Genomic DNA, 60,948 nt, shown 5'->3' on the forward strand with positions numbered 1-60,948 from the left:
ATAAACACTCATGCAATCATGTAGGATCTCAAGTAGTTGAAGCTAGTACAAGTGATAATCTTTTTGATGTTTAAAAATATATGTTAAATATCAAGTATGCAATTTATATATATAGAATAATATTTGTATGTTACCACAGCTTTATAATATTTTTTTAACTTTTTTTTAATGATTAATAGTTTTTATTTAATTTATAATTAATTTATTAGTCTATTAATCATAATTATTAGTTAATAATTTATTAGAAGATCAAAATCGTCTATTTATAAAACTCGAGAGACCAAATATTAAAATTAAAAATAAGGGGACAAAAAAAGATGGATTTGGGAGACTAGGGGATGCAAAAGTGGGCTGCAGTGATGGGCTGGGAAGGCCTTAAAAGGCCCATGTGAGAGAGCGAAATGACACGAAGAAGCAGCAGAGTCAACATCACATGTTTGCGCTTCACTCGACAATCAACATAGCAGCTTCATCTTCATCTCATGCACAAAACTACCCACCCATGTGGGGGCACATCATATCCACAACCGCAGATACTACTAAACCCCAAAAATGACGTCGTTTTGCCCCCGACCCTCGAACCCTACCACCACCACCGCCGCGGCCATGAGCCCCCGTCGTGCATGCTGACCCGCGCCGCTGCCGCCGCCTCCTCGTGGCTGCGCCACCGCCGGATCCGGTACTTCTTCCTCCTCCTCTGCTCGCCGCTCCTCCTCATCGTCCTCTGCGCCGTGCTTCCTTTCCTCTGCGCTGCCGAGCTCTGCCTCCGCCGCCGCGGCCTCTGGCGGAAGATCCTCCGTCGCGGTGACGCCTCCGATCGCCTCCGCCGCTGCGAGGAAGGGTGCTGCCATGAAGAGGAGCAGGAGGAGGAGAAGGGACTGTTGCATCGCTACCTCGAAGATCAGCTTCTTCTCGTTGGATCCATGTACGAGTGTGGCGACGATGACGAATAAGAAGATTCTAGAAGGGTTGAAGAAGTTGAAAGGTTGGGTAGCAGCAGTAGTAGAATCCCTCTATTGAGATGATTAGAAAAAACATTTTTTTTCTTTTTTTTTTTTTAAGATTTTGTGTACATGGATGTCTAATTTTTTTTTTTTATGCTTGATTATTTTTTTTTCATTTTATAGAAGAAAAAAAAACTAGATTGAGGTTTCTGGGTACTACTAGTTGGCAGCATGTTGCAACACTGTTCTTAGGTTTTTTTTTTATTTAAATTTTTAACTGTTTACCTAATTTCCTTCAATTGAACGACGAAAAGTGTTAGTTATCAAGGAATGAATAACAATTTCTTTTTAATGCTTTAACAGATTTACTTTTATGATTTCCTTAAATTGAATGACGGAAAGTGTTAGCTATCAATTGAATAACTTAATTGTTTATACCATTAATGCGAATGACTACTAAAGGTCTAAAGCTAGAGTAAGTGCAAAGAGTTCTTCAAGGGTTGCATTAAATTAAACTTATCAGGATCTATACGCCTCACGCGTTGGCTTACGTGTTTGCTTGTAACTTTTTGCTTCTGTTTTTTTTAAAAAAAATTTATGCTTATTTAATTTATAAATTTTATAAAATCTTGCATATAAGAAATTATGGCCAAGCTTTCACATGGTCTATTATGGACCACTTGTATTCACCATTAGTTATATATCTCATGTTCAAAGGAAATTGGTGCACCCTCTGCACCAGATTATGTCCTTCCCAGCAGCCTCCTGCGTTTTCGGCAGCGGCATTTCTTTCCTTGTTTTGTCACCACTTCCACCCTCTTCTCCCTCCTTTTTGACACTGCCCTTGTGCTCTCCAACCCACCATCAAGATCTGCCAACACTATCACAATATCCGCCACCACAAGATTTTCCATAATCCATTGCACCCCACCAGCCGTCGCGAGCTGCCATCGGAGGTTTGTTTCCAAGAGGAGCATTGTTGTTCAAACCCACGATGACTAATAGTGATGTCGATGAAGTGGGAGACCAGTCTTGTATACATATCACAAACAATCAATTCACACAAATCTCTACTTGAAATACCAAGTCACACAAACAATCATAAGTCTTGTATCCTTATGTTCACAAGAATACAAGAGCACACAACGCAAACAATGGGCAAGTTCATACCCCTCTCTTGATAGGACGAACTACACTAGTACCAATAGTGTAACACCTTGAATTTTAGAGCAAAAACATTACTTGAAAAATACTTATTTAATTTATTTTCAAAATATGTGTCATTAATTTTAACTATTACTTTGAATTAGTAAAACATCTTCCTATTATTTTTTTAAACAAATGTGTCAGTCGAAAAAAGATAAATTTTTACATTCATACGTAAATAAAATAACATCAGTAGTATCACAGGAGAAATAATATAGATATAACTCATAATAATGTGAAAGTAATTAAAATAAATTTTACATTCCTACTACCACAAAATATATACTTTTGGAGAAATATCTCTCAAAATACATTAAAATCAATAAAAGAAACCTAAGACTAGAGCATATCATTATCATACTAGAAATACTAAAGTAATGTTGAGTCTTCTAACCCTAAGGACCAAGTAAAAATTTTCTACCAACTTTTATTTAACTACAATTTAGTTTTTTCTTCTTCTAATTTTTGGATCTAAAGTGCAATTATTAATTTTTTAAATGTCACACCATTCTAATTTAATTAATTTAACCTTTATCGAATTACTTCATTAATATCTCACTCTAGAATTAATTTTTAGGCAATTATCTCACTAAGACAATTAAATAAAACAATATAGGTATTAAGCACTTCATTTCACTTTTAACCATCATAATCACATATAATTATGCCATATAAGTAATTCAAAAGAAAAATAAATTAAATACAATCATTTCATAAATAAATCACACATAAATTAGATTAATTAAACCACATTAGTGTTGTAACATTGTGTTTTTTTAATTGATTGTTCAAGTGATTTAATTAAATTATAAGATAAATTAAATTTAGTTTAAGTACTTAAATGAATTAATTAATAAATTTGGTGATTTGATTGTATGTGCGTATGTGGTTAGTGAGTTTTTAGTGTTTTGGGCTTAAGAGGATGGATTTTAGTTTATGTTTGGAAGGGTGGATGTGTATAGTAAGGTTTAAGTGTGAAAATGAAGAATTACAAGAGTCAAAAACTCTCATTTGTGTTGAAACTCTCTCTCTCTCAACACACTTCTCTTCACAATTCTTTTATCTCCAAGAACTACCATTAGAGAACCTTGAACCTTGGTGTTGTGCAAAAAGAGAGCTCCTTTCTCCTCCCTATAGTGGTTGTTGACTAGCCCTAGGTGAAATAATCTTTCATTCTTCCTCTCTTTGAGTTCATTTTTGTTTTCCCCGGAGGAACCATGAGCTTTCATGGAAAAACTTGGTTTTAAGGGGTTTTGATTTTGTTTTTGGTTGGCTTTGGGGTTGAGTTAATGATGGTATAGTGTATTTGTTGTGGGATTTAAGGAAAGTTCCTCACTTGGACCCAAAGCTCACTCCTTTTTTCTTTCTTCTTCTAATAGTCATCACCTTGGGTTTGATAAGTAAATGAGGCTTTATCCTTTTCTATGCTTAGGTTGTTTGAATTGATTTCAAGGTCACTAGAAAATAAACCATGTTAAAAAATGGAAGTTTGTATATTTGAGGTTTTGAGGTTGTTATTTATTTGATGAATATTGATTAAAAGTTCCTATTTGTGAAGTGTTTTGATGTTGTTTATGTATTTGGAACTGATGGGAAATTCTGCAAAATTCGGGTCCAGGGCACGTCCAGTGTCGCATCTAGCTTCCACTAACTATTTTCACGTCCAGTGTCCAGTGACCATTTTCGTGTTTAGTGTCGCATCCAGTGGTCAATTTTGAGTTAGATGACCAATTTTGGGTCTATTGATCGATTGAGTCCAATGACCAGTTTTGATGTGGATGCGATTAATGTTTGTTTTCCTTGCATAAATTAACTATTTTGAGATCTTAATGAATTTATGATGATATGGGATGTGGTTGAGATGATGCTATTTTATTATTAGGGTTGACTTTATGTTGAAATCATGAGATTCACATTCATGAGTTTTTGGTGACTTGTTTGCAAGAATTCAAGGAGTTGGAATTTCTTGCTATGCTTATTGAACTATATGTGGGTTCATGAGTGTGATGAACGTATGAATGGTGAATCTATGATGTTACAACCTCTTATGATGTTGAGATTGGCGAATGAATTTATAATGATGTATGATATTAATTTGAATGATCATAACATACATGCATTGATTAATGACATTGCATGTGAATAGGCACGAAAGATGGGGATGCTTGGAAGGCTCTCAACTTAGTGCTAGAGGTTGTTGTGGTGGCTAACGTCGAATGGTCATATAGAATGGATGGGTGGGCAAATCCCTAGATAGGTTAAGGTTTTTGCAAGTCTTATCCAGGTAAGCCACTACCCATGCTCATCCATTTTCGATAAAACTACACTTCTTTTGCAGGGTTAATTCAAGTATCCTTAAATGGTAAGGGATGTTCTTGGGCTAATCGCTCAAAAAGTGAAATCTTCCGGGAGTAAGGAGTCAACATGATAGTTAGAAATGTGCATTGAGAATGATGTGTTACTTGAGGAGTTGTATTAGTGCATGATTGTTGGAAAAATGAGAGATTTTTATATCTTTTTTAACATATTAATCTTATATTTCTTTTATATGTTGTTTTCTTTTAAAAGAAGTTTACCCTTGCGTTTTTTGTTGAACTTTGATGATCGTGTCATTTGATACAGGAGCATATTACGATGTAGTTTTTGAGTAACATGTCACTCATGATTGATGTGGACTTGGTGGTGAACTTAGGGACGACATCCGACCTTTTGTCATTTGTTTATGTTTTGTCTTGGTGGGGACAAACTTAGGATTTATATATCTTTATGGATTTATGTTGTATTTATTCCTTAAATTGGACCCTTGAGTTTTGTTTGGAGATTTGTTTATGATGTTTGATGATGTAGTACCTTGGGACACACATACTTTTATGTTTTATGACTCGAGGACCTTTAATGGATGAAGTTTATATGACACGCTTATATTCATGAAAAAAAAAGTTACACGTATTTTCATTAATTAAACTAGTTCAAGAGTGTTAAAGGGACAAAAAAGGGATCTTTATGCGTTAAAGCCTTAGTGTTTCATGTAATGACATTTGTGGTCGTTACAGGGGTCTTAAGCACGTGCTGGGAACTCCAAATATTGTGTCATGCATGATTTCAATAACATATCAATCGTCTTGTCTATGCTGAACAACGCCCTCAGACCTCTTAAATTGATGGTGAACTAAAACGCACCATTCCACTAATATAATAAAATAATATTAAAATAACAAAAAACCCACCCCCCTCAGCTTAAAAACTCCCGAGAGCTTCCCCCCTCCCCCCATTTCCCAAACTTCCGTTTTCTTTTTTGCTGTAGCAGCCCACCCCCTCTTAAACCCTTTCTTCTTCCCTAACAAATTTAATCTCTCAATCTTTCACTCACCTACTTCCATGGTTCTGAAATTTTAAAGCTTTTTGCATCCTTGGGCTTTTCCTAGCATGTGAAGGTGACGGGAGAAAAAGGGAAACACAACTCTTTTCCTTAGGTTTTTCTATTTGATCTTTTTAAGGTAAATATTTATAACCAATTGTGTTAGATGAGTATGTTATTACATTGATTAGTTATGGGCTGTGAGAAAAGGGTTAGAAACTAAATATTAGGGATTATTGTGGTTTTCTCAAAACCCTAGGTTTGCTAAAATTGGGGATTTTGTCTAATCCATTGTTCCATTATTTTAAATGCTTAGATTCGGTGGAAAATACAGTAGTTGATCTTCTCGACAGTAGTGGAAGACAATGATTGCGTTATTTAGGTGAGTAGCTAATCTACCTAGCGGCATTTTTAAAGTTCCTTTAGGAGAAGCAATTAAACTTCGAAATATATATGTATATTCTGTATGATTTTGGAAATTTATTTTGAGGTTTTGATGATACCTATAAGGATGAATGTTGAACTAATTGTTATATTATTTATTGTGAGTTCATGATTATAATTTTCGTTTGCTATAATGAAGAAATAATGTAGCCTATGAGTTGATTTCTCATAGTATAATTATAATTGCCGTTTGCTACAACGAAGAGATATTGTAGCCTATGAGTTGACTTCTCATAGTATAATGACATGTGTCGTTTGCTACAACGAAGAGATAATATAGCCTATGAGTCAATTACTCATAGTATATTTCTATGTTCCGTTCGATGCAACGAAGAGATAATGCAGCCTATGGCTAAATGTCGTAGTTATATAATTACCGTTCACCACAATGAAGAGATAATGCGGTCTATGTGCACATAGTGGAAATGAAAAGTTTGATTATAAAATTATTATTCTTGAATACCAGTTTATGAGTAGTTCTGAAATTATATTCCTTTGAGTACATTGATTTCGAAAAGCAAGTGTATTTTATTTATTTAATTATTTAATGTCATCTTAAACTTTCTTTGTATGTAAAGACTCGTGCTGTGTTGTGCTCTCTTTCCTGTCCGTTCTGTATTTTATGCTCTCACTAAGTCCTTGTGACTTACCCTTTATTTTATTTCTTTTTCCCATATACACAATAGTGGAGTAACTGATTTCCTGGGATTTGCTGACGTACCTAGGAATTTGATTATATTTTGGTAGGTCTCCATTGCGTCTGGTGGATATTTTGTTTGTAACTCCAGTATAATACAGTTATAGGGACTAGGGTAGTAATAGAGTTGGAGAGAATTCCTTTATTTTGAAATTTGAATGATTCTCTCTTATAGATATGATGATGATGTACTTATGATTTTTTGAGATGCTTGATGATTAGCATTTATAATCAATATTGTTATTGGTGGATATTTTGGACAATATGATTAAGGGTCAGTGTTGTGATATGAGACCTTGATTAATAGATGGAATGAGATATATATGTAGATTTGTCTAGATATATTGTGTGTTCTTTTACAGATTATTTTATATAGGATAGGCTGGCCAGACTAAGGAAATTATAGTCTGTGTGCCGGTCATGGCCCAAGGGTGGGTCGTGACATAAATTTTTGTGAATTTTTGCTAAGAAATGAAGATTTATTGTAGGATGTATTTTTTGTATCGAAGCAAAGGGGTTGGTGGACAAGGTTAACAAAGACGTCGTCAGAGTTGATGGTTGTGGTAGCAAAAGGGAAGGAGTGGGGGGAAGTGAGTTAGGAAGTCAGGTTGTGGAGGGAGAAAGAAGCAAAGTGGTTGCTGTAGAAGAAGTTGGGGATGAGGTGAAGGATGGTTTTACTGGTGGCAAATAAAGTTGTGTTGATCTTTGATTTTTGTTTAGGTGTTTGAGTTTATTTTTTATTTTTGTATGTAGATTTGAGTTTATTTTTTACTTTTGTTTGATATTTGATTTTATGTATTTGTGTTGGATTTTGACTGTGCATTGGCTAAGGAAGAAACACACAAAAAAAAGTTTTATACCTTTTATTAACCGTTAGTAAAAAAAAAACATATAACGTGAAAAATTATAGAAGTTAATGTCATATTAATAATATGTCATTATGTTACGTTATCATTTAACTCATCTTGACTAATGATGATAGTAAAATCAAACATAACAATATATTAAATACTAAAATAAATAAATAACTTAGTGTACATAGTAATATAAAATGAACCACTTACATATGATAAATATATTTAAGAGATGATAATTCACTTTTACTGTAAGATACTCTGATTAGGATTCCCTTGGGGTATTGCCAATTCGTTTTTTCCCGCTAGCAAAAAGGACACACATGAGGGCTCGCACATGCTCTGTTTTGAAGCATACTTTTCCATTTTTCTATTTAAGATACTAATCTCTCTTTCTCATAGTTCGTTCCCAATTCATCGTTGTCTCCGCCTTCTTTTATCTCTCTCTCCACTACCATGTGAGTCACTTCTTCTCCTTTTCGCCTTTCCCCCTCACTCACTCCTCTTTTTACTTTAACGTAAATAAATTCTCTGTGTTCAGATCGAAACAAAGTCGTTTTGAGTTCCGCCGAAGGCACCGTAGGTTGCAGCAGCTATGGATTTGGCATCCAATCTCGGTGGCAAGATTGACAAAGCCGAAGTTCTCTCTGCCGTTCAGAAGTATATATGTTTCTCTCTTTTCTGTCTTTTTTATTTTTATGTTTCTAAACAGAAATTTATGGCTGCATGCGGTTTTAGACTTTGAGTCTCGGTTGGACTCACTTTTTCTGAGGGATTCGGCTCTCCTTAGGTGAGAGATCACTATGGAGAATTAAGTACAATATTAATTAAAAAAATTAACTGTTGAGATTATAATTAAATTTAGATTTTATTATATATAATATATTTATATTTAATTATATACGTTCGATTTGACTATCAAAACGTGAATCAACCGACGCCGAATTCTTTCAGTTTAATCAGGGAGTTGATTTCCTAAGTTTGTCGTGAATAGCTGTGTTTACATTCGATTTGGAAAATGAATTTTGGTATGAACATTGATTTGCTTCTTTTAGTTTTTTTATTTGTTTATTAATATTTGTATCTAATAAAACATAAACACATGTCTTGTCATATTTTGTTCGTGTCAAATTTCCACCACTCATTTGATTTTGTCACAATTCTCAACTGATTTGTGAAAGCGGAGTCGAATCCAGTTTTGTCAGTACTTGAGAATGTTTCTGGTGCTACGAGCTGGTTTAAAGGATTTTGGTACGGCATTATAGGATGCAAAAATTGGGTTATTCTATTCTATTCTATTTTTAAAGACAGAAAAATAATGGGTTTTAGTAAATTTTTTTATTTATTAAAATGCTAATATTTGTAATTATTTGCTAAATTTGGATGGAAAAATATTGAATCTAATAATACAGGGTTCAGGGGTTGAGTACTCTATAACTATGAATGAATATTGGGGATCAATTTATTTAAAAAAAATTAAAATGCTGGGAGATGGGGATTAATGAATTTTTTAGTGAATGGAAATGAAAGAAAAAGATAAGTCAAGAATCCTCTCTGGTTTGATCCGATGTAAAGTGATCACGGTATGCATTTCTATTAAAGAATATTAAAATGTTGGGGGCGAGAATTAAAAGCTTCAATCTGTATGATCTTGCGTGGAATGTTTTGGACTTTTTGGAAAAATTAAACATATCTGGGTCCACCTTGTCTCATACAGCTTGTGACTTTATGAAAAAGGTGACTTTATGAAAAAGTAGCAGCATATTGATGTCAGATGTGACTGAATAGGTGAAACGAAACTGAAAAATGATTCCAGATTTCCTGCTGCTAAGCAAATATTACTCTGACGATAATTACGAATGTGCTAGTTGAAATGAAAATGAACAATGGCTTCAGAATTTTACTAGCTGTGCTATTTTTGTTCTGGAGTTCAATTCTCTTAGTTTGGATCAGAATATCAGATGAACTAAGCGTTTTACCTGAACAGTGTCTCTGAAATTTCTAATTTGTAAATTTGGGTCTGTTTCATTATTTTGTTCAACTTAGTAATCATGAATATCTAAAAATTTGATTGGTAAAACTAAGGAAAATTTAGTACTATGGATTGATGTTGATTCGCTACACTTAAATTGGCGAGCTGCTATGAAAATTTAAAATTATATTTAGTCTATTTATTATACGTGGACGAGTAATCATGTATTTCTGTGTTATTTAATATAATAACACTGCTATATTTGGGGGTATATGCATAACTATGCCATTTAAGAATATACGAGTTTGTTGTAAATCATTATAACCGGTGAATATGGCTAAGAAAAAAAAAATTATGGCTATTGTTATGCATGATAATTTTTCATTTTCTTTTTCTTTTCGAATATGGGGCTTATAAATGCAATTGATTTTATGGTTCAGGTATGAGAAGTATCATGTTTGCTATGGAGGTCAAGAGGAAGAGAGAAAAGCTAATTATACCGATATGGTGAGAGATATATTAATATTGGGAACTTCTTTTTTTTAACCTGTAACTTATATAGCACTAACCTTCTTTTCAGATGCTTACTGTAAGCCTTGCCTCATTCTTTATGATTTTATTTTTAGTCTTTCTCCAAAGGGGAAACATTTTTTTTCTGGAAACTTGAAATCTTTACAGTTTTTGTGTAGGTATCCAATTGATATTGAAGAAATATCCAAACCATATTTTGAATATTTAGGTCATTGGATTGGTTAAGCCAAGTTCATGTTGAGATGATCAAATTATAGCAATATTTTCTTTTAATTATTAATGAATGTTTACTACTCCTTTACAGTTATGTTCTTTGATCATAAGTGATGTTCTATAACTTGTGACATGTGAAGTTATGGCGTAATGTGTTTTTGTCTTAATTATAATTAACTTGATTATCTGCAAAACAAATATGATAACTTGATAAGATCTGCATGTGTTTTCAGGTTAATAAATACTATGATCTTGTTACCAGCTTTTATGAGTTTGGCTGGGGGGAATCTTTCCATTTTGCACCCAGGTGTCTGTTTACTTCATTTTGCGATAACAAATTGAAGAACTTTCTGTTACTTTGATCATGTTGATAATTTTCTTGTCTTGCAGATGGAAAGGAGAATCTCTTCGAGAGAGCATCAAAAGACATGAACACTTCCTTGCTTCACAACTTGGACTGAAGCCAGGGCAGAAGGTTTTCATCTTCAATAAAACAAATAAGCAAGCTGATGTCTGATTTACAATATTTTATTTTTTAAATTTTCATGAGCCTTTATAATTTGCTTTAGGTTTTGGATGTTGGATGTGGAATTGGGGGACCATTAAGAGAAATTTCTCGATTCAGGTAAACAAGATTGATTTCATATAGGTTTCCTCTTCCTTTGTCTTTCACTGTTTAACTTTACTAGCTAACAAAAATCAAGGGGTATCTGTGCAGCTTAACTTCAATTACCGGGTTGAATAACAATGAGTACCAGATAACAAGAGGAAAGGTATGTGTTATGAGATTAAGTGCATTGAAACAATTTTGAGGTGTAAATTGTTATGCATTGACACAGTCTTTTTGACCTTTATTTCAATCGTCATATACTAGTATACTGTCACTGTTGGTAATGTTGTTTGTTCTCACCTAAAATTGATGCATTGTTTAAGTTTTAATTATGTACTTAAATGTACTTTTAGGTTATGACAGTCATCTTGTATTAATTTAATATATCTGTCGTGTTAAATAGTTCTTAAAAGCCTTTTTGATGAAGGAGTTATTATTATTACTATTTTTTTTATCAGCAAATGTTAATTGTTAGAATGTTAATTTTTGTTAGTAAAGGAGATCGAACCCGTGACCTTCCCCTCCTTCCCTTCTCCCTTAACATCCAATCCATCTTATATCTCTGATGAAGGAATTATTTGGTTCTCAATATTTTTTGAAAGATGATAGTACATTTTCTACATACTTTGATCACTAACAGATTTTTGCTAATTAACAGGAACTCAATCGCATTGCTGGAGTGGACAAGACTTGCAATTTTGTCAAGGTTGAATTTTGTAGATCAATTATTTCCCTTTAACGGGTGTAGGAGGCCTTTTATTTCAGCACCTATTGGTCCAGTGTTTTATAAAATTGTTCTACTTCAGTTATAAATGTTACATTGAATATGCTATTTAGAGAATTGGGATTAGCTTGTTTTGTGTTCAGAAAAAACTTAATCAAAATGCTGAAGATACAGCTTTTTGGCTAAAATGCAATTGTGAATTAAGCATAACCAAACATGTGATCTTAGCCTCAAGAAAAAAAAATTGATATTGCTTTGAAGTGATAGATAACATGATCATATTTGATAATGCAGGCTGACTTCATGAAAATGCCATTACCAGACAACAGTTTTGATGCAGTGTATGCGATTGAAGCCACTTGCCATGCACCAGATGCTGTATGTGCCAGTATTTTATACTCTAATTGGTTTCACATTCTTCTTTCCCCCTGCAATAACTTTCTATCTACCCATTCACCCATAAATTGTAAAGTATTATGAAGCAACTTCAATGTGGCCTGCATAATAGCATGAAGTACATGTGTTAATTGTGATTCTATAAAATGGTGTCTATAATTTGTATTGTCTGACACTTATTTTTCCTGCCATGGAATTATGGATAGTATGGATGCTATAAAGAGATTTTTAGAGTGTTAAAGCCTGGTCAATGTTTTGCTGCTTATGAATGGTGCATGACCGATTCTTTTGATCCCCAAAACCCAGAGCACCAAAAAATCAAGGTATGATACAGTGGCGTAGATTGAATTTAGTTGGAGGTTTATCTATTAATTCTGTTGAAACCTCTTACTTTGTAATTCAATAGATAAAATTCCTTGTTACAGGCAGAAATTGAGATTGGTGATGGGCTACCTGACATTCGATTGACTGCTAAGTGTCTTGAAGCTCTGAAGCAAGCAGGTTTTGAGGTGAACATCAATTTCTTATTAGTCTTACCTTTCACTAGTATTGGTTTTTGTAAATTCAAAAGTTGAACCTACCTAATTGGCTAAGGGGGGATTCTTTCCTTTTTCTATGTAAAGGTAATATGGGAGAAAGATCTAGCAGTGGACTCTCCTCTTCCTTGGTATTTGCCTTTAGACAAAAGTCATTTCTCACTGAGTAGCTTCCGTCTAACTGCTGTCGGGCGACTTTTCACCAAAAACATGGTAATTGATATTGAATAGCATATCTGCAAATTTATTTTACTTGTGTGTCTCTTGGTCTTGGGTATGATTCCTTGTAGAGTTCTGTAATTTGATTGCATGTTGAGAATTTTAGGATTCATTTCTTTTATTACTCATTCAATATTGGTTTCGGGCTACAAATTTATGTTTGTAGGTCAAGGTTCTGGAGTATGTTGGACTGGCTCCAAAGGGTAGTCTAAGGGTTCAAGATTTCCTAGAGAAGGCTGCAGAGGGACTAGTTGAAGGAGGAAAGTAAGTTTCGCATCTATCTCATAATATCACTTTCTAGCCATGCATATGAAATTTATGGATATAGTTTTTCACCTGAGTAAAAATGAGGATGCTCTTTGCAACATGTACAGTTCTCCTCATCAATGTGGCAATTTTTAATCCTCAAGGTCTCTAATCTGAGTCCTTCTTATCCTTGAGAGAAACATCTATTAATAATATATGAAGATTAACTAACACTGACTAATCTGAAACATGTCTTGTGTTTGTTACTCTTCCAGGAGAGAGATTTTCACACCAATGTACTTCTTCTTGGCCCGGAAGCCTGATTCAGACAGGAACTAAGCTGGTTGTACAAATAGGTTGCTGTTTTCATCAGTTACTGTGATTCTGGTAGGGTGAATCGCAAGCTAGGATTGTTTTTGGCCTTGTTGCCCTAGTGATTCTTGCTGTTTCTTTGTATTGTTTTGTTTACCAACACTTCAATTTATTATTATTTTGTATTCAATTATTTTGGAGTTTATGATATATTTTGGGATGTGAAATAATTTAAAATTTGAAATCAAGAAATTTAGTGAAAACTTAATAAAATTTGGAATTTTTTATAAGATATGAGATCTAGGATTTGAAGAAGGAAAATTTTGATTTTTTTTTTGGTATGAAAACTAAGCTTTTAGTTAGTAATGTTTTAATAGAAAGCAATCAATTCAAGTTATAAGTATTTTGATAACAAAATAAGAGTTTGAAAAGTTTACATAGAAGAAAGATATCTGTGACTTTAGTTTACTTAAGTTTAAAATGGAGACCTAATTAACTTAAACCAATAAAAGATTAAATTTGTACACTTTTTAGGCTAAAAAACAAATAATGAACTGGTAACAAAGATGGATTTAGGCCACTCGAGTCACACTTGGAGAAGGATCTACAGCCAATCTGCTAGTGTTGATCCTGAAGAGGTCGGATAATGCAGATGGGAATGTATGTCTTTCGTATCTTAATCCCGTCAACTAACACAGGAAGAAGTGAAATACCAACTAGAGTTCCATTAATCACAACTAATTAAAAATGGATTTTTACAGTCACTTTTGACTATAATAAGTATTTTTTATGTTACTTTTGATTTACTCTTAATTTGTATCTGAGATTAAGAACACTCAAATATATTTTTTATGACTAAGTCAATTTTGACTTTCCAAACGACAATTTAGTTGAATATAATATTCAAATTGAATATAGTATTCAAATCTCTCAAAGAGAATATACAAATAAGTTTGAATACAACAAGTAATTTTGCTAAGTAAAAGATGAAGCTTTCTATGCTTTGTAGATTTGAACAACAAACACTTTTTGATAGTCTCCGCACTATTATGATATGAATGAATTCTTATGTTTTGTATTGCTTCTTGATGTTGCTTTTATAGACCTCAAAACTTTTACTATTTATAGCCTTATTGAAGAAGTAGTTGTTGTCTCAAAACAAACTTCTTTTGTCTGTTGTGCGTCTCTTGTAACATCCTAGTTTCCGATTTACATATAATCAATATTTAAACTTATTTTAATTTGATAAATGTGTAGTTCCATTTAATTGCTCAAATATTGTAACTTAAGAAAACATAGTTGGAATTTTATAGAACTTTTGAAACTTTTCATTGATTAATTTTTAAAGTTGGTACCATGTAGCAATTAAAACGTGTCATTTAAATTTTTGAGAAAAAAAACCTATTATCTTTTCACTTTGAATCATACATTTAAAAGTGAGTAAGCAAAATGAATAAAATGGGATATCTCTAACTACAATATATGTGCTAAAAGTTTTGGAGCCTAGGTCTACTCATATCAAAATACATGAAAAGGAAAATATCCTAGACTTAGAGTTGTCATCATTAAACCCAACACTACATGTCAAACTAAACCCCAAAAGAAATATAACGATGACAAGGACAATGAAGGTGAAGAAGATGATATCTTTATGATCCCTATAAGTGTTGCCATCTGACCCTAAAAAATAAAACATAAGGGTGAATCTTCTAGCATAAATGGACTTAAGAAGTCACACACAATTTATTGACCACGATGATATGATTGTCTACTGGTCTCACTCACACCCTATTTGTTTCCAATACTAATTTTGTGACTTATTTCTCACTAGCCAAGTGTCATTAGAACTTTCAAAACTCAGTGGTCTTACAATATTTTAGTTAGGATGAATGCTGGGAGTACAAATTTTCACCACGATACAATGATAGACTCTCACCAACTGATAATGGCTCGCTTCAGTCAAGGCTATCAAGTTGGCTCTATGATAGTAGCCACCACTTGGCGCCATACCCCTAAGGATAGTTACATCCTACAATCATTTCCTAATTACAATTCTGTGGTCATCCAACAACTTTGAGGATTGACTCCTTAATGTCTCTCCCCACTAGGATTGTCCCATGAATCAATGTGGATTTCATTGCCACGATATGAGATGGTGTTTCACAAGTTTTATGAATCCTTTAATCGTGATCTCTCCTTCTATAAGGGCATAATTGCCTCAACATGGTCATACCTCTCACAAAGTATAATCAAACAATCAAACATCCCACAAGATTCACTTCACTTTCATTATCACATGTCACATACGTGTCAATCCTCGATCGACATGCATCTTGCTTTGACTTCACTTTGTTGTACTCGGTCCTGCTTGACCCCAAACGGAAGATTTCCCTTCTTTTGATCCTCACTATCGAATAATACAAGGAATCACAACAATTTACATCACCAAAAGGTGATCACTCAATCATGCAATCATCCACGACATATAATAATTTCATTTAAGTCTTATGGATACCTCACCCACTCAAGTCCTAGGTATACCTTACCCTCTCAAATATTTTCTTAGTAAATATTGTTAAGTTGTCTAATTCTATTAAATAGAAGTAAATAATACATTTAAGATAAAATTGTGACATCAGTTATAACAAAAAGTAAAAGTTATCATATTCTTTGTAGATGTATGCGTTGATTCTTACCGTTAAATAAAAAAATAATATCCAAAAAAAATACTCAAATCCTTTGTTCATCCTGTGCATCGTATGGGTAAAAAAATTAGTTATATTATATATTAATGACAAAATTGTGTAAAAAATAATTGTGGTTTGTACTTAGCTAGCATTATGTTATCTGAATCATTATGTAATAACTTAAATATATTTTTGGTTCCTTAAGTTAGCGTCTTTTCATTTTTGATTCCTATAAGTTTGTGTTTTTTCAACTTTGATTCCTTTAAGATATTTTGCTCATTTTTAATCTCTGCAAATTTGTGTTTTTTCAATTTTGATTCATGTTATTGCGAACTTATAAGGACTATAAATAAAAATTAAAATTTTGCATGGACCAAAATTAAATAAGCAAAACTTATAAAAAACTAAAATTAGAAAAATAAACTTACATGAACCAAAAATTAAAAAAAAAATCTCTAACTAAACCTACAACATATTTAGGTCATATGTAATTGACCCGGGAACTCCAAACTTTGAAAGCTACCGTGAATTTTGTGTTATCCAAACCTGTGATTGAATTCACAAATTTATTTATATTATATTGATTCAAGTCACATTCTAGATTTTTAACATCATAATCTAGGTTTAGCTACCCTTATACTAATTATTTAAAGTTAAGTTTGGGCATCAATTGTTACATGTATAAATAAAGCATGCATCTAGTTAGACTAAACACCAACTGATGGGATCTCAAGCTGAATCACGAGCCTTGCAAACAGGTAAATCATCTTCGAAATTGGGAGGGACTCCAAGGATTGGATTTCTCTCAAAGAAATTAGCAGGTTTCAAATCAAAACTTGATGATACAGTAGGCATGATAGGGTAGTCCTCTTGACAGGGTATATGATGGAACCCTATTGTGTACCACAACACAATGTCTTTATTCTCAATTGGACGATCCCTGCATATTAAAATATCAGCAGACAACAATCTAATAAATTGATAATATAATACAATGTCTTCGCTAGGCACCAAATTCAAAGTCATATTATACCTAATTTTCTATCAGTATGTAAGTGATTGATTTGATCTAAGTAATTTAATTTTCCATCAGTTGGAACCTAAGTTTATTCAGTACACGGATTTTTTTTCTCCCTTTAATTGATCATGACAAAGACAAGATATGAACTCAAGAAATTTATTGATTGAGAATCAACAACTAATTTCTTGAGATTGTGATCCGTGAGATTCATTTAACAAAATAACTTCTTTCATCACATACTCACATTCTTTCTAATAAACTCTATAATTAGTTAAAATTTTATGTAGATTCTACCAAATATATGAGTCTTATTTCCTTTTAAGTGGACCTATTTCCTACATGAATTTAAATCAATGATAGAAAAAGGTATTGGTTAAGAAACTAAAAAAATAAATATTTAATGTAAAAATTATAAGAAAACGTTAAAAAAATTATGAACATAAAATATTTCAAAGTATATATGTGTATTGTTAGTACTCTTTGTAGACGTCCCTTCGAAGTTATTTTGTCAGTAAGTGATTTTTTTTAGCAAATGTGACAGCCGTGATTATACAATTGGAATTGAACCATGGCAAAGGAAAGGTAGAATCATGAAAAGAATCGTTGACCTGTTGGACCAGACTTGAAGAGTATCATCGCCTTTGCTCTGGTAAACAAATAAGCCACCAGCCCATTGCTCACTTTTGTTGTAAGGAGTGACCCATAATTGGTTGTTGGTAAAAGCTGCTCTTTTCTGTGGTGGATCTTCTGGATCCAGCAGGCTAGCTGCTGTGGCACCGGGAACCAATTTGTACCCAACGGGGTTCCCTACCCTTGTCTTCTTCAATGGGTTCACCACATGGAATTCAGATGGCTCATAAAGTTGAAGTCTTATTTGAGCATCTTTCTCTGTCTTTGCCACTTTTTTAACAGCTTTTAGATAACTCTTTCTGGGTGATTCTCCCCGAGAGGTCTCTTGCTTCTTTATGTTTACCTTAACAAATGAATTGTCAGAGCCATCAACGTCCATATCTAGGTAATATGTGATAAAATGGTCATGGATTACACCAATAATGTTTTCACTCAAAAGGGTTCCATAAAGATATTCTTGGTTAGGGACTTGGTCCATATTCTCATTGGTAGTTCCTTTCACCATCAAGATACCACTCAGTCCAACCTGCGTCAGACAAATGCCTTGATATTAACATAAACTATTGAATACAAATACAATAAGAGACAAAACATTACCATCAATCTACAAAGGTTCATCCATCTTACCCTATACCATCAATCTATAGTGCAAGTTGTCCAATTTTTTATTACGTGAACATGACAATTTAACTCATAACACACTGCGCAAGGGAGACATTATTGAAAAAGTTGCATAAAGTTGTGGTCACACTTGACTGATTAATGTTAAATGTTATCAGGAATTTTGTATCGCAGCCACACTATGTATGTTATTTTATCACATCACATCTTGATTACTTTACCATACACTATGTTTTCAAGAAGTTTGGATTGGAGCCGTACTTTATATATATGTTAATGCATCACATCACATTGATTAGTTTATTATACACATGCCAGCAGAGGTTATTAGGTCTTTGTATCCTAAAAAAGTATATGTAGAAACTAAATTGAATTTCCTTCACTAACCTTTGCTCTGATTAGCCCATCAGTTTGAAATTCCCAATCCACGATATAGTCATAGTTTGCTACTGCTGCTGCCATCCTAACCACTAGTGTCACCTTTGGCCTCACTTCTGTAACCTGCCACAGTAGCACAAACCCAAAAATAAGTTAAGAGATAAAATCCTTTGGACTATATGAAGAGCAAGGCATCATGATTCGTGATTAATGAGCTGGCAACAAGAAAATACTCAAATTTCATAATTTTATGAATGTGCATAATTAGAAACTAGCACTATGTCCATGATTTTAACAGTATGCACATATTCCCAAATGCCACCATAACTACATTGTTTTCAGAGTTCAAAGCCAGTGGAAGAGTCACGCGTATCTCAATGTGCCCAACTTCATATAATTCCTATATGTTATGTAGCACGTATACTTCTCCTGTTAATAATAATAATAATAGTAGTAGTAGTAGGTAGGAAAAACATTTTGATTAGAGAAGAGGAAGAAAGAAGTCCAGGAGCGGAGCACCACTTTATCCCAGATATGTGATGTTTGGTTAGCATTGTCATTGAAACTTAGCATTTTATCAAATATTATTTACTGAACTGATTTTAAACAGACCTCTAAAAAAGTCTGGGATATCAGTATATTCTTTTATGTTCGGTTTTGAGGAAGCAAGGAAAATAGTCTGTACAAACTTATCTCTGTTACTTATATCAGGTGCATAATTTGAATGATTACACCGCTCTACGGTATTCAGTAATTTCTGGTCCAGTTTATCATAATCAACAACATATGCATAAGGACATACCAAAGAAATACTCGTGCTCTATAATCCATCTAAGCATAAGCACATATAGCATAGTCAATCACATAACAAATTAAATTCCAAATGAAAACAAGCTACAAACTATATTTGATGCAGCAAAAGTTAGAATAAGTGGTTGGGAAAGAAAGAAACAAAAAGTAAAAGAATTGTAAAAAAACCTGGCATTTCGAAAAGTATCACTAATAAATAATAACAGCATAAATAAACACTGAATTTCTAATATCACAATTAACATGACACTTTAGTATGATGAGGCTGGCATGAGTAAAATGCTTACCTTGAGGTCAGTGATGGGGCACTCGGCATGTCGCCACGCAATGTCACCAGCATAACTCTCAAAAATGCAAATCATGTTGGGTTGGAGATATGGTGTTCCATCAGAAGAGGCAAACACACCATCCATGTAGTAAGCATTCCGTGGGCAATCATTCAAGGGGTCTAGTGGCATTGCCTGCAACCCAAATCCATACTCACCAGCATCCATGTATGTCTTAAAGTACCACCCTTCTGTGGGATCCATGTAAGGCACAAATAGCTCAGAGGTGAACCCTTTGTACATGACACTTCTCAGCTTTGATGTGTCAGGGTCCCTCACCTTGGCTTGAGAAATTATGGTCCCAGCTCTTGGGTCTGGTCTCAGATGGAATTCCCAGTTTGCCCATTTCACCAAGTGCCCTTCAATTGTGAAGCTTGGACCTTTTGGTTGCTCCAAGGATATTGGATTCAGTAGCCTCAACTCTCCATTCAGCTTCTGAATGGAGTAACGGTAGTCAGTGTTAATTCCATTCGCCACAGGGATGTTTTGGCCATTATCTGAAATTGCAAGCACCTCTTTTCTATCCATGTCAACCAAGGCAGTGACACCCTCAATTGGTTTCATGTAGAAGTTCACAGTGCCTTCTTTGGAATAGCACTGCACCTTAATCAACCTTCTGTTCTCCTCCACTGGGGTCCCATACCACCCTGAAGAGATTGGCAAGCAAGCCAGGTCTGCTAAATTGACACCGCGTTTAGTGATCGAGCGGTTGAACTCAGTGCTCTTGAGGGGAACCTCTAGTACCCCCACCATGTCTTCCATGGTCATGGTGGGGTACCCCGAGACTGAGCCGGTGGTTTTGTGGCTCGCCACCTGGCCGGTTTCGAGGTCCACAGTGAGCACATGAGAGTCTCCTTTCACATATGCAACCACGGAAGCCTTCCTAGGCAAGGGTGGATCACCCTTTTTCCATTTGAGGACTAGCTTTTTGTCTGGCTCTTCAAGGACAACTGAGTTGAGAGTGTAGGTGGATGAGGACTTGAAGAGGGGGTGGTTGGATAGGATGGTGCGGACCTTGTTGAACTCTTGGATGGTTAGAGGGTCAAGAGGGTGTTCAGGAATCTCAGATTCATCATGGTGTTGGTTGTGATGATATGTGGAAAATGATGATGGTTTCTTAATCGGGTTATTAGGATGTGCTGAAGAGTAGAAGCGGTTCTTTGAGGTGCACCATCCAGAGTAAAGGTTGCAGTCTAGAGCCTCCTTGTTGGGAAGCCGAGTGACAAGTAAAACTAGTACCACACCGATTGAAAGAACAAGGAAGCGCCACAAGTTTTTGGCCTCCATGGATAGATATCACGAGTGAGAGAGAGGTGTGAATAGTATTGAGACCAGAGATGAAAGCTTCACGTGAATATATATAGTAAAAGACCTAAGAAATGGAACATAGACTACTAAGGTCACTGTTGAAATTGAAAATTGGAGGAGTCCCACCACCACTTGCAAGATGAGAGGGAAAATTTGGCTGCTAGTCTCTACTACAACAATGGTATTCACAAATTAAAAACAAATTAGGATTCTGCGTTCCAAAACTTACTAGCTAGTAATCTCCTACACACAACACAACCAACCCACTTGCAATTAAATGGATTATCAGTTAATGGTACAATTTAAAAAGGAAAAAAAATTGATAAAAAGAATCTAAACAGAGCATCTATTTAAACAGATCACATGGCTTCATTGAACAAATAAATTAATTCTGTATCACAATGAGGAAACAATTACTAGTCATTTAAATCATATACATACACAACTTCAACATAGTTCTCAACACGACAGCATCCCCTGATTATAAACCCAAAATCCCATAACTAGTGGCTACTTACTATTTTTCTTCTCGTTCTTTAGCTGCACCATGGAACATAAGGCACTGCCTGAGGTTATAAACTTATTGCACAGAAGGGTCCAAGCTGAGGAGTGAGGTGTCAACAGTCTCTGTGTTGATATGCTTTTAAGGACTACACATGCAAGGCGCGCAGTGAGGATTGGAAATATATGGTAAACAAAGCAGCGTTCAAGTCATTGCCACGGCGTTCTCGCAACACGACATTGGATAACTTGACTTTAACGCACCAAAATATCAAAATGCGGAACTCCAAGCCACACTAGATGTTATTCTCTTAGCTTACATAATCTGTGTGCAATTTTTTCCCCCCACATGTCTTTTTGGAGACAATTCAATTAGAGATACGACTGGTTAAACGTGAACACCTTTTTTAACGGGAATTTAAACTCAACATGTTATGAAAAACAGATCCTGCTAGATTCAATCCCGTTGATATCTCTCTGCAATTTTAGAGCAAGCGGTGACTTAGTATTACTCGCCAAAGTCCAATGATTCATTATTTCTTCGTTTGTTTTTTCTTCAAACGTCAATTTCAAATGACTACACTATTATTTGATAAGTTTCGTTTCTAATCACTCACCTAATTCACTTGTCTTGTGATCAGATCTAACAAAATTTAATAGGATAGAATTAAGGGTAAATTAAGTTTTAGTCCTTAAACTTTTTTAAAATTCAGTTTTCAGTTTTGAATAAAAATTTAATTGGTTATGGTTCTTTAACCTTTTTTGCTGAACTTTTTATCCTTAAACAAAAGTTTGACGGCTTAAGATTCATAAACTTTAAAAAAATTAACTTTTAGTCTTTCAATAAAAGTTTGAGTTCCATTATTTTTAACAATTTAATGGATTTTAAGGATTAAAAATTAAATTTTAAAAAAAAATTAAGAATCTTGACAAGTCAAACTTTTATTTATAAACTAAAAAATTTAACGGAAAAAAAGTTGAGGGACTATGTCCAGCAAACTTTTGTCCAGAGACTAAAATCTAAATTTTGAAAAAATTTAGGGACTAAAAGCTTAGCTAAACCTAGAATTAAATAATCCAAAAAATATTGTTAAAGTGAAATAGGTATTGTATTTTATTAAACTATCTGTAGCATTGCATCCATTAATTTTTAATTTTACAAAAAATAAGATGAAAAGATTAAAAAATAGAAAAAGAAATTGTCTTGTATTTGTTTTAAATTTTTAAAAAAATAGAACTATTTTTTCGTAAAAGTTTGAAAGCAAAGAAGAGTTATTCCCCACAGTACTCACAATTGAAGTGGCTGCATTTTAATAATTTCATACAAATTTTCCTTAAATTTTGTGTATCATTTATAGGAATCTTCACCACTCAAATTTTTTTTATGGACTTAAAAATTAACAAAAAAAAGTTAAGGGACTATGTCGAACAAACTTTTGTTCAGAGACTAAAATCAAAATTTTAAAAAATTTTAGGGACTAAAATTTAGTTAAATCTATTATTAAACAGTCCAAAAAATATTGTTAAAGTGGTATAGGTATTGTATTTTATTAAACTATATATAACATTACATCCATTAGTTTTTAATTTTTTTTAAAAAAAGAAGAAGATGGAAAGATTAAAAAAGAGAAAAATAAATTGTCTGTATTTATTTTAATTTAAAAAAATAGAACTATTTTTTCATAAAAGTTTGAAAGCAATGAAGAGTTATTCCACACAGTACTCCCAATTGAAGTGGCTGCATTTTTATAATTCCATACAAAATTTTCCTTAAATTTTGTGTACCATTTATAGGTACCTCCATCTTACTGGTTGTTTACGTATTCCTGTTGACCTTGAAAATGAAGCCTTCATAAACACAGACTGCGAATATAACGCCCCCAAGCAATTCAGGAAACCAGGGGTGGATGTACTTAGGAGGTAGGCCCCCCTGAGTCTTTGTAATTTATTTTTTAATATTACATTTCAGAATAATATATATATATATATATATATATATATAAATTATATATTAGAGTAATTAATTTACTTAAGTGATATTTATCATGCCTATTTTTCACAATATATTTATACTCCGTTTTGTAGTCTTTAGTCTTTATAGTAAATATGATTATATTTTTATTCTTTTAGATAAAATATTTGACTGTAATTTATTTATTTTCTTCTATACATGTTATTATTATTTTAAAAGTTATAAATGATTACATTTTACAATCATATGATTTCTTTAGTCTTGTCTTTCAATTGATTTTATAATTAAATTCTACAATATTAATCATACACTTAATATACATTCCAAAAAATCCATAATGGCTATAACATTATTTTTACTTATAAATCATATAAAATCATTTTAAATAATTTCATAAATAAATATTTTTATTGAATAATATTTATATTATGAACTTGAAATTTTTATACTCACACGTTAATTAAAATATAATTAGTTGATATATTTATTATAAAATAATATTTTGACTTTATGTTTGATAATTTCATATACTAAGATTTTGTTGATTAATATTTGTATAATAATACTATTTTTTTTACATGAATATAAAATAAAATATATTAAAACTAATTTATTGAAAATATTTTTATTACAAAATAGTTTTAAATTACTTCATTAATAATATGATAAATCAAATTATTTTTTGTTTTTAATTATAAAAATCCTGAGTATGGTTCATGAGGAAACAATCCTGAGTCAGGTAGGACAATTATGGGTGAAAATATCTTTCTTTGAGTATTTAATATAATTTCACCGCTAAGACTCAATAATTTTACTTTTTTTACTTTCAAATCCAATAATATTATTTTTACTTATAAACCATATAAAATAATTTTAAACAATGTCATAAATAAATATTTTATTGAAAAATATTTATATTATAAAATTTTATTTTTAAAGTAAACATTAATTTAAATCTAATTAGTTAATATATTTATTATAAATAATATTTTCACTCTATGTTTAATAACTTCATATAAAAAATGTTAATTAATATTTATATAATAATGTTAAATATTTTTACAAGAATATATAATAAAGCATATTAAAATTAGTTTATCATATATATTTTTAATATAAAATAGTTTTAAATTAATTTGCTAATAATATCATAAATTAAATTAATTTTAAATTTATAATTATATAAACCACTAATATCATTCACGAGAGATCATCTTACTCAAGTCGGATCATTGCAAGTGACAAATATTTTTTTTTGAGTATTTAATATAACTTCATAATTAAGATTCAATAATTTTTTTCTTACTTTTAAATCTTATAAAATTATTTATAATTAGAAATAATATAAAACAACTTTAAATAATATAAATAAATGTTTTGTTGAATAATATTTATTTTATGAGACTGAAATTTTTATACCAAAAGAATTGTTTAAATCTAATTAGTTAATGTATTTATTATAAAATATTATTTTATACTCTATTTTAAATAAATTCATTGCCAAAATTTTGTTGATTAATATGTATACAATAATGTTAAATGTGTATATATAATATTGAAATATTTTAATTCAAAAAAAATTTAAACTAATTTATTAATAATATCATAATTAATTTTTTTATATAAAGATCACGTGTATATTTTAATGATATTTTTCTACAAAAACAAATAAATTTAATACAACTAAATATGTTTTCTAATAAGTAACTAAGAATTTGTTCTATATTTTCATTGATTGCCACAAATTTCTAAGTAGATCCCAGTTTAAATAGAAATGTGTAATTTTTCAGGCATAGAAATAAATAAGTTAAAGAACTAAGTTGAATTATATTAACAATATTTTATTTATTTATAAATTTAACATTATTAATCAAAATATGAATAAGAATATTTGATTTAATTAATTTATAATTTTATTGATCAAATATATAATTATGTAATGAATGACTTAAATTTAACTATCTATAATTGAAACTGAAATAACTTTATATTACATTATATTATTATTTTCTTTAAAATATATTATTTTACTACAAATTAAAAAATTTATTTTTGAAATTAAATTTATATTATATTTTCATTTTTAATATAAATAGATATATAATATCATTATAAATCCTTAACAAAAATTTGTCAAAATAATTGGACAAAAATATTAGTCTTTTGAAGATTTGTTATAATGTATGATTATGTTAATTAATGAGAGAAAAATAATTATATTAGAGAACTTAATAATTAATAAATTAGTACATTTTTTTCTCATGAGATGAAAATAATATTAAACACCTGTAACAATACATCTTACATAAGTGTTAATGAAATATAAATTCTATATTTGATATTAAAATAATAAATTATTTTAAGTTATATTAATTTCAATAGTTTGCATCTAATTTAATTAATTTTTATAATTTAAATTATTAAAAATATTACTTATAAACTATAATGTTATAAATCTAATAATTGTTTTTTTTACAATATAGTGGTGAAATAATTGAATTCTTTTATCATTTCATTTTTTAAATTAAGAAAATTTAAATCTTTCAAAATTTAAAGTCTTTTTAAATTTTTATACATGATAAATTCTTCATACAATTTTATAAATATTTTAAATAAAATTATAAATATATGTTAGACTATACATAAATATTTTTTTCTGTTTTTGAATATTCTCTTAATCTTTCTGTCATTTTGAAAAACTTAATTAGCTAATTATATTTATCTCAATAAAAAAATTAATTTTATAAGAAAAAAAAATACTCCACACTTAGGGCCCTAGTTAAGGCAAATGTTAAAAGTGTCCCAAGGACATTAGTTAAAGGAATTAAGAGTAGAAATCTTTTATTGGGAGGTGCAAAATTATGTCCTTCATGACTTTTTTGTGTTCTCGTGTGATTTACACTTTAAAATAAAATTATTTTAATTTATTAATCAATACCTTTAAAGGATGTTTGATAGAGAAGAAACTTTTAATTAGTTTCTTGAAATCTTATGTTAAAAATCTTAGTTTTTCATGTTTATATCCATTTTAAAAAAAATATTATTGAGAAATGATATTTGTTGGGAATATTTTTTAAACAATTTAAAAAATTATAAGAAGAGATGAGAATCTTATTTTATTGAGTTTAAATTTTTTGTTACAGTAAAAATATCATATTATTTTAATTATATTAAGGTAAAACTTATCTAAATATTTTAGTGATCAACTAAATCGATTTTATTCATTTTTAAAAACAATGATTCGTTGAAAAAAAAATTCCCCTTATCAAACGTGTCCTTAGGGCCAAAAGCACTTATATATTAACCAGACTCATATTTTAAATGTGCCTCAAAAAGACAATGACCCGTATATAAGGTACTAGTTATTTTACTATTAAATTTTAACCTCACCTGGTTATGAATCCTGAGGCGGCTCATCTAACACCCGAGAAACGCGTGAACCTAAAGTGAAATTCATTAATCTGAACGTAAAAGAAAAGAATCAAAAATATAAATATGGTTCAGACTATAGTCGGCGCATTTATAGGTCCAGGTCCATTTTCTAAAATCCTATGCACTAATGTCTGTTAGAATGTATAGAAGTTACATGGAAGCTGCCCAGGTCTTCTGAAGTGATAGAAGTGAATGGAATCTACACATCAAATATAGATCTAAATTTAATTTCGAATCAAAATCTAAGTAGAAAAAGATTGTGTGAACTTAGAATAGACTTCCAAAGTGGGAGCTATAATTAATTGTCCTACCAAATCATTCAGTTAATCTATAGAAGTGAAAGAGGGCTGAAACAGGTCCAAAGTAATTACAAAATTTGAAAAGTCTACCACATACGGTAGTTCATCATCCATAGGTCTTGACTATGACCACCGAAGCATACATAGAGTGAGCAAAAAGTATTGAAAAAGTGAGTTCCAATCGGTGACTCATCAAACTGAGCAAAGAAACTTCTAATGGAGCAATGCCCAAACAAAAGGCACCAATATGACTATGAAGCGAGAGTGGCAAATAATGTTTGCCTTCAACAACGGCCAATGACCGTTGCAATAGAAAAATATTATTAATTCATGTGAAAATAAAATTTAATCATATATTATATTTTAAAAGATAATATATTAAATTAAAAAATATAATAAATTAAAAAGAATAAAATTTAAATTTTAAACTATTTTTTATAAAATTAAATTTAGATAATGAGTTAAAAATAAGGGGATCAATTTGATGAATCAGATAAAATAAGAGAAAAAAATTTACAATTAAGTTATTTAATAAATTAATTAAATTAGATAATGGTAAGTAATAAAAAACAATTTATATTAAAATTATGAATACAAATCTATAATATATTATAGTAATGACAATAACATAATCATAATTATAAATGTTGCCAAAGAACTATATACATCAATTTTCAACTCTCTAGCATGCAATTAATCTATACAACAACAAATCATACCACATAAGGCAAAACATAAAAGAATGCTAACAAAAAAATGAAGTAATCAAAGGATACATAAAAGAGGAATACATAAAAGAATACTGTCATCCTGTGATTCTATGTGCTTGCAACACTTCCTTTTGAACCATTGAATTAATCTTAGGTCTTATTCTTTGCCAAATAGAATCTATAATTTGAAGAATCCCTGACCTTTTTGTGCAGTTTATCTCCTTTGTGTGCAAGTAACCTCATGAATTATTGTTCTAAGTAAGAAAGAAAAGAAAAAAAATTAAACAATATAATTAATAAATAATTTAACTAACAATGAAAAACTAAAATCTAACTACATAAAAGAAAGAAACACAACAATATTGCATATACCTTGCTAGCTATAAGATTCATGAATTCTACTAGTTTCATGACATGGTGACTATAGGAACATAGAAGAGAATGCAATGTTAATAAAAGAGAGAGAAATTATTATTACTTGATTATAGAATGTTGCAGCTATTCAGCAAAAAAAAAAAAAAAAGATTAGAATGTTCTAGCTCAAGCTTCATGGCTAAGGAGTCTTAATCAATATGATATTTTCTAAAAAAATTTATGAACATAACATGCAAACCAATATTCAAATCTCTAGGGTCAAATTTTAATTGATAAAAGATAAAAAATTTAACAAAAAAAGGATAAAAACTCCATAGATAAAAACCTAATAGAAGCAAAACATGACACTTCTAAATATAAATAATTTTTAATAATATAAAAAGGGTCAAAACATGATAATGAGCACAATAATATAAAGATAAAAATGTTGGCTTGACCATGAATCTAGTAGGGGGGTTGAATAGATTCCTTCAAAAAATTTATCTTTAGTTTCTTTATTCAATTAAAATGATCCCTTTTGATTAATCAAAATTTTCTTAAAAGCTTGTCACAAAAAGATTATCATAACCAAGAAAACAATGAAATCAATATCATATGGAAAATCAAAGTTTAATTTATGGTCCTTTAAGATCAATTCCATTATCAAGATTGAAATACAAGACTAAGGGTTAGAGAAAGAAAGAATCACATGCGGAATTTATACTAGTTCGGTCCTTAAGAAGACCTACATTCGGTTGTTCAAAGACCCCTCAAAACTATCACTTATAGATAATCAAGTACAAACACTATGCACATGCAATGAATGATCAAGAGAAAGAACATAAGTAAAAACTGTATCAATTCAAACAAATCCTTGGTAACCTTAACCAAGATCAGAAACAAAAAAAAGAATAAAAATTGGATTGAATACACCTTTATGTGTAGATCAACATCTTTAAGTTCTTCAAAGAATGATCAAATCATGATGAACAATGAATGAATCTTGATCAACTTGAATCTCCAAAAGAATTACAATGAAAATCCCTTAGTTAACTCTCTTGAAATATTTTCTCAAAGATAAAAACATATAAAGAGTCACTAATGAAAAAATAAGTGAGGATATTTATAATTTTAATAGATAAAACTAGTTTAATCGATTAATTCATTAAAATCTCTCTTGTTGTCCATTTCCAGAAATATGGTAATCGGTTACAAGAAATTTTAATCGATTATCTCATTTCAAACAGAGAACTTAGCATGCTTTTGTGCTTTATGGAATAATCAACTATCAATGTGGTAATCAATTATTTTAACCACACATAGCGCTCCTTAAGTTTGCAGACACATTTTATCGATTACAATAAATGGTAATCGATTATCTCAAGCTATAGAGTCTTCCTTCTTTTGAAATTAGCACTTATAATCGATTACATAATTGATAATTGATTAATTTAATACTTTTAGCCAAATTTCAAGTAGAAGATGATTTTGTTCCTTGTTCTAACACTTTGTAATGGATTACAAGACCTTGTAATCGGTTACATAATGTTGAACTTAATATTTCTAAAAAACTTAGAGATCAATCCACTTGTCTAACATATTTAAGCATGGATATAAGAAAAACTACAATTATATCAAGTATCATGCCTTGTCTAAAAACATACAATACAAATGTCATATCTATTAAAACTTTGGCATTGTAAAATCATGAAACTAAAACCTAAGAGCTAATCTTCAAGACTTCAAACATGAATCAACAAAAAAATTGAACATCAGCCTATCAATACAAAGATAAAATTAAAAACAACAAACCAAGTAATGATAAAGCACTAGCTCTTTCAATAGAACAACATAGCCCTTGACATTAAATGATATAAAGATAAAATTTGAATTGATAAAAAGAGATAAAATTCAACAGATAACAAACTAACAAAAGTAACACATGACAATTTCAAGTAAAAAACCAAATTAAAAATAATATTAAGAAAAAAATTATAAGAGAATTTGTAAATAATAATAAGGAGTATTACATTGACATTTTATTTAATTTAGTGTCCATCAAGAAAATGTGGACGTTAACATAAACTTTCAATCTTATTTTGGCCACCAAGAAGTTGATGCTAAAGATTAATTTTAACAAATTTACATTGGTTATTAGATCAACACTAAAGTTACATTATAAATCTTAACAACACACTTTCTAACACGTGTTTTTCAATGCTTTATTGTTAATTGAAATTTATTAGAAATAATAAATTTTGATGAACTGACCTCTTATTTAATAAATTACTCTTATAATTTTATAATTTTAATCAATAATAAAAAAAAATGTGTTAAAAAATGTATTAGTAACCCTAATCAAATTTACATTTAGCGTCAATTTTCATTAATTAGCATAGAACGAAAGCTAATTGTGAATTTTGTTATAGTGAATTTTAAGTTATTTTTTTATGCAAAGATTATTGCAATTTTTTATTCATAAGATTATTACATTAATTCAATACCTACTTTACATTAATTCTAGAAAACCTACGTCACAGGATTTACATCAAAATAAGATAAATTTTTATTTCCTAGCTTTTTATAAAAATATAAAAAAGATTATATTTATCCCTAAGAAATTTGACATAAAAATAAAAATAAAAAATAAAAAGACAAAAATAAACCTATATAAACCGACTCCTCCCGCTATAATTTTCAGCTCGTGTCACCGAAACAAAACACAAACACAAGCACAAGGACAGTGATCTCTCTTTCTATCTTTTTGTCTGTCTCTCTGAACACGTTGATGGATTCCCCCTCTCGCCCCTCCGTCATCATCGTAGGTGCCGGCATCTCCGGTGAGTTACTTACTTCTGTCTGCGTCATTCCTAATTGTTCCGCGCAACGCACAAACTGAACTGAGTCTCATTGGTGATTTGAAGGTATCGCGGCGGCGAAGGTGTTGGCCGAGAACGGCATAGAGGACCTGGTGATCCTGGAGGCTTCGGACCGCGTCGGCGGCAGGATCCGCAAGGAGAGTTTCGGCGGCGTGTCGGTGGAGCTCGGTGCCGGATGGATCGCAGGCGTTGGGGGCCCGCAGCCCAACCCTGTTTGGGAACTTGGCGTCCAATTCGGCCTCCGTACCTGCTTCTCCGACTACAGCAATGCGCGCTATAACATCTACGATCGCAGGTCCGTTCATCTTCCACGTAACGAGCTCGTTTGTTTTCCCTCTGTTTTTATCTCATGTATTTGTTGTTGTTTCAGTGGGAACATCATACCGAGTGGAATCGCTGCTGACTCGTACAAGAAAGCGGTGGACTCGGCGATTGAGAAGTTGAGGAAACTGGAAGAAGAAGAAGCAACAGCATACGGTGATGACCACAGTAATAATATTAAAAATAACGAAACGAAACCGCCTTCGTAAGTGCAAATCCCTGCGCGTCGTTTTCAGCCGCAAAAGTCATTTTGTGAATGTGTTGTTATATATACTCAATCATGCCTTTCAATTATTTTCCTTTTGAATGTTTTTTTCGTCTTTTTTGTTGCTCATGCTTTTTTTTATTTACTCTTCCCCTTTAGGACGCCGGAGACGCCAATAGAGCTCGCCATTGATTTCATCCTGCATGATTTCGAAATGGCTGGTACGATTCGTTCGATCTTCAGTGTTAATCCGCTTCCAGTGAAAACACTGTAGTTTTTCAAACTCACACACAACAGAAAAGATTGTTCTTTATTTCTTTCGTCTTGGACTCTGCTCTGAAATTGAGAAATTTTGGGTGCAGAGGTAGAACCAATATCCACCTACGTAGACTTCGGGGAGAGAGAATATTTTGTTGCGGATGAAAGAGGGTACGATTACTTGCTGTACAAAATGGCTGAAGAATTTCTCTTCACATCCAAGGGAAGAATCTTGGACAATCGTCTCAAACTCAACAAGGTAAATAATTATTTATCAGAAATTTCTTAATAGAAGAAGACTTTTCCTTCGCCTCTTACCTGGCGATACTCTACTGCTTTGTCTGTTTGCTTAGCAATTACATTACCTGGTGAAAATATGCATTTGTTTGCTTCCCCTGCCTTGTGTTTTTCCCTTTTCTTATTGTGCTTCGTTGTCTCTTATAGGCTCTATTGTCCCACTTTTGGTGTCTGCAGATAATGGCTTTTTTTAAGCTTTTGTTTTCTGCGATATTTCTGTCACTCGTCTCATGTCAACTCCCATGCCTTTTCTCGTGATGCTTTTGACTACTTTGTATTTTAAACGTAAATTATTAATATTTTATAACAAGTCCGAGAAGATTTTAAAATAGTATAATAAAGTATAATCAATGCTAAAGCTGGTAATCTCATAAAGAAATGCCTACTTATAGAACTAGATTATAGATTTATGTTAATTGTGAAGCATTTTATTTTTTAGAAAGAGAAAGTTACAATTATGAGACTGTGATATTTTCAGTTAAAACATTCATCTTTCGAGAAGTTTTTCTTGGGATATGGCTTAAATTAGATTGTTGGTGTGACTTTAAAATAAGTCAGAGTAATATTTGTTATGAAATTTGATTGAACATAATCTTAATTATTTGATGTGCTAAAATTTACAAAAATATCTTTAGACTTTTGTTGAAAAAACAAAAAAAAAGAAGAAGTAAACTTAACTTAATTCATCTATTTAATTACTTTATGAAATGAAATAATATAGGATCAAAATAAACCGAATAAAAAATTGAAAGAAGTGAGATTTCACCTGACGTTGAATTAAACATGTACGTTTTGTAAAAGAACTGTGAGAAAAAAATAGCCGGATTTTGAAATAAAATAAAGTTTGTTTAGGGATAAAATTTAATAATGGAAAGTATTCGTTCACTAAAAGTTTTACAAGCCTGTGACATTATTAAAGAAAAAAAACATATAAATCATTGCAGAAATTCTGTCTTGTAACATCTTTCATGTATGTATCGTTCAGTTAGGGTATGAACACTTGGTGGACAAGCACCGGGGTTGTTCTACAGGAATTTTTATGTGAAATCATCATTTGAGTGTTCGAATAGACTCTACGAAGGTCTCAGGGTGTATTTGACCATTTGCATTGCATATTTTCAATTGTTACCTTCGTTCATCAATTTGCCGAAACCTCTTGAGAGCTCCACTAATAGGCAGAGTTTGACCCACAAAAATTGCCACATTCTATTTCAATCCCTTTTTTAAAAGGTCTTTTTACATCTCATAAATTAGTTGGCCCCAGAGTTCCAATTTCTGTTACCAGCCACACATTATTTGAATTGACCCAATCGCAATAACATGAGGTGATGTGCCATTTCATCGCAAATAATAGTAACACAGAAGAAGGGAGTCTTGTCCATATCTCCATTTCTTAGTTAGGCAATACCTCAATCGCTCAAAATATCAGAAACTATTGTAGTTCTGAGTAAATTACATAAAGCTCCAATTACTACTCATCATCAGCTACTGGGGTTCGTGCTCCAAGTCTGCCTAGATTCCTTTGTAATACATATTCCTTCAAATCAAGGCGTGACTGCTCAAATTCTCGATGGGATTTTATTACTTTGGACTTGAATTTTACTTTTTGACTGCATATGAGTTCATTTTACAGCCTACTAAACATGGAGAATTTTTATTTATAGTTCGATCAATGCTAATTAATATCATATGAGCAGGCATTAAGAAATTAAAAGGAATTTTTTATTAGAATAAAAAAATTGTGTTACTCAAATATTTTTATGGTATTCCTAATAATTTTTTTAAAAATTTCTTAACCAATATTTTTAAATTGATTAATAAGATCCTTATATTTTTGCATGCATTTGTGCAGGTCGTCCGGGAATTGCAGTATTCAAAAAGTGGTGTTACGGTGAAAACGGAGGATGGTTGCGTTTACGAGACCAATTATGTGATTTTGTCCGTTAGCATTGGCGTTCTCCAAAGCGACCTACTAGCCTTCAATCCACCCTTACCCGTACGTCTTCTCTTTTTTGTCCAACTCTCACTAGCATAAAATATACTTCCTCGGTTATCTTTTTTAATATTAAAAAAACACTATTTTTTTTTTCATTTTTATATGTAAATTTTGATTTTTTTTGTTTCATTTAATAAGATAATGTTTAAAATATCCTTTATTTAATAGGAGTTTATGTTTAATATTAAATTCCCATGAAAAATAATTTAAGAGAAATATTTATTTTTAATTAAAAATAACATAATTTAATAAAATTAATTAATATCCAGAATTTGATTGGAAAGTTCAATGGTGTGAAATCAAATTTTTTTTGCTTATAAAGAGAACAGAGGAAGTAAAAGGATTTGGTTGTGCTTAAGATACCAATTAAGGAATAAAGAGAATTTTTTTATTTAAATTATATAGAAACACATTTAAAAATGACAGTGAAGCATATTTTGACGCATTCTACTAAAAACTTCCCTTTTACTTTTGACAAACGATATCCAGAATCTTTAGAGCACTAGTTAAAGAAATTAAAAAAAAAAGTATTTTTCTAAGATACGTACAAATGTGTTTTTCAATGATTTTTAAATGCATCATCGTATGGTCTTCATAAAAAAAATTTCACTTTTAATTCTTAATATGTCTCCTTTTACTCTTTTTTTTTTTTTAACTAGCGGTGAGAATCGTTGCTAGCATTTACAAATATAAAATGATGTGGAAGTTACTCAATGCTCCTAAAATATGTGGACATCTCGTGCTTCTCACATTGATATTTCTAAGGGCATTGATTTGAGAATCAAGGCCATTATATTGTATAATAACACATTTACTTGCTACAACCATGGTGGAAATGGAATCTCTAGGGTGTGGTTCCGTCTATACGGGTCCCTACGGTAATAGTTTCCATTAAATATCATTGGTTGGGAATGTAAAGAAATATAGTAGAGATAGCTAGGTTTCGTATTAAAAATTGAGCTCTCTGGTTGGTGACGCCAGAATAAGATTTTCGAGGTGTCTTCATATGTAGAAACCAGGGATCGCATGATCCATGGTATCGATGATCCAGAGTCTCATCGTTGGTGGTCTATTAACCCTCTTGGTTAGGCCAACACGTGGAAAGAGGACGCTAGTTTTGTAAATGATTAACAATTAATATATGATTGCATTCAAGTTAAATATATATAAAGCCTCTAGAGTTATAAAATTGTTTTGGTAGTAAAAGTTATAAAATTGTCTTTGGTAGTAAAAAAAGAGAAGAATTTAAATCTTTTAGTAACAAAAATTAATCATTAATAACTAATATATCATGATAAAATATAATTGAAACAATAGTTAATTAGCAAACAAATGTGGCTAGGTGGAACACTTTGTTGTAACCTGAATAGAACTTTACTTTTTAAAATGGAAAGGAAAGGTTTAAAGTTAACAGAGTGGGGTAGGTGTGACACCATAGAACGTTGGTGGATTGTTTCTTTGTTGCATATTCATATGAATTTTAGAAACCTATGGGTGGACTAATGCACTGTGTACTAGAAAATTGTAGTCTAAACTAAACCTTTCTGATCTAACCTAAGAGCAACTTGTGTGTTATACAGCTTGTGCTTGGAAGACCTAAAATTTGTGCTTTATTTGCTTTATTCTTGAGCTATCCTGTAAATGGGTGATTTTGTATTACAGTAATCTTTTACGACTTTAACATAAGACGAAGTTGTAAAAATATATGTATATAACTATCATATGATACAAACTTATTAATTTTTCAAAGATTATGGCTGGAGACCTTCAATATTTAGTAAATGTAAAAAGAAATTTTAAAGATATATGCATGTGAACACGTAATGTATTTGATCAAACTGTGTACATAAAATTACAGTGACATGGGGACATCAAATTAAGAATTATTAAGGGATACAATCATTGAGAAACTTTGCCTTTTCCTTATACTACTCAAGTGTGCTTTAATGATGTTTTTTTATTAGTTAATAAATATTGTCTTCTTGAACAAATTCTTGTCTGATCCATATGAAATAATGAAATAGGGATGGAAAGTGCAAGCAATCGATAAATGTGATGTGATGGTGTACACTAAAATCTTTCTGAAGTTTCCGTATAAGTTCTGGCCAAGTGGGCCCGAAAAGGAATTCTTCATCTATGCTCACGAGCGGAGAGGCTACTACACATTTTGGCAGGTCTGTTTTTTTAATTCTTCCTTATTGACTGTCCAGTTCATTTTCCCTAAGCTGCTTCTTCTGCTTTCTGTTTTTGTTTTTATTCTCAACGAAACTTATAGCGATTTACCATCTGTTTTGTGTTGTTTCTATTCATCTTATAAGTCAAAGTTCTGTGGGAAATTATTTATTATCTAAATTAGAAAGACAATTAAAATCTGCTGTGCATTTATTTCCAATGAACGTACTAGTTACTTACCTAACCTTAGGGACCCGGTTGAGCATACGTATCTTGCTTTTAGATGATTTAAAGATAGTGATTGGCATCCTGAGGATTTAAATAATACCTTCTTGTTATAATTTATGTGTTGTGCATGTGGGTCACATGGTTCATCTTAATCTCTATCTATCAATTAACTTGTGGTTTATCTTGATTTACAATAAAATAACTTTAATGTTATCAAACTTGTTATTAAGCATACAAAATTATGTCTTTTGTTTTTATCCCTTTCCTGTGGTTAAACACTCTGGTCAAACATTAAATATCTGTAGAATAACAATCTGCTCGGGATCTCGTCAATCTCATCAGTAAGTTCCAGATTTGAGTCGATCAATTATCGGTTGAACTTCATAATGAATTTATTTAAAACTAGCTTTGAATACCATCTATTACTCTTGTCGTAAATCGTAATTCAACATACTAGGCTTAATTGATAAAAACGAATCTTTTGTTTGATAGAACTGAAAAATTAACCTGAAACTAGAAACTAAAAAACTAATTTATTAAATTATAATATTGCATTTTTCATCTGTAGCTTTTTCATTTCAATTTGAATTTGAGACATAATACATACATTCAATTAAAGAAATTTGATACAAATAACCTTGTATTTTAACAGATTCAAAATTAAAAATAATTATCAAATTATGAAAGATTACAAAGATAAATTTAATCTTCCTCAACTTTGATTATCTTTTATAGCCTTTTTATTTCAATTTGATTGTCTTCATCATTCACCATTCTTTAGAAAAAAAACTCTCTCCAAATCATTTAAATCTGTAAAATCTTCGAACAAATTGCTTCCACATCGTGATTCATTGACTTCACCTAGTGGGGAGAGCGATATCTAAGAAAAAGAACAATGAAGATAAATTTACAAATTTAAGTTAATTCTTAGAAATTAAAAATGGTCCATAAAACAATACTAACCTAACTGGGATGGAGAATATAAATCGCTTGCTATGGAGGCAGGTTCTTCAACATGTTTCTCTTTATTCAAGAAAGAGGAATATTGGAAAGCCACATTCTGATTGTTCCAATTTATAATTCAATGAAAGATTTAAACAAAAGAAAATTGTATCATTTTAATTAAAACGTATTTCAATTAATTTCAATAAGAAAATGCAAGACAAATCCAATCCATTATAACTGATTTATAAAAAGTCAATTACTACTAATTGATTTATATTTTAATTCAATTAAATTTTTTTTATGGGACAATCAATTAAAATTGAAGAATGAAAGAACAATTACTTTCTTAAATCAAAATGAAGGATTTTTTTTATTAGGGTAATTGAATAGTGCTTAGAAATGCATTGCACATAGTTTGATTGTACATTAAAAAATGAATAATTAAATAATTTCATTGAACATTTTATGGAGGGAATGAATAAGGAGTTATCATGTGATGTTATCCCATAGAATAATATATATATATATATATATATATGATTTTGAACTTTATTGCGTGTTCATGATAATAAATACTTTTGCTTCAACTATTTCCATTTGTCTTATTACGATCATATTAATTATATCTTCTCAAGGATAATAAAAATATAGCAATGTTTTTCCTATATTACTGCTGGTTAATATTAAATGGTTCATCATCTTTCTACGATGTTTGTGATCTTGGGATTCTGCTGGAGTCATTTGTTTGAGTTTCGTAATTAATGGGAACTACACTAACTATGATTGGTTTCATATTGAATGGTTTATATAGAATAGTATTATAATAGGCAAAAGTTGAGTTATACAATGGAGGAATAAAAATCTTATTCCTTGGACTATTGAATTTTGGTACAGGATATGAGTTCTATTCTTGTCAATACGAAAAACCCATGCAACGATGCGTTGATTTTGAATCTGAACTTATATGATAAGTGAAAATAATTGAAGTCAGGATCAGAATAATTTAGAAATAACCTTGGGGATTGAATTGCTTACCTGTCCAAATCTTAATTCAGAATCAGAATAGTTGTTTAGTTTCTTGGTTGATTCATCTAAATCATTTTAGTTGATCTGCTGATTTGCTTATTTGTCACCAGCACATGGAGAACGCGTATCCTGGCTCCAATATCTTAGTGGTGACATTGACAAATGGGGAATCGAAACGTGTGGAAGCTCAACTTGATGAAGAGACCTTGAGAGAAGCAATGGCAGCGCTCAGGGATATGTTTGGATCCAACATCCCCGATGCCATTGATATACTTGTCCCTCGCTGGTGGAATAACAGATTTCAGCGTGGCAGCTACAGTAACTATCCCATTATTTCCAATCATAAAGTTTTTCATGATATTAAGGTTTGCTTATTTAAATGTTTTATAATTAGGGCAGTTTCTTTTTTAATCTGTTTCTGTTCTGTGCTTAAATATATCAATTGATGCTATATTTGTCTTTATATTCAATTACCTTGTCTTTGTATTCTTTGCCACAGGGCATGTGACAGCAAAACAACAGATGACGTTTGCCATTAATAAAATTAAAAGATATTAAAGATTTAATTAAATAAACTATTTTGTCTCTCTCGATATATTGCAGGCCCCTGTGGGTCGCATTTTTTTCACTGGAGAGCACACTAGTGAAAGATTTAATGGCTACGTACACGGTGGATACCTGGCAGGTGAGGCACTATTTCAAGTTTGTATTGCTAATGATTGATAATATGTAACTGATCTAATAGCAATAATAACTAACAGGTATTGACACCAGCAAAGCGTTACTAGAAGAAATGAGGAAGGAAAAAGAGAGCCAAACTCTCTTGTTAGAGCCATTGCTAGCATTGACAGGACCATTAACAATGTCGAAACCAGAAACAGTCTCCAATATCCACAAGTGCGATATTCCTACACAATTATATCTCAGTGGCAAGCTTGGCATACCCGAGGCCATATTATGATTATATAGATGATGCATATATACTGATGGTGAGGTGGGTCCTGCCTGATCCTTAAGTCTCATTCAAGTCCTTGTTGCCGCCGTTGGTAATTAATGTATATTAACGAGTCACTCAAGTATTGATGGTGAAGGGAACAAGTGTCGGAACACCGTGCAGATGCCTTTCACTGCTAATGAAGCTTAAAATACTACTAGGTTTTAATTTTTGAAGGGAGTTGCTTAATTGGTATACACTTACGATTACTTTGTTCTTTATAGTCAGAAGCAAGATTACATTTTAAGGATAACGGCTGTTATGTGGATCCTAATTTTTTTACTGGTCAATGATATCCATTTCAATTTTCTTGAAACGAACACGATTTCCCGGGCTGAAAATATTTGTGTATACTTGAAAAAAAGGAAATTACAAAAACTAGAGTGAACCCCTGCAGTAGCAGGATTTTTTAAAAATCAAAAAGAGAAAGTGAGAGAGTAAAAGAGAAAAGTAAAAAAAATAAATAAAACATTGCTATTCACTATCAAGCCAACGCATGACCATGGCTGGACAGTTTTAATATATATTGAGATGAAAAAGACATAATCCTCTTTTAAGTCTTAATGCCTTTCATTTCACACCAAGTTTTCTTATTTAAATTTAAGATGAGGAAGTTGGATAGGTTCTAGGCTATAGTCTCAATTTCTAAATAGGGGTTAAAATTGTGGATCGACAGTTATATTGCATTTTAGCCTAGATTCTATCGTGAATCATCAAGTGGTGGAACCTTTGCCTTGCGCGTTCGACGTGGATGACCTTTCATCCTATCCGCTTGTATTCTAGCATCAATGCTTTGTTTTATTTTGGTTCTTGTTTTATTGTTGAGCATTTGATATCTGTATGCTTTTAGAGTATCCTTGAATGGATCAATTTAATAAGGTAATTCAATTTTTTAAATTTTTTTTAATTATTTTTTAATTAAATAAGGTGTTTGGATAAAAAAATTTTAAAAAAAATTAAAATTTTAATATTTTGATAAGATATTTTAATTAACTTAAATATTAAGATTTCAAATTCTTTCAAAAATTTAAGAATTTGAAATTCTTTTCTGAATGACACCTTCTCCTTCCTTCAAGAGCTTCTCACTTTTCTTTTTCTCTCTCTCAATGTGTTTTCTCTCTCATTTCACTTTTGAATTTCTTTGCGCTCAATCTCTTTCTTGCAACAACACTCAATCTCAACGTATTCTTCTCTAAAACATAGCTTCTCTGTCTCTGGTTAGTCTCTCTCGCTCTCTCATCTAAGTATTATAGGGTTTTTTTTTGTTCATCTTTGTTTCAATCTTGTTTTTACTATTTGATTTCATTAATTTGTATTTTGTGTCTATATTCTAGGGTTTGTAGGTTGCATTTTTACCAAACTATGTTGGATTTGGATTTGAGTTTGTCTGATTATAAGATCTGATGTTACATCTAAGTAACAGATACATTATACAATCCAAAATCCTTCAATAAATAAGTAAAAAGAGGATAATTTGTTATCACATCTCTTTTTTTTTTGTTGAGTATTTTGTTGGAAATCGCATAAGAGAATGTAGAGGACAATTTCCTAGCTTGGCTATAAGATCTGATGTTGCTCTTTGCATGTTGTTGTAGTGACCTTAAGGCATAGTTCCATCTACATACACCTAATTGGTCTTTCAAGGCCTCCACTGTGCCTATGCTTGATGCCACTATCCAAGCTTTGGTTGATGCAATCATGGTGTATGAGAGAGAGAGAGAGATTAGGAATCAAGAACTCCCCAATTTGATGCACTCATGGATTAGGTGGTTTGTTTCTTAATTTGCTTCTTTTTTCTTCTTCACATTAATATATTTTGTTTGTTTTGATCAATTTCTTGTTGGATTATTAAGAACTTGTGTCTAGCTTGTGGTGTGGTCTTCTTAATTATGTTATATTTTGGGTTTTGTTTAAAGCTCCTACTTGATATATGTGCTAGTGAGCCGTGGAAGATTCTGCTAGTTAGTCTTAGAACCGTGTCATACTGCAAAACTTTTGTGATGTTTTAGGTGTTAGATTTTGAGCAATTAGATAATGTGCTGCACTTGAAAGTTGATGTCCAATTTATGATCAATTTAGACAATCTTTATTGTTAAGGTATTCCAAATTCCAATAATAATGGCTATGGTTGTATTCATAAATTGACTGTATTTGTATGTGTAGGCATGCATGTTTGTTACATTGAGGAGTTTTATTTAGGCTATTGCAGAAGGCCTAAAACCTCCTTTTTATTTTGGTTTTAAAGGCACTCATGGTGTCACTCTTATCATATTGGAGCAATTCTTGCAAATATAATGGAATGGTCAATACCTCAATGAAGTACTTCTGTTCCAACTATACTCTTTTTTAATTAGAACTTCTCCGTTTGGTCTAAAAGGTCCATTTTGAGAATGCACACACTTCAAGATAAGAACAACCTGATCCTGTAAACAGGAATTCACTTATATAACATTTTTCTAGGAAATTTTAAAACCATGTTCTGAAACTTAATGGTCTATATTCTATACTGATTTTACATTTTTTTAATCCAAAATCTTGGACTTATTCTAATTTTTGAGGCAGTGTTACATAAATATAGTTGTAGCAAGTGAGAAAATGCAGACCTCCAATGAGCCAGGGAACAAGAGGCTTTGAAGCTGGATCAGTTTCTGATTCAACAAAATAGTAAAAGAGAGCCATGTATATTTGGATACACCTAATTATTGTCATTTATATGAGAAATTATTATATAATTTTTTGTCCACTTGCAATTTTGACATGGGTTCAAAGTTTGTCCAAAAACTCTTAAAAGAGTAATATCACTTCCTGGCTTATTTTGCACTCTAAAATAAGTTATTCACTTCGGGGGAACTAGATCTCATATGTGTAGATATGGTAAAAAGAGTAAAATGAGATCAATTATCACTAGATGATAATAATTAAGTACAAGCGTGTGTAATTATAGCATGTTAGTCCAAGTGAAATTACATACAAGAAAGTCTATGTGACTTTTTTTCTTGTTTTAGGATGTATGTACTAATGGTTGGTTAATGGATTCAAGAAAGTCGTGTGACTTTTTTTTTTCTTTTTTCTTTTATTTTCCAGTGGCAAACACAAGTATATTTGCACATACTGGTAGAACTTCCTTTAATTAACCTTCAACGTCCTGTTTTGTTGCTTTTAGATTTTATTTTTCTTTCTTTGTTTTTCATAAATATGTTGACTCTAATTCAATTGACAAATTGTTGGCTATTTGAATTAACTTTTTAATATAGTATGACATTTGTTATTTGTAAATCTTTTGGCGGTTCATCAGTATTTTGTGACTCTGCCTAATTATAGGTAATGACTGCTTCTGAACCTTGTCATAAGTACACACAATGGACCCTAATAGAATTTGATTGTGTACTATCTCAAGGTCTGGTGTGAGTCCAACAAGAGCAAGTGTCATGAAGAACTAACCGCATTGTTTTTAAAATGTCTCCGTATTAGCAATGTCTCTCACTTCTCTCATCGTTACAAGAACTCACCCAAAATATATCATGAGTCATATGAAATTATTACATGATAAATAAATATGAAAATTCATAGGAAAATTAGAAAATGAACCTTAATTAGTTCTTTAGCTCAAAAGTCATGTATTCATCCAAATAAACTCTTAGACTCATTGTGCTCTTCAAATTATTGTCTTAAGTTTGTTAAATTTATCTTCAAGTTTTAGAAATGACACAATTCTTGATTTGTGAACTTTATCACTAAGCTTTGGAATGTTTTCTTAATTCTTTTTAGTCTTGCTTTAGACATTGAGCCTTTCATCAATTGCAAAAGATACTTGAAGTGATTCAACCTTTGCATGATCATATCACTTCCATGGTTGCATTAGCAAGAATTAATGGCCTCCACCGTTACACCATTATATACTGATCAAAGACATCCAAGGCCCAATGAGAAAAACATGATTATAATCCTTATCAAAGGTGAATAAAACCTGATAATAATCACGTGCACATCGATGATCTTAATAGTACCTTTTCTCTCCCACTCCCTCTTCAACTTTGCTTCAAGAATTCAGAATCCTACCTTCTTCCTCAATACTGTAACATAAGTGAGTCTTTCCAAGGTTTACACCAATCCGAGAACTCCTCATTCGTGGGAACTTCTTTAAACCTTTCCATATCCACCTTAGAAATAAAAGTAGGAGGAATTTCCTTATCAGGAACACCTTAACATCTTCCATCGAAAGCAGAGAAAGGAACAACAGTATCAAGCAACTTCTTGCAATAAAATGCTTTAACACCCTCAATATTCTTCTCCTTATCTACGTCCATCTCCGCACCAGCTTCGTCTCCATCAGTTTTCCTCTTAACCTTCCTATTGGAACGTAAGAGAAGATCATCATCTTCTTTGGAAGAAACTCCAGAAACCCTAGCAGAGCTCTCACTTTCTTTCATATTCATTGAGTAGTGGGTTCTTTGTTCCCCTAAATATAATTTTGCATCAGGTGATAATGTATATTCCCTTAGAAAATGATTCATTTTTTTTTTTTACTTGGGAATTTGTTTTATTTTATTCCACAAAATTTAGTTACAGAAAGCTCAAGTTCATTTTATAAAAAAATCTGTTATTTGATTATTCTGTTTGTCTGGTTTGAAACTTAAAAACTTTTGGTATAATTTGCAAACTTATAATTAGTTTATTTTATCTTTTATTGCATGCTTTTGAAAATAATTCGTTCTAATTTTGGAGATGTTTTTGAAATAGATTCCGACAGTCAAGAGGTGGAAGTAGTTGATTTATCCACAAATTATTCATAGTTCGATAATTTGAAGAGAAGTATTTCTCAAGGAAAATTGGGTGCAAAGGAGGAAGCTGAAGTGAAAAAGTTGACAAAACAATCAAAGTGGAGATGGATGAACTTCATATTCATTATTTCATTAAGTTTGATTTGGTGTGATTTTTTTTATTAAATTTATTTTTTTATATTATTTGCAACAAACTTCATCGGTTAAATTAAATAATAGTTAAATTTAAAATTTGTTGATTTGCAATTATTTTATGACGTCTATAAATTATTAATGCAGTTACCTTTAGATTATTTGTTCTTGTACTACTTTTATGGCATTAAATTTAATTTATATACATATAAATTAATTTATATACGATGGTATTCAATGGGCAAAAGAATGCACCAATTAATGACAATGCTGGATTGTGCAAAAATAATAATTTTTTTCCTTAAAATATTAAAGGGAAGAAGACACTATGTAAAAAAGAGAAAACACGAGAAAATATTACAAGAAAATTTGAATTACGATTTTTTTTTATCAAGCCTATAAATTGTACTTCTCTTTTTACCATTTTTTTTTATCGATATAAGCCTGCAATTTCATTTTATATGAATAAATTATAAACTATAAGAAAATTTTTCCATTTACATTTTAAAAAAACTATACTTTAAAAATAAATTAATTTTTGCAACAATTTAATATTTTAAAATTAATTTGAATTTTGGGACCAAATTATACTTTTCAGTAATTCATAAAACAAATGCACTTCTTTTAAAAAAACAAATATACTTAATTTTAATAAATTATAGGAAAACACCGTACTTTTCAATAATTAATAGAATAAAACTATTATTGTTATTATTATGTTTAATTCTTATAAATTTCTTATTAATTATTACATATATATAATATTAAAAATTATTTTTATCTTGTATAATTTAATAAATATCAATAATCAAAACAATTCGCACGTGCATGACACAGAATATCAAACTAATAATTATATAATCAGGTTATAATGACTTTTTTTTGGTACAGTGGTGATGATGACTTTAATGTTTACCTTAAAGAGGACAAAAAACTTTCCTTACCAAAATATAAATTAATTCCGTATATAAAACCAATAAATAAATCAAAATACAATTAATAGGGTTGATATTTTATGCCGCAACAAGACAAATGATTGCATCAATCTGATCTGAGTAACTCGGCTAAGGACACCTCAAAAAAACTAAAAACGAAAGTAAAGCTTGTGCAGTTGTGCTGTATCTGGGTACAGTTTAAGTACAGACCAATCCTCATATTCATTCAATTCAATGGCTCTCTACTCCTTCTTCTCTCCCTCTCTTTTATACCCTCCCTCACATATTCCCCGTCGACTTTTTTGTCCCAAGGCTTCCTTAAGCTCTTCCTCCCCTGAATCCAAAGCATCGCAGAGTGTTTCTTCTGCAACTTCCACCACCACTTCCCCTACCCCTTCGGTTGAGTCTAGGCCACCTGACCCCGCCTTCAACTATGCACTCACCAACCCTAACGGCAACCCAATCGTAAGGATTGTTCGAGCCACCGAGTCTTCCATTGAAAGGGTATTTCTCTACTTCTCTGTCTTAATTCTGAAACCGTATTTTATTTAACTTGGTTGAGTAGAGTGCACCTGTTGTTGTTGTAAATGGTTGGAGATCTGATAAGAAAAATGATTATTAATAACATGTCATATGGCACTGAACTCCTTATGCATGAATGTTGAGATCTTATACTATAATTTATTTATCAGAAACCCGTTGTAGTTTGACAAGAATATAAGATTACGATTAAACATGCCAAAAGACAAAAGTAATTATGATTATTGAAAGAACTTTCGTATGTGACTTTCTTCGGAAACATAACTTCTCTTAAATGGAAGATCAAGGTAAAAGCTTGCAAACTTCTACAAAATTTAAGTGATCAAAGTTTTTTCATTGGAGAAGAAGGGGATAGGTGACCTGATGGTAGAAGGTTCTTTAACATCGTCATCATATCAAGAGCTATGGAGAAGCATTAGGAATAGGAATGGGAAGGGGATAGGTGACCTGGTTCAATGAAGTTCCAAACATTTACTAAAAATCACGTTAGTTGCTATTTCAATGTGATTCTGGATGATCCAACATGAATCCAAATGCGCACACAAACTGACATTGATACAAGATTATAAGTATTTTGGAGCATGACAATATTTTCCCCTTTCATTATTGTCAAGATGGTTATAAACTGGTATATATTTGCTTTTCTAATTAAAAGCTTTTTCATTCCGTTGAGCAGGTCATTTTTGATTTCCGCTTCTTGGCATTACTTGCTGTTGGAGGGTCCTTGGCAGGGTCACTCTTGTGCTTTCTAAATGTATAGTCTCTCTCAATGGCCTACATCTTTAAAGCAGTCTGGTGCTACAATGCTAAATTGCTAATGTAGTGTTGAATCCTCTATGGGTGTCTATAGTATGCATCCGTACCTTATTGCATTTGCAAGTGGATCGGTCCACTACTTGAACCTGACTGACCTTTGGGTCACATGGTGACAATTCCAACGGTCCAACCGTTGCTACTGACTCCCCTTATCCCAACAACTTTAATCTAGTTATTTTATAGTTGTACTAACAGGTTATCACTACTGGTATGAAATATAAAATTACTTCTTTTTTATTTTTTTTATTGATTCCCCTGAAATGTCAGAAATTTAGGCCTCCATATATCTGACTTTGCTGGATCACTTCAGGGTTGTATTTATATTATTGATGCATACAAAGTCTATTGGTCAAGCTGTGTCAAAGGAGTTCACACTGGACAAATGGTTCTGCGGTTGGTTGAAGCAATTGGTAATTTATCACTTATCAGACATACTCTAACTACAATTTTCTATATTATCAAGACTTAATTTTGTATTTACTCTACTTGGACCATGAAACCCATTGGAGGAAAATGAAAGGAAAAATCGGAGAACATATATATGTTACTATTTTCCTTTTAAATTACCAAACTTATGTTAGCCCCTCTAATTTATTCGAAGAAAGATTTTCTCGTTCATCGTTAGAAAGAACATTTAAATCATCGTTAACCTACATATTTCCAAATATATAAAGGTATTATACCTCATGCAAATAGTATATTCATATTATGTTTTCATTGGGAAACTCTTTTGTACTTCCGATTTTGGTCTTAATATCATTTAAGATTATGTTTACTACTTGCACTTAGCCATTTTTTTCAGCCAATAAAATGCATGAATCACTTGCTGCTGCAGATGTTTATCTTGCTGGTACAGTTATGTTGATTTTTGGTATGGGCTTATATGGATTGTTCATAAGCAATGTACCTCCTGATGTTCCACCTACCGTAGACCGTGCCCTTAAAGGATCCTCTTTGTTTGGAATGTTTGCTATGAAGGTAATTATACAACCCTAAAATAGTAATTAACTACCATACTTCTTCTATATTTATTAAGACCATTAAAATGACATATATTTAGCAAATTCAATCTTTTAATATTTTTTTTGAGGTAAATCTTTTAATATTTTAAATATATAAAATAGCCTGGAGAGTCTTCATCTTTTTTTTTTTTAATGAGATACAGTTATTTAATTGCATTAATTCATTATTGTTATTTATGCTATGATAAATGAGAGTTGTCTTTCTTAACTTGTGCCTAATTGCAATTGTATGAAGAATTTTTATACAACAATAGAAATTTTAGAATCATGTAACTTCAGTGTCTTTGTAGCTAATACAAGGAGAAAACCCTTTTGAACTCTAGGTTCTTTAGGTTGGATAGGAGACTTTATTAGGCTACCTCATTGGTTACTCAATAATTTTAATTAGTCTTTATTATAACCATCAATCATTAAGAATTAAGGAAATATATGTTAGGATATGGGACATGGTTATGCCTTTTCTCTATGGAATGATATGATAGAAATGTATGATAGAAATGATGGGAGTAGGAAGGTGATGAGTTTTCAGAAAATTAACACCTTAACTTGAATTGTGCTTATTAGCTTCTTTTTTAACATTACATGGCTTGCTACAACTTATATCTTTATATAGGTTACATAGGTGATTTCTACACACTTCTATACTATTTAGTCCTAGAGTCTTCTAGACTCATCTATCATCTACCATTCATCTTTATAATGTTCTAGTTGCTTCTATGACTTTAGATAATAAGATATTTTTCTACATCTATCAAGAAGTTTCTACACACTACAACATCTCCATAGGTATAGAATTCTCTAGATAATGGACCACCAATTATACATCTACATTTTTCTAGATTAATCTTCAACACTCCCCCTTAATCTAGAAAAGTTTTGAACTCCAAGCATGTTTCTAAATTTGATGAACTTCTCTGTTGCAATTGGCTTGGTGAAGATGTCTGCTAATTGTTCTTCAGTCTTGCAAAACTCCATTTTGATTTCTCCACGTTCCACGAGCTCTCTGATGAAGTGGTATCTAATCTCAATGTGCTTTGTATGGCTGTGGAATACTGGATTCTTAGTCATTGCAATAGCTGACATATTATCACAATGAATAACTGTTGGAGTCTTGCTGTACGTCTTGCAGAATTTTTCTGAGCCATGTTGCTTCATACGCAGCGCTTGTTGCAGCCATGTATTCTGCTTCTGCTAATGATAAAGCAATTGTCATTTGCTTCTTTGACGCCCATGATATTGCTTTGTTGCCTAGAAGAAACACATATCCACTTGTGCTTTTTCTATCATCTGTGCTTCCTACCCAGTCGCTATCTGTATAACCTGTCAAGTTAAAGTCTCTATCTGCCTCTTACAAAATGCCAAAATCCTTTGTGCTTTTGACATATCTTAGGATTCTTTGGGCTGCTGCAAAGTGTGCTTTGCTTGGGTTACTCATGAATCTAGACACGATGCTAACTGCATGTACGATGTCTGGCCTTGAGTTGGTTAAGTAGATTAGCGAACCGACTAGGCTTCTATAAACTAGCCTTAACTTTGTATCCTTGTGGTTGCTCCACGTAGACTTCTTATTCAATCTCTCTATTCAAGAAAGTTGATTTTACATCTAGCTGGTAGACTTGTAGCTTCAACTGTGCAGCTAAGGCTAGTACAGTTCTGATTGTTTTCATGCGCACAACGGGAGCAAATGTCTCATTGAAATCAACTTTTAGCAGTTGTGAATAGCCTTTAGTGACAAGTCTTGCTTTGTGTTTCTGGATTGTTCCATCCTCATTATATTTAATTTTGTAAACCCATTCCAGGCCAATGATCTCCTTGTCTTCTGGTTTTTGCATGAGCTCCCATGTATGATTTTTCTCTATCATTTTGATTTCCTCGTCCATGGATTTTCTCCAAACTTCTTCTTTCGATGCTTCCTTAAACTTTTGAGGTTCACAGGCAAAAAATCTAACATTTGCGTACTTTGGATTCGGTTTGTGTGGCCTTCCTGATCTTCGAAGTTGTTGTTGTGGGACTTCTTCTACTTCTTCTTGCTGGTGCTGTTGGTCATGCTGTGTTGGTGATGGTGGCAGTGTTCACGGGCTTGGATTGGTTACTTCTTGTTTCTCATTGACTTCAATACTCCATTGCCAGCTTGCTCTTTCGTCAAAGATGACATCTCTTGAAATGATCAGCTGCTTTGAATCTGGTTTGAATAATCGGTAACCTTTAGATTGGTCACTATAGCCGACAAAGATGCACTTTTCTCCTTTTTCATCGAGCTTTTCTTAGTTCTCCTTTGGAATGTGCGAATAAGCAACACATCCAAAAACTTTAAAAGGATCAACTGTTGGTTTTCTGTTGAACCATGCTTCATATGGCGTCATATTTAAGACTGCTTTAGTTGGAGAACGATTGAGGATGTATACTGTTGTGCTAACAGCTTCCGCCCATAGATTCTTTGGCAGGTTCTTATGATGTAGCATCGATCGAGCCATTTTCACAATGGTTCTGTTTTTCCTTTCAGCGACACCATTCTGTTGTGGAGTGTGACGAACAGAAAGCTTCTTCTTGATGCCATGATCATTGCAAAAATTGATGAATATGTGCCCATTGAATTCTCCCTCGCGATCTGTTCTCAAGATTTTGAGGGAATGCCCACTTTGCTTTTCCACTAGGGCCTTGAACTCCTTGAAGCAAGAGAATGCATCGGATTTTTGTTGGATGAAGTACACCCACATCATTCGAGTATAGTCATCAACGAAGAGGAGAAAATATCTTCTTCCACCAAAGCTGGGGATACTTGATGGTCCCCAGATATCAGCATGCACCAATTGAAGTGGAGCTTTAGCTCTCCAAGATGTTTTTGGAAATGGTAACCTGTGCATCTTGCCATAAATGCAGCCTTCACAAACTTTAAGGTTAAATGAAATAAAAGGAAGCCCAAGCACCATATTTTTTTGTTTCAATAATTTGAGTCCATTAAAGTTTAGATGACCATACCTCAAGTGCCACAGTATGAACTCATCCATATTCTCACATTTCAATGCATTGTTTTGCCCAAATGGCATAAATAGAGGAAATACTTTATTAGGAGCCATTTTGATAGAAATAATTTGGCCCTTTCTTTTATCAATGATATTACATTTATTATCATCAAAGATGACTTTATAATTTTTATGAATAAGTTGACCAACACTTAGAAGATTTTAAGTAAGACGTACCTAGCACATAAAAAACATCATGGATATATTTTTGGCTACCATTTTGAGTTTTAACAGCAATCGTGCCTTTTCCTTCAACTGTTTAAACATTTCCATCACCAAGTGTAACTTTGGATTTTATTGTCTCATCTAGTTGCACAAAACAACTTTTGTTTTTTTTTTCATGTGGTTTGAACAACCACTATCAACATACCATACATCCCTTGATTCTTGAGAAGATAAAGCGGAGTACAAAGTATGATCAAGGGATTCTTTATTTTCTAGAAAATTTGCTTCTTCTTTTTGTCGGTAAGAACAATCTTTTTCGTAGTGTAGGTGTCTTTTGCACTTTTTGCATTTGTACTGACAATCATTTGTATCATGATTATTTTTCTTGCATAATTTGCAATAGGAGCTTGAAGCATTATTACTCCATTGCTTTCCGCTCCTTTTACCACGATTAGTAAATGCTCCTCCTCTTTTTTGAGGAAATTTACCGTGGTTATTTTTCTTATCTCCATCATTTTTAGAGATATTAATTTTAGATTGGAATGCTTGCTCTAGTGGCTTCTCAAATCTTTTCATTCTAGCTTCATGAGCTTCTAAAGAGCCCATTAATTCTACTAGAGTGAGTTTAGACAAATCTTTTGATTCTTCTATGGCAGCCACAATATGATCATATTTTACGGGAAGACTTCTTAATATTTTTAGTATTATTTTCTTGTCTTCAATCGTGTCCCCGTAACTTCTAATTTGATTGAAGATATTAGAAACACGAGAGAAGAAAGATTGTATAGATTCATCTTCCCACATTATTAATGTATCAAAATCCTTCCACAAAGATTGAAGTTTAATAGAAATTACATTGTCTGTGCCTTTAAATTCATTTTTCAGAGTCTCCCATGCCTCCTTTGCATTTTTTGCTTGCATGATTCTTGGAAAGATCTCTCTACTAACTCCTTGTTGGATGAATAGCATAGCCTTAACATCATGTTGCTAGTTTTGCTTGTACTCCTTTTGCTTTGTTGCTGTCCACGTAGCTAATTCTTGGCTTTCTGGGACTGGATAGCCATTCTCTATAACATCCCACAAGTCTTGTGGGATGAATAGAGTTTGCATTTGGATGCTCCAATAATCATATGCTTCCCCATTAAATATGGGAACTAAGGTTTGATTATAGTTAAAGGTTGATGGGCTAGGTGATGTAGCAAAGGCCATAGGATCAACTTGGCTCTAATTCCACTGTTAGGATATGGGGGACGTAGTTATGCCTTTTCTCTATGGAAGGATATGGTAGAAATGTACGATAGAAATGATGGGAGTAGGAAGAGGATGAATTTTCAGAAAATTGACACCTTAACTTGAATTGTGCTTATTAGCTTCTTTTTTTACATTACATGGCTGGCTACAACTTATGCCTTTATATAGGTTACATAGGTGATTTCTACACACTTCTATACTACTTAGTCCTAGAGTCTTCTAGACTCATCTATCATCTACCATCCATCTCTATAATGTTCTAGGTGCTTCTATGACTTTAGATAATAAGATATTTTTCTACATCCATCAAGAAGTTTCTACACACTACAACATCTCCATAGGTGTGGAACTCTCTAGATAATGGACCACCAATTATACATCTACACTTTTCTAAATTAATCTTCAACAATATATATTGATACTTTAAAATACCTCGGTGGATTTCAAAGTAGTGTAACATGAACTCATAATTAGATTAGAAAATACGCAAGAAAGGAGATAGTCTTATAGAATTGATGATTCAGTACTACACCTACTAAAGATTTTCTCTGTCTGGATAAGGGAAAACACCAGAGATTGCTTCGAAGTAAGATCGTTGCCTTGGCCCTTAACCAGAGGGAGGGGCTAAGACTTGAGAGGAAAGAAAAGGGGATCCAACTTTCCCATCAATCAATAAAGTGAGGGCTTTCCAGACCTTCCTCATGCCTCTTTCCATTTTTTCCTCCCCTGCCACTCCCCCTTTTTCAAGAAATATGCCCCGCTCCCTAAGAAGGGCCCATTTTTGATAAGGAAAGAAACAAAATAATCTCCATTTTGTGACAAATTTGGTCCGATGGTTGTGACAAATTTGACAAGGATATATTTCAGAATGTGAATTACAATATCCCAATGACTCTCACGAGGAGACTTAAGAAATTAGCTCACCTTACTTTAGGGTGTGATTGGGACAACTGGAAAATTAAATTATTTCAATAATTGATCATTGTTATAATAGATTATAATTAGAATCAATTGGATAAGTTTGATGAAAAGTAGTTTGAAGATGCAAAAGAAGTATTTGGATAGTCACTGTGAGATAATTGAGTTTTTCTACCATCTCTTATACCTCTCTATGTCCAACCAAGGCTTCCCTTGACTAATTGGCAAAATGTTTGGTTTTAGGATCTATAGGAGTCCACACGCATAGCGTTGATCTACCTTGCTTCCTCTAAAATATCAATTGCATACTTCCTGTGAGAAATCAATGTCATTCTTGGACTATGCCACATCTATCCCCAAGGAGCAATGCTAAGATATTTAGTTTGAAAATGGTGACTAAGATGTGTTTTATCTGAGTGGTTCCATGGTGATCACTACCTGTAATAACAATGTTGTCAACATGCACAATCAAGTACATACATCTTGCAACTGAATGTCGATAGAAAACAAAGTGTTGATCAACCTCACTTTGAGTTGTACCAAACTGTTGAACTAGGATGTTGAATCTACCAAACCATGCCTTGGGAGAATGTTTGAGACCATGTAGGGATTGACGGAGACGACAAACTAGTCCTAAAAACTCCCTTTGAGCAACAAATCTAGAATGTTACTCCATATAAACTTCTATGAGATCACTTATCAAACCGATGTAGAGGCCAATGACAAGTAGTAGCCATGGAGTACAATAACCTGATATATACCATTTTGGTCACAGGGGAAAAAGTGTCACCATAGCAGTGTTGTTAAATAATAGCCACTATAGCGCTATTGCATTACGAACTTTCTTGGATCCTCAATTTTGACTTTGTTCGCTATTGCAACATCTATGGTGTTGCAGTTCGAGACTTGCATCTTGCATCTTTTTTTCATTTCGACGAGTCTCCATCCAGTTGAACTTTGAGTTAATATTATGATTATTTTTATGCATTTTATTATGATATGCATACAACTTAGTTTTATGCATGCATCTTTTAATATTTCTAACAATTGTTTTTTTTTGTGGTGCTCAATGTTTTATGCTTTCTATTTATTTAATAGGAAATAAATTATTTTCCCTTAAGTTTCAGCTTGAGTGTTTGAAATTGGAAATATCTAACAATATCGCCTCAGAATATTTTAGAGTATTCTATGTGATCTATTAGGATTTATTTTCTTCTTTAATATTTATGATATGCTTCCTTATTTAACTAGTATCTTTGTAATTATATGAATATTATGGTGTATATGGGAATAAAATCTCTTATAATTATTTCTATTTATTGCAATTAACCTATATAAAACAAACTCCACTATATAGTTCAAACACACGGATTCATTCATATGTTGTCTCATTTTCTTCCTTTGTTTTAGTGAGAAATGCTTGTCACTTTCTCATTGATTGGCCAAAAGCTTTAAAAGTATAAGATGGTTTAAGATAAATGGGCTTAAGGCCCAACAACACATAAAAAATAACATTCTACCACCCCCTCAAGTTGGAGCATGTAACTGATATGCACCAAACTTGTTACATATATAATCAATCCTAGGACCCCTCAAAATCTTAGTGAAAACATTAGCTAATTGAACCTTGGAATTTACAAAATTGATCTTAATGTAACCATATATGATTTTCTCCTGAATGAAATGACAATCTTTTTCAATATGTTTGGTTCTTTCATGAAACACCGGGTTGGAGGAAATGTGCAAAGCAACCTAGTTATCACAAAATAGGATCATAGGTGAGACATATGCAAACTTGAGCTCTTTAAGTAGTTGTTTTAGCCACACAAGTTCACAATTAGTTGAAGCCATGGCTCGATATTTTGTTTCAACACTAGATCGAAAGGGAAAACTAGATGGGGAACATGATTTGACAACACGACCAAACTAAGGTTACTAGTTAAAGTTCCAATTATTTTTGTTTAGGGAACTTAGTAGTGGAATACTGACAAAACAAGTCACGCATGATGGTATAGCTCTAATACTATGTTAAAAGGGAGAAAATGAGACAACATATGAATGAATTTGTGTGGCTGAACTACATAGTAGAGTCCTTCTAATATAGGTTATTTGCAATAAATACATGATATGATATGCTTATAATTACGAAGATCCTAGTTAAATAAGGGAATAGATCATAAAATATATAAAAAGTCCTAACATATCATCTAGGATACTCTAAAATATTGAGATGATATTATCTTATATTTCTCATATTTCTAACATATATTATATACTTCAACTACTTTCTACCATTTTCGATGATGTGTAATTAATAACAATGCATGATAGTCTTGGTCATAGATCTCTAAGTAGCCTTGGGCAACCAAACGGTCATATCAAATTGACCATCAAGACCAACTTTAATTATGAAAATCCAAAAAAAAATTATAACTATTTTGTTTGGTGGGAAAGGAATGAGGTCCTAGGTACCACTACTTTGAAGGGCACACATCTCATCAACCATAGCTTGTCTGTCTAAGGATGAGATAAGGCATCACCTACATTCTTAAGAATAGACATAAAAGACAAGGAAGCAAGATGTAAATATGACAAACAACTGGTTTGGAGGAGAGTCCATGACAACACAAGTGCTAAAAGTGGAAGCACATTAATGTTCCCATAAAATAGATAAAAGAAAAAGAATAGAATCTGACCAACCCTAGGTTGATAAGTAGAGATGCCACAACCTAAAGCAACCTAGTTGAATTTGCCACACTTTTAAAAAGAAGGAATTGAGAGTCATAAGAATTCGGATAATTCACCACTAAGTGAAAAAAAAGAACTTACCCAGATAAGAATTGGGAACAATTGCAATAAGCAATATGAATAAACTTCACTCAATTGATTTGGAACTTGAGTACATGGTGCCTTTTGTAGAAAATATCCACTAAGTAGTCATTAATATTCACTAAGTAATAATAAATATCCACTAAGGTAGTGGACAAACTTAGCGGGCTAATAAAACAACAAAATTACACTAAATGACTAAAAAAAAAATGCTCCACTAAAAGTAATTAAAGCTTCAATGTTTATTAATGATAAAAAAATGTGCTCCATGCACCCCCTTCAAATTTGTCCTTTAGTCTTCTACCAAAATGCTTGAATTCTAGCAAAAAATATAGCTATTAGACCTAAGTATGAACACTTCAACAACTTTATCTTTAAGTTTCTTCATGACTTAACAATGTAACCCAACCCATTATTTTTTTCTCCTTCTTAGAAGCTAAAGACTCCATCATTTTGCTCTTGCGTGTGTTATTGGCCCATTGTTGAATTAGGCTTCTCTAACACTTGTTGGTCAAAATTCATGATATCATCACACATCATATGCTGGAGATGGAGGTTGCTAATGACGATAGACCTAAGGGAAAAGGAGAAGGATTGCCTTGAACTTGGGGTAATGCTAGCATAGTATACTAAACTGTGACAAGGGCAAAAAGGTAAAGTGTCCGAAGAAGGTCCAAAGAAAGATACAAACCCAAAGAAGGTAACATTAGCCAAGACTACGTACCTACGTAGAATAGGTGAATAGCAACAACAACCAATTCGATAGGTTGAGCATACAATTTATGAAGACCGAGGGCAAGATTATGAATAAAACAAGTTGACCCAAAGATGTGAGGTGTCAAGGAATGTAGAATCTGTTGGGGATATAATACAAAATGAGGTACTTGATTATCAAAACACTGCAAAAAGTCATCATAGGTGGATTGTGTTGTGTTGTTAGATGAGGCAAATGTTAGGTAATCAACGCTCCCACAAATAAAATTACTCACACCCACAAAGGATCGTGAGAACACAACAAAGATTACACCATAAAAAATAATAATAAACCCAAGAATTTAACGTGGTTCGACACCTCTTGTCTATATCCACAGAACCATCTTAAAAGTATTTGACCATCATAATAATGATTACAAGATTGTAACCCTCCCCAAATAATGTATCACTCTACAAATCCGAGTACCGCACTCAGTGGTTACAAGAAATGATAACATTCACACAAAAACATTTTTCTCTCAACAAAGTGACTTTGTTTCACAATCTCTCTTCTCACACACCCTCTCTTCATGTGTTGTGTATCTCCACTAATTCTATTCTCTATTTAATAGTGAAGATTGTCACCAACTATAATAAATAAGCTCTCTTGGAAGTTGAAACAAAAAAAACTTCCAATGCATCCATTCGACTAAGGTTCATTTAGTAAAATACAATCTTTCACTTTGTATTTAAGCCACTTAAACTTTGGTGATAAAAATCTAATTCTCAATATGCATGCACCTTATCTTTTGGCTTGAAACTCTATAATTCTTCCCCTTAAGACAAAAGAGAAATATCCTTCAATCAATTTGAAAGTGAACAAACTCCCCCTCCGACGGAAGTATCTCTTGACACTTCCACAACATTTGGAAAATTTACTTTCTTTTCACTTTGTTTTCATGGTTCCTCTTCAAGGCTTGTCCATCCAAATGACAAAGATTACCTTTATGTTTCTATTCTCACAACACCAAGTGTCTCCTCTTGTACACCTTGCATCTCTACTTTAAACTAACATATTTGTACCCTTTTGATGTCTTTTCCCCCATCTCGAATATTTGTGTTCTCCCAACCATAGCTCTATACCACTATTGGATAATCAATGCTCCCACAAATAAAATTACTCACACCCACAAAGGATTGTGAGAACACAACAAAGATTACACCATAAGAAAAATAATAACAAACACAAGAATTTAACATGGTTCAACACCTCTTGGTTACATCCATAAAATCGTCTCAAAAGTATTTCATTATCACAATAATGATTACAAGATTGTAACCCTCCACAAATAGTGTATTACTCTACAAACCTGAGTAGCTCACTTAGTGATTACAAGAAGTGATAACACTGACATATCAATAAAGTGACTTTATTTCACAATCTCTCTTTTCACACACTCTCTTCATGTGTTGTGTTTCTCCACTAACTCTCTTCTCTATTTATAGTGAAGATTGTCACCAACTATAGTAAATAAACTCTCTTGGAAGTTGAAACAAAAACAACTTCCAATGCATCCATTCAACTAAGGTTCATCTAGTAAAATGTAATCTTTCACTTTGCATTTAAGCCACCTAAACCTTAGTGATAAAAATTTAGTTCCCAATGTGCATGCACCTTATCTTTTGGCTTGAAACTCTATAGCAAAAAAGGCCTTGGAAGCTATATATTTATAGTGAAGATTGTGTTGTGTTGTTAGATGCGGTCACTCTTAGCTCATCATAATTGTGGTGGGTAGTTTTGGACAAAAGGAGATGTTGAAGTCTCATCAGTTGGAGATAGTGTTGAGATAGATTATATAAGGGGGACGTTACTGACCTTACAAGTCGATTTTGTAAGGTTAGGCTCAAACTCAAAATGTAACATGATATCAAAGCTTAGCTTAGATCCATTGGTGGGCCATTTGTGTTTGTCATGCTTTAGGTGGGTAGTCTTGAGTAGGAGGGTGAGTGTTGGTTAGTCTCCTTAATTGCGATCACCCTTAAGCCACCTTGTGGTGGGTAGTCATGGGCAAAGGGGTGTGTGGTGAAGTTCCACTTCAGCAACAAATAGATCTGAGATAGAATATATAGTGAGGAGTAATCCTCACCTTACAAGTTGATTTTATAGGATTAAGTTAGGTCCAAACCCAAATTATAACAATATGAAAATCATATTTCTACGCTTTATGTTTTTTTTGTTGGACCTTGTGGCCTCAATAACTTACAAAGGGGTGAATTAATTTTCCACTAACAAACTTTTAACCCCCTTGTAAAAGAGATAGACTCAGAATGTAGAAGAAGAAACAATCAATTTAATAATGTTCTTTAAACATGCAAGACACAATTGATTGCAACAAAATAAATAAGATAAGGGAAGAGAGAATGCAAACACAGTTTTATACTGGTTCGGCAAATTCCATGCCTACGTCCAGTACTTAAGCAACCCACTTGAGATTTCCACTCTCTTTGTAAAACTCTTTTTACAAAGTCTGAACCACACACGGACAACTCATCCCTTGTGTTCAGGAATCCTTACAACTCAAGAGACCCTCGGTCCCTTAAATAATCTCTTTGAATGAGAAGAAAGAAAGAAAATTCTCTCTTGAAGAGAAGGATATTACAATTGATGCCCATGGATGAATTCTTAATGGATTTGTAGGTGTTTGCCCAAGAGTTTCTTTTGAGAGAGCATTTGACAATGGAGTTCTCTTGGAATCTCTCTCATTTTCTTTTGAGAGGATAAGACATTCTGGACCCGCAAAACTCTCTACCAATTTCGTCCCAAGTCACACATATATATAGGCCTTTGATGACCATTCAAAATCCAAATGATAAGATGTGACTGTTGGCGATATTCCTTGAAAATCCTCTCTGGTAATCGATTACAACATTAGTGTAATTGATTACAATGTTATTTTTCTTGAACAGTTGTGACTCTTCATTTAAAATTTGAATTCCCAATGTTCAGAGTCTCTGATAATCGATTACATATGATGTGTAATCGATTACACACTTTCATGTGCCTTGGTAATCAATTACATGTGCCTTGGATGACTTGAAATCTTTTCATTTTGAGGCAAGGCTTGATCTTGAAGAAATATTGAATCAAGGCTTTGTTTGTTGAAATAATCTTGTATTAATCTTGAATCAAATGAGCCTTGTTTGATTCTTCTTTTGACATCATCAAAATCATGTATACATACATTCACATTCTCCCCCTTTTTGATGATGACAAACATGTGATTTCTTCTCGACACCATTAAAACTTGCATGATTTACATTTTTTTTGTTGATAAACTCCAGCAAGGCCTAAGTCACCTAATGATATTATTTTATATAGTTTTTTTTAATCCACCACCTTTCATTACTGTATGTTCGCTACCAAGCCATCTTTCATTTTCTAGCATCATTCAATGTCAACTATTAACCAATTTCCATTTAACTATTTGACACGATTCTAACATATTTGAAAAGAAAATGAATATATTCTTTATCCTTTTTAGGAGAGGCCTAAATGGATGAAAATATGCTCGCTTGATGAATTGAAGACTAAGGTGGGACATGTTATTGTCATGATTCTCCTGGTAAAGATGTTTGAGAGGAGCAAAATGGTTACAATTGTCACGGGATTGGATTTACTATGTTATTCAATTTGTATTTTTTTATCATCCGCATCTTTGTATATCCTCCATAACCTACATAAGTCAGACTAGAATGTAAATGTTTTTGTAACTTGTAATATACTTAATTCATAGTTGTAAGTGCTTGTAATCCAAAAAATTAATGTGAAATCATGTGTTCATTCATCCAACAAAAATAAATGTGGTTAATATTTTGACTAAATGACCTATTTGGACATTTATCTTATTTTTTTGGTTCGGTTTACTCTTTTATATTTTAAAAAGTTCAATTTGATCCTTTATCTTATTTATTTGGTTTAGTCTAGTCATTTATCTTTTTAAAAAGTTTATTTTATCTTTTATGGTATTTTTTTTGGTTCAGTTAGATTATTTATCTTATTTTTTTGCTTAAGTTTGGTCCTTAAATTTATTTAAGATTGATGATGTTAATCATTTAGAAATGAATTTTTTTGGTTTAGTTTTCTACCTTTCTCGTTCACTTCATTTTTAACAAAAAATGTTCATTCTTTAATGATTAAAGACATCAATCAT

General features: G+C 32.0%; 5 protein-coding genes across 11 annotated transcripts; 4 read left to right on the forward strand and 1 right to left on the reverse strand.

The window, feature by feature from the left end:
• The first annotated feature begins 243 nt into the window (after positions 1-243).
• Positions 244-1,271, forward strand: LOC100798041 (uncharacterized). The gene has a single exon (XM_006598602.4). The coding sequence runs from the start codon at positions 483-485 to the stop codon at positions 951-953; it is 471 nt and encodes a 156-aa protein (XP_006598665.1). The 5' UTR covers positions 244-482; the 3' UTR covers positions 954-1,271.
• Positions 1,272-7,908: 6,637 nt separating this feature from the next.
• LOC100796978 (cycloartenol-C-24-methyltransferase-like) lies at positions 7,909-13,492 on the forward strand. Its single transcript, NM_001252965.2, has 14 exons — positions 7,909-7,961; positions 8,045-8,163; positions 9,916-9,982; positions 10,453-10,526; positions 10,610-10,694; positions 10,789-10,844; positions 10,938-10,992; positions 11,488-11,535; positions 11,848-11,931; positions 12,156-12,272; positions 12,375-12,458; positions 12,573-12,698; positions 12,871-12,968; positions 13,226-13,492. The coding sequence occupies exons 2-14, from the start codon at positions 8,099-8,101 to the stop codon at positions 13,287-13,289; spliced, it is 1,023 nt and encodes a 340-aa protein (NP_001239894.1). The 5' UTR covers positions 7,909-7,961; positions 8,045-8,098; the 3' UTR covers positions 13,290-13,492.
• Positions 13,493-16,501: 3,009 nt separating this feature from the next.
• LOC100798399 (primary amine oxidase) lies at positions 16,502-21,915 on the reverse strand. 3 transcript variants are annotated; one of them, XM_003546850.5, is made up of 5 exons: positions 21,562-21,915; positions 19,697-21,107; positions 18,609-18,722; positions 17,579-18,126; positions 16,502-16,889 (listed from the first exon to the last, which is right to left on the reverse strand). In XM_003546850.5, the coding sequence occupies exons 2-5, from the start codon at positions 21,020-21,022 to the stop codon at positions 16,679-16,681; spliced, it is 2,199 nt and encodes a 732-aa protein (XP_003546898.1). In that variant the 5' UTR covers positions 21,023-21,107; positions 21,562-21,915; the 3' UTR covers positions 16,502-16,678. The 3 variants fall into 3 exon arrangements, with proteins under 3 accessions (XP_003546898.1, XP_006598272.1, XP_006598271.1); XM_006598209.4 differs by having other exon boundaries at positions 19,697-21,210; XM_006598208.4 differs by having other exon boundaries at positions 19,697-21,213.
• Positions 21,916-30,999: 9,084 nt separating this feature from the next.
• On the forward strand, positions 31,000-39,948 carry LOC100798929 (polyamine oxidase 1). 4 transcript variants are annotated; one of them, XM_003546851.5, is made up of 10 exons: positions 31,000-31,151; positions 31,236-31,485; positions 31,561-31,716; positions 31,876-31,937; positions 32,079-32,233; positions 34,124-34,267; positions 36,292-36,441; positions 38,749-39,003; positions 39,242-39,323; positions 39,400-39,948. In XM_003546851.5, the coding sequence occupies exons 1-10, from the start codon at positions 31,100-31,102 to the stop codon at positions 39,597-39,599; spliced, it is 1,506 nt and encodes a 501-aa protein (XP_003546899.1). In that variant the 5' UTR covers positions 31,000-31,099; the 3' UTR covers positions 39,600-39,948. The 4 variants fall into 4 exon arrangements, with proteins under 4 accessions (XP_003546899.1, XP_006598275.1, XP_006598273.1 ...); XM_006598212.3 differs by having other exon boundaries at positions 38,749-38,956; positions 39,400-39,612; XM_006598210.4 differs by lacking the exon at positions 34,124-34,267.
• Positions 39,949-45,570: 5,622 nt separating this feature from the next.
• LOC100799451 (uncharacterized) lies at positions 45,571-60,619 on the forward strand. 2 transcript variants are annotated; one of them, XM_003546852.5, is made up of 5 exons: positions 45,571-45,984; positions 46,697-46,774; positions 47,147-47,246; positions 47,672-47,814; positions 60,280-60,619. In XM_003546852.5, the coding sequence occupies exons 1-5, from the start codon at positions 45,715-45,717 to the stop codon at positions 60,487-60,489; spliced, it is 801 nt and encodes a 266-aa protein (XP_003546900.1). In that variant the 5' UTR covers positions 45,571-45,714; the 3' UTR covers positions 60,490-60,619. The 2 variants fall into 2 exon arrangements, with proteins under 2 accessions (XP_003546900.1, XP_014623681.1); XM_014768195.2 differs by lacking the exon at positions 46,697-46,774.
• The last annotated feature ends 329 nt before the right edge of the window (positions 60,620-60,948 follow it).

This window comes from Glycine max, chromosome 15 (genome assembly GCF_000004515.6).
Source record: "Glycine max cultivar Williams 82 chromosome 15, Glycine_max_v4.0, whole genome shotgun sequence".
Taxonomy (NCBI): Eukaryota; Viridiplantae; Streptophyta; class Magnoliopsida; order Fabales; family Fabaceae; genus Glycine; species Glycine max.

Bases quoted from the DNA above. Each gene is read 5' to 3' on its own strand.
- LOC100799451 (XM_003546852.5), top strand. From the start codon at position 45,715: ATGGCTCTCTACTCCTTCTTCTCTCCCTCTCTTTTATACCCTCCCTCA. The intron at 47,247-47,671 runs GTAATTTATCAC...TTGCTGCTGCAG, and splicing joins GCGGTTGGTTGAAGCAATTG to ATGTTTATCTTGCTGGTACA. The intron at 47,815-60,279 runs GTAATTATACAA...TATCCTTTTTAG, and splicing joins TTGGAATGTTTGCTATGAAG to GAGAGGCCTAAATGGATGAA.
- LOC100798041 (XM_006598602.4), top strand. From the start codon at position 483: ATGCACAAAACTACCCACCCATGTGGGGGCACATCATATCCACAACCG.
- LOC100798929 (XM_003546851.5), top strand. From the start codon at position 31,100: ATGGATTCCCCCTCTCGCCCCTCCGTCATCATCGTAGGTGCCGGCATC. The intron at 32,234-34,123 runs GTAAATAATTAT...GCATTTGTGCAG, and splicing joins ATCGTCTCAAACTCAACAAG to GTCGTCCGGGAATTGCAGTA. The intron at 36,442-38,748 runs GTCTGTTTTTTT...ATTTGTCACCAG, and splicing joins GCTACTACACATTTTGGCAG to CACATGGAGAACGCGTATCC.
- LOC100798399 (XM_003546850.5), bottom strand. From the start codon at position 21,022: ATGGAGGCCAAAAACTTGTGGCGCTTCCTTGTTCTTTCAATCGGTGTG. The intron at 18,723-19,696 runs GTAAGCATTTTA...CTACTGTGGCAG, and splicing joins GCCCCATCACTGACCTCAAG to GTTACAGAAGTGAGGCCAAA. The intron at 16,890-17,578 runs GTCAACGATTCT...TTTAATATGCAG, and splicing joins CTTCAAGTCTGGTCCAACAG to GGATCGTCCAATTGAGAATA.
- LOC100796978 (NM_001252965.2), top strand. From the start codon at position 8,099: ATGGATTTGGCATCCAATCTCGGTGGCAAGATTGACAAAGCCGAAGTT. The intron at 9,983-10,452 runs GTGAGAGATATA...ATGTGTTTTCAG, and splicing joins AAGCTAATTATACCGATATG to GTTAATAAATACTATGATCT. The intron at 12,459-12,572 runs GTGAACATCAAT...TTCTATGTAAAG, and splicing joins TGAAGCAAGCAGGTTTTGAG to GTAATATGGGAGAAAGATCT.